The following is a 68,372-nucleotide window of genomic DNA, read 5'->3' as shown; positions in this document are numbered from 1 at the left end:
CGCCCGGCTAGTTTTTTGTATTTCTTAACAGAGACGGGGTTTCACCGTGTTAGCCAGGATGGTCTCGATCTCCTGACCTCGTGATCCGCCCGTCTCGGCCTCCCAAAGTGCTGGGATTACAGGCTTGAGCCACCGCGCCTGGCCGCATTATTTCTTAAATATTTTACTATCCTTTACTATTCTAAGATCTTGGGAGGGTTTACATCTACTGCACATACATAGAGGAAACACTGTATAATGGTGCACGTCTTTTCCTAACTCAGTGACTTGATGGAAATACTACCGCAGAAATGGACAAGTGCTACAAATCCGAGTTTTAGGGTGCTTTGTATTGTTTGGTTGTCGTTATTGGAGAGGTGATTGTTAAACGTTTACCAGCACAACACTCCCCTACTCCTCCAGGAAAAAACTGAAACACACCTGTCATTCCAGTATACAGACCAATTTAAACTCTTTTTACTCATAGTATCTCCCTTTTCAGAACATGCTATGGGGCCTAGGTCTGAACAAAGTGGCCTGTTGAGGAGTTTGTCTAAACCCAATAGGCTTCTACTTCTCAGATGAATTTTACCAGCATCCCTAAAATTTGAAACGGCTGCCATGGTTTTTTTCAAATAATCCATTTACAAATCTTTACATTTTCCTCTGTTTTCTTCAAAAGTGTATGTTGAACACAATATTCAGTGTTAAGATGCCTCATGAGAAGTTGGGGTGAAAGAAGAGGGCAGAGAAGTGTGTTGTAACTTTGGAAAAACTGAGTCTCCCTCAAAGAAGGGGGTTAGGAGGGTTAGAGTTAGAGTTGTTGTTGAAGAAAAACTCCCAAAAACAAAGCTAGTGGAAACTCTTTCTCTCTGAGGGGGATAATAAAAGTGAGGGGAGCACCCCTTCCATTGTTCATGAGTCATTTCCTGTTTTAATTCTTCCTCTTTGTCCTTGGTTTTTCCACAAGTAATTGTCAACTCCACCTTTCACTCTTACCTCCCCTCCTGGGTCATGCCCAGTATTGGGTGAACATGTTGGTGGCCCGAAAGCACTTTGAGGACGAAAACTGTTAGGGAGCCAGAAATGACTTCTAAACCTGCAAACTGGTCTGAACTGTTTCTTCCTTCTTTGATTTTATTTATTTCTCTTTCCTTCTTTTTACCTTCCTTCTTCATGATCTTCCTCCCGCCCCCGCCCCCCGCCCTCCCTTTTTATCCTTTCTTTCCTTCTTTTGAGTGTTGCTTTCAGTGCTTTAAATGTTTCTCAATTGGGAAGTGCTACCACAAGGACAGGAAGTAAGGTTTTGAGCACAAGGTTTTGACATTGGTCTACTGGCAGCATGAGAAAGAGACAGATAAGAGAAAGGAGCAAAACGGTGTTCCTTTGAAAGCAGAACCCTAAAAATGAAACTTCTTAGCCTTGTTTACCCTTATCCAAATAACTTCAGAGTAACTACCTCTGAGAATAATAATAGCTAGCCTTGGTGTGGCTGCTTTCCTCTGAAGTGTTTAAATAACTAGAAAGAGCAGGAACTTTGCTGTGGGGCGCTCTGAGAGTCACCCTGGCCGCTCCTTGCTGGCTGGCTGGCCCTGTGTGCCTTGCTCCCCTCCTCCAGCCGCCTCCCTGGCACAGTCTGACAGTCAGTAGCCAGCATCATTGTGACTGGCTAACAACTGCGCTGGACCAGTTGCTAAATATTTTTTAGTCAACTTTGATTAAATTAAATAGTGTCTATAAAAAGCCTATCACAGAGCCTGCCTGGCATATAGTAGTGGGTGTTTAAACGTTTTTAGTTCTAACAAATTTTTCCTACCCACCCACCTCCAAACCTCATTATCAACACAGTTCTGTTGGGAAGCAGTTAGGGAAAAAAGTATTATTAATTATTCTTATGTGACACAACTTACATAAAGGAAAATTTAGGTGCAGAGGTGAATGGACTAAGAACACAGTCGTGAGTCAGAGGTACCAGCACTTGAACAGGACTCCCCATGCCAACTCAAAGCATGAACCACAAGACTCAGGACTCTGGTAATCAACTAACAGTTTCAAAGTGGAATGAGCAGAATCAGAAAAAATCTGGGTTTAGATTTTTCTGCCACTTATCACGAGACCTTGAACAAATCACTTGACCTCTCAAAGCCTCAGTTTTCCCATGTGTAAAATGGGACCAATATACCTAAATGATTAAGTGATATAATGCATGTGTAAAAGGATTTAAAATGAGATTCTTGTTTAGTTTGAGCCCAGGCTCCAAAAATCACAGTTAGCCTTGGTGTGGTTGCTTTTAAAACAAAACAATAGATGCTAAGCTCTCGCCACATTACAAAGCTTGCCCACTTTTTCAGGGATTGACAAAAGAGATGATCAAAAGCTGATTGTGTGGTTCTTGGCACATCACCCATATCAGGAGTCAAAGTTGAAGAGAAGGAGGGGAGGGGATTTCTCCATAAAGAGTCATTGGAATGCTGTGCTACTATGGGGAAGGGGGGCGCCCTTCCATGGGAAAGGGAGACTTTCCCTTCATCTCAAGCCAGCTGAGTGAGCTTCAATAGTACCATAAGCGGAAGATCACTCAGAGTGACATGTGTCCTCTGGAGTTTGGCATATATAAGGAATGTGAAGAGAGGCTGTGGATAGATGTGCCTGAGGCCACAGAGCAGAGAAAGAATGAGGACTGACCATCTACAGATGGTGGGACAACAATGCAGAAGTGTTTCCCAAGACCACACATAGACTTTCCAAGTCAGAGTTGGCCAGGAGTCTGTTTGAAAGCTCACTGTAGACTGATAATCATAACCAACTCAGGGAAGCTCAGTCCCAAAAGTTGAAGTGAAAACCAGCCAGTCACATAGGAAGCACCATCTACCTCACAGGAATTACAGTTAAAAATTCCCAGCAGAGGAGTCTTTGAAGAACCTAAAATACACCCCATGGGAAAACTAGCCAGCAATTGTACATCTGCTCCATTCCCAGTCACAGAGGCATATAAGGTGCACTTAAGCCTCTATTCTACATCCTTTCCTGACATGGCTCCCATGGTCACCTCTGGCTCCAAATTCCTGATTCTGTTTAATTAGTTCAGATTATGGGTCATTTGACCTCTTGTGTATGTTTCCTTATTGTTACCACCTTAAACCTAGGCAAGGCCCAGCATCCTTGCCATAATCGTCACCTAAACAGCCTGATTTACACAAGTCTGCTACATGGATGGAACATTCTGGTTTTACTGAATGTTTTCGAAAGAAGCATTGGTTTACACTGAAGCAACACAAAGTGACAACTATTATTTTATCTTCCCATCAAGAATTTCCACCTCCTTTCTTCTCATGAAAGACCCTTACCCCCAGGCAAAAACAGAGGCACATTACCTGTGTGGGATAATCATGGTGCTCTATTTCCCTGGCATTGACAAGGGATGGACATGTAATCCAAGCAGGGACAATTGTAACACATCCTTGGAATTGTTATATGGATACTTAGAGGAAAAAAGCTCTCTATGGTTGCTGAGCTGAGTCTGGCTGCAACCATGTCTCCTTTCACATGGCAAAGTCCTTTCTGTCATAGAAAAATATGAAGTCAACATGGAAAGGGAAACAGAGTTAAGCAGAGATGAGAAAGATAGGAAAGGAAAGGATGGAGTGAGGGAGAGAAAGAGATTTGGCAGTGTTAATTCAGGTTTCTGTACAGTGTCTGCACTTTAGTTTCTATAATTCTTCCTTGGATGCAGCAAACGATCCTGGAATCTTTCCAAACGTTGTGAGTCACTAAGATCCCTTTTTTGTATAAGCTTCTTGGAACTGGGTTTATGTTACTTTCAAACACCAGAAACCTCAATAATACAGCAAAAAGTTTCCAATTAAATGTTGGGTATCTCTAACCTTAAAAGCCCCTTTTCCATTCTGTCCTCAGGGATCTTCACTCCATTTACCTCTCTAGCTTTATACCTTCTAAAGGCTTTGCTCCTTCCTCCTTCCCTTTCCTGTTCCCTCCTAGGATCAAAACCAAATTCCTTGCTTCTTTTGCTTATGCAGAACAATTCAGCCATTTTTTTAAAACTCTATTGGTTCCTGAAATCCATGGCCACACCTTTTGCCATGAGTGGTTTATCAGGATATTTTCCCAAAGACAGTTCAATACAAGAAAAAGTCTTGAGCATTTTGTTGGCTATTAGAGAAAAAAATCCAATCCATACAGTCTTTCTCTAACAAGTTTTTGGATAGTTGGTCAGGTAAATTCTTTAAGTTTTCTCACCTATAACGTTACATTTTAGAGTTAAAAAGTCTGTATAGATAAGCTAACCCAAGCCCTTTAATAAGATTAGAGAAGGTAAGTAGCTTGTCATGTACTAAAAAGAAGTTAGTAGTAATGTCATGATTAGGACATTGGTGCCGAATTTTGGTCCAGGGCCTCGAGACCCCAGAAAAAAGAACAAGCCTTTATGACTTGACTATTGTCGTAATTTAGGTTGATTTCAGTTTGTAAACTCAGTATTCAAAAGAGACCTCAAAGCTTCAGTCCTTCAACCATAACATGGTTAAAAATTAGATTACCAGTTCTCACTTTTGGATATGGAATCTTTTCTTTTATTATTATTATTATTATTATTATTATTTTAAGACAGAGTCTTGCTGTTGTTGGCCCAAGCTGGAGTCCAATGGTGTGATCTCAGCTCATTGCAACCTCTGCCTCCTGGGTTCCAGCAATTCTCCTGCCTCAGTCTCCCGAGTAGCTGAGATTACAGGCACCCACCACCACACTCGGCTAATTTTTGTATTTTTTAGTAGAGACAGAGTTTCAACATGTTGGCCAGGCTGGTCTCGAACTCCTGACCTCTGGTGATCCACCTGCCTTGGCCTTCCAAAGAGCTGGGATTACAGGCGTGAGCCACCTTTTATTTAAGTGAAATCTTATACTAATGGGAAATAAAAATAAAATAATGGCAATAATAAACGTGTTAGCTCAGATCCTCCAGGAAGCAGATGCCAAAGATTTACTGGGGGAGATGGCTATGAAGGAAAAAGAAGATAGAGATGGAGATGATAGGGAAACTCCTTAGACCATGTAGATGTGACTCCTGGGAAAAAGGGAGGAAAGGAAGGAGGATTAAGTAAGAATAATCTCAGACTTCTGCCCTGTTCTAAGATAGTTTTAGGCCAGGTGCAGTGGCTCACGCCTGTAAGTAATCACAGCACTTTGGGAGGCCAAGACAGAAGGATCACTTGAGCTCAGGAGTTCCAGACCAGCCTGGGTTACCTAGTGAGACCTCGTCTCTACTAAAATTTAAAAAAAAAAAAAATTAGCAGGGCATGGTGGCACATGCCTATAGTGCCAGGTATTCAAGGGGTGGTGGGGCCGGGTGAGTGGGGACTGGTAGTGCTGAAGTGGGAGGATCGCTTCAGCCTGGAATATCAAGGTTGCAGTGAGTCCCAATCGTTCCACTGCCCTCCAGCATGGGTGACAGAGTCAGACCCTGACTCAAAAAAAGAAAAGAAAAGTGTCAGCCCGGCTGATGGGCAGTCCTCAAGTCAAAGTCACCCATCAGAAGAGTCTGCATCTTGCAGAAAAAGGTCTGCAATCACATTTGTACCACATTCAATCATTGGTTAGGAGCAGCCCATTAAAGTCTGGCTTCAGTGGAAATACAATGGCAGAGTCAGAGAACAGCTGCTGGAGTCACCAATCAATCAAGCTTCCCAAAACAAAAGGCCTGACATGTACTTTCGTGGCTGCTTCAATTTAAAATTTCTTTTAATTTTTAAGTAGAAGGAGGGGAGGAAAAAATTGAAATAATAACCAAATATTCCAAATTTGATAAAACTATAAATTCTTATGTCCAAGAAGCTCATTAAATCCCAACCATAAGAAATTTAAGAAAAGTATGCCAAGGTACATCATAATCAAATTACTTAAAACCATTAATAAAAACAAAAACTTAAAAGCAGACAGAGAAAAAAGACACAATATGTACAAAGGAAGAGAGGTAAAAATGAAAGTAGACTTCTCGGCCAGGCGCAGTGGCTCACGACTGTAATCCCAGCACTTTGGAAGGCCAAGGTGGGTGGATCACCTGAGGTCAGGAGTTTGAGGCCAGCCTGGCCAACATGGCGAAACTCCATCTCTACTAAAAATACAAAAATTAGCTGGGCATGGTGAAGGGCACTTGTAATCCCAGCTGCTAGGGAGGCTTAGGCCAGAGAATCACTTGAACCCAGGAGGGAGAGGTTGCAGTGAGCCGAGATCATGCCGTTGCACTCCAGCCTGGGTGACAAAATCGAAACTCAGTCTTGCGGGGAAAAAAAAAAAAAAAAAAAAGACTTCTCAATGCAAGCCAGAAGACACTGGAGCAGCATCTTGAAAGCAAGGAGGGAAACACACACACACAAACACACACACACACACACACCTGTCAACATAAAATCCTATCCTTAGTGAAAATAGCCTTAAAAAATAAAGGTAAAATAAAGACTTTTGCAGACATACAGAAGCTGAAAGAATTCACCACAAGAATATCAGCACTGTAAGAAATGTTAGAGGAAGCCTTTCAGGAAGAATGAAAGTGATCACAAATGGTTTTATCAGAGGAGGTAGCACAGCTACCACTGAGCCTTTTCCTTACCCCTCTCCTGAGGTGCTCCCAATGGAAACTTTGGAGATGCCGAAGAATGCCTAAAAACCACCTCAAGTTATTTCTAATGGTCTTTCCAGTTCTTGCCTTTTAAAATGACTTAATTCTGGATTGTGTATTTTCTCTTGGGCATTTTGCCTATAATAGAATGAACAACCATCCAATAAATAGTAGCAAATGAGTTATGGTTTCATGATGCAAAGAGTCGGGAATAATAACTTAATGAGATGATAGTTCAGAATTTGTCCTTTTTGCCGGTGCTAGTGATGTATATCAAGTATTGTTTTCATCATCAGCAATCAGGGATGTGGCAGAGGAATTACAAAGGGGAAGAATTTGTGCTAGAACTCAGAGTCAGGCAGAACTGATAGTACGAATCAGGGCATATAGTAGTTGAAAGCATACTGAAGTTGACTATTGGGAAATTTAGTGCTAGGCCAGCTCCACACTAGTTGTGCAAGTTTGAGACTCACTCTTCCCTCTGGACCTCAGTTTCTTCATATTGGGATGTTAGCTAAGTGACTCCAAAAACCCTTCCAAGTCTAACCACCTGTGATTCTACAAGTGTGACTGAATTCAAGCTAGTCTTATACTGCCTCCGACTACTTCACTCTTCTTCATCTGACTAGTTACCAACAGGGAAATCCCTCCAACCCCAAAATAACCATTATTTTCATAATTCAACTATTAAAATGAATGTTTTAAGTTTGAAAATCTCTTCGAACTGTATATATTGTATAATGTCATTGAAAAGGTAAAACTATAATGACAGAGAACTCATCAGTGGTTGCCAGAGTTGCAGGTGGGGAGAGAGGTTAACTACAAATTGGTAGCACAAGGGAATTTTTGAGGGTGATGAAACTGTTCTGCATCTTGATTGTGAGGGTGGTTACGGGACTATATGCATTCGCAAAAATCCATGAAACTATATATCACGAAGAATAAGTTTTACTGCATGTAAATTTAAAACTAAATAAATAAATAATTTTTAAAAATAGGGCAACAGTTTTGGTAGTGATTTACATCCATGTTTCTTTAAGTGTGCATCATTTTAATATATTCTAGATGATTTTCCAGGGATTAAATTTATTCTTATTTGAATATCTAGCCTCTCAAAAGTGTATAATTTATTAGCATACACTTTAAAAATACATAATGTATGTTTTAAAATAAATAATGGTTTTCAAAATATGGCAGTTATAGTCTTAAAAGACTTTCTAAAAACAGATGTATTGAGACATAATTTACATACCATGAAATCACTGGTGTGAAGTATTGAGTTCAACGATATTTAGTAAATTTACTGAGTTAGGCAACCATCACCACAATCTAATATTAGAACATTCCACCATCCCAAAAAGATTCCTCATGCCCATTTTCAGTTTAAGAGACTCATAAAAGTAGAAGAGCAGTCAGTGTGCTAGTAAATTTGTTAACACAGAATCACAACATTTTTAGTGTTGGAAAGCTCTTAAGATCACCTTATACTCCCATCCCCTGTTTAAATGCCTCTGTAACACGTCTGATGGGTAGTAACCCAGCCTAGCTAGACAACATTCAGATAAGCGATTGTCTTGTCTAACAGTCATTTCATCCTTGGCCAGATCTATTTACTACACAATTATTCCTCACTTTGAAGCACTGAGGCTTTATATGGGTAATCCCCCATACATTCTAACTGAGAACTACATTAGTATCCAAGAAAGGTGGCAGGAAATGTTTTAAAGGAATTATTCCTGAGCATTTGAGGTTCAAACACAAAGCTGATGTAAGTAAAAGAAGCCTGCCAGCTTTAAAGCAGAAGCAAAGGTCAAGAGAATTGAGTATAGCATTCAAAGATGGGCTGGCACTGGTGGATGGCTGTGGAGCATGTCCTGAGTAAAGGACAAAGAGCAACAGAGTAAAAAATTAGGAGACACCAATGGGAAAGTGCAAGGGACCACATAAAACCATTCAAGGCAGCACTTTGATATCAACCATGTCAAGAGGCCCTATCATGAAAGTAGACCAAAATCACTAAAACTAAGATTATTTACATTTTGGTATATAATATCTTATTCTGGCTGGGCATGGTGGCTCATGCCTGTAATCCCAGCACTTTGGGAGGCTGAGGTGGGTGGATCACTTGAGATCAGGAGTTCAAGACCAGTCTGGCCAACATGGTGAAATCCCATTTCTACTAAAAATACAAAAATTAGCCAAGCGTGGTGGCGCACACCTGTAGTCCCAGCTACTTGGGAGCTGAGGTATGAGAATCACTTGAACCTGGGAGACAGAGGTTGCAGTGAGCCAAGATCACACCACTGCACTCCAGCCTGGGCGACAGAGTGAGATGCTGACTCAAAAAAACATATCTTATTCAGTGAATTTCCTCACTTTTTACTAAATTGGCAATTACTTGCATGATTGATCCTTGTGAATTGCACTGGGTGAGTGAAAAGACAGAAGCAGAAGTCATAATCCTGTAAACCACCAAGAAATGCAAGGACAGGCCAAACATGGTGGCTCATGCCTGCCATCCCAGCACTTTGGGAGGCCAAGGCAGGTGGATCACCTGAGGTCAGGAGTTCAAGACCAGCCTGGCCAACATGGTGAAAACCCGTCTCTACTAAAAATACAAAAATTAGCCAGGTGTGGTGTCATGCACCTGTAATCCCAACTACTCAGGAGGCCAAAGCAGGAGAATCGCTTGAACGTGGGAGGCAGAGGTTGCAGTGAACTGAGATTGGGCCCCTGCACTCCAGCCTGGGTGACACAGCAAGACTCTGTCTCAAGAAAGAAAGAAAGAGAGAAAGAGAGAAAGGGAGAAAGAGAGAAAGAGAGAAAGAAAGACAGAAGGACAGAAAGAAAGAAAGAAAGAAAGAAAGAAAGAAAGAAAGAAAGAAAGAAAGAGAGAAAGAAAGAAAGAAAGAAAAGAAAAGAAAAGAAAAGAAAAGAAAAGAAAAGAAAAGAAAAGAAAAGAAAAGAAAAGAAAAGAGAAAGAGAAAGAGAAAGAAAGAAAAATGTAAGGATAGCAAACATGCTAGGTGCCTGGAAAATTACAATCTGGAAACAAAATTATCAAGGCTGGATTTATGGACTTGTGACCACATAGTCAAGTCACCAAGACCATAGTCACTCAAGGTCTCACATTTGATTTAATGCTCTGCTATTGTTATTTTTAAATTCTAAATAATTTTTTAACAGGGGACTTGTTTTCATTTGCAATAGGCAAGAGGTCTTGTTTTCATCTTGCAGTAGGCCCCACAAATTAGGTAGCCAGTTTTGCAATCCATTCAAACCTGGCGAAAGAGTGCGGTGGTGATAGTAATAATCACATCTCATTTGCATAGCTTCTTAAGGTTTCAAAGTCCTTTCACACACATCTTACTTGGCTCTTACAACCTATCTACTAAGGAGGCAAAAATGACAAGGAATAGCTGTGTTTGTCCAGGGGCACAGAATCAGAATTTTAGAACAGATATTACCAGCTGTCCAGTTTATCTTTCCTATTCCTCATTGTACAAATTATAAAGCTCAGATTCAGGGAAGTTAGAAGACTTGGCCAAGATCACACACAAGTACACTATCAGGAAACAAGCCTTCTTGCATCTACTCCAGTATTCCTCCCATGATACCATGTTGTCTCTAAAGAAGTTCTGGACTGTGAAATCCTTGAGGACTGGGATCATATTTTATTTGTTTTGACAGGACCAGAGTGGATGCCTAGTGAATGCCTATACAGTTGTTTCCATTTTAAAAATACTTTACTATTTACAGCTATACTATCTGATGTGATCTTCCCAATAAGTTTATAAAGTGAGGTAGCTATTGATATTCTCATTTGTTAGTGGAGGAAACAGGTACAAAGAAGATGTATTATTTTAAGCTTCAAAGTGACCCCAGGGGCAGCCTGGGTGGCTCTTTGCCCTTTCTCATAAACTTCTCATCTCCTCTCATCAACTAACAGTCCTCTTTTCCATTTCCTCCTTAGATACATCAGCACAGTTCTACCCAAAGCAGGAAGAAATCAAATATTTACTTATTACTCACTCTAAACAGTATCTGTAAGAGAAACTGGAGCTATGGAAAGGAAAACCAAAAAGATATTTAGATACATATAGTCACACAGAAAGATGGTGACAGAGTCTCATTTGAATTTTAGAAGTGAAAGAGATAGTGTAGCTCATGTAGCCCAACAAATAAGAAAACTGAGAACAGGGTCACACACAAAATAGTTAAAAAAAGGACGGAGATCCTCTTGCTTCCAGGTTAGTACACAACTTCCGCAGGCACTACTCCTTTAGTTCACTGCCCATATTATTTGCTTAGTGACTTGAATTTTCTCCTTCTTCTCCCCAGGTATCAAAGCCTGAGAGTCAACTATTCACAACAGTTACCAATCACTCAGCTCTGATTTGCATGGCTTGGGACGAGGCCACCGATGGGGACACAGCATCCAAGGGGACTTACAAGTCATGAATGGTAGTTAAATCAAGGAAGTTAAGAGACAATACTGATTACACTATAGTGTTTTCATGATACTACATCTGTAAAATAACCACATAGAAACAATAAACGGAGAAGAAGAGAGAGCAAGTACACGAAGTTAATCATTCAACTATTCTCAAATGTGGACAGGGGACAGTGATTACCCCACTGGAAAAAGTCATGGAAAACTGATATATAACAAAGATAGTAATGTGTATCAGTAGGAAAACAATGGATTTTTAAAAATAAATCACACTGGAATACTAGACGTCCTCCCACTATCTGACACCATACACAAAACTCAACTCTAGGAGTATGAAAGACCTCAATGTAAGAGACAAAAATACAAAGACTTTAAAAGGTATTATAGGAGAATATCTTCATGATCTTAGCATAAAAGAGGATTTCTTAAACAGGAAATAAAAAGCACTAATCATACCCATACATTAAATTTTTTAAAATCCTTTTACTTAAAGAAACCATAAAGAAAGTAAAAACCAAGCCACAACTGGGAGCGGATATTTACAATACATGTAACTGACAAAGGACTAATATCCAGAAACATTTAATGAATTCCTGTGAACATACACACACACACACACACACACACACACACACACACACACACATACAGGCAGCATTTCCCAAAGGGTAAAGAAGAAATCCAAATGATAACTGAAGATATGTAAAACTGTTCACCCTCTTTAATAATCCAGGAAATGTACATTAAAATCACAGCAAAGGATCACTACATACCCCTAGATGACAAACGCATTAAAATCTAATAACACCAAGTATAAGAGAGGACGTGGAGCAATGGAAACTTGGTACCCACTGGGTGCAGAGTCATTTAGTGTAAACGGTTAGGCTTTTTCTTCCACTCAGTAAATCTACCCATAAATATGTACACTAGACTTGGAGGGATTTCTGCCATCTGCGCCAGGAGACACATGTAGGAATGTTCACAGGAGTGTTGTGCTAATTAGCTAAAACCCAGAAACAACCAAAGTGCTCAACAGTAGAATGAATAAGTACACTGTGATTTATTCACAGAACGGAATATCATACAACAACAATAAAAACTATAGGCCGGGCATAGTGGCTCACACCTGTAATCCCAGCCCTTTGGGAGGCCAAGGTGGGCGGATCACAAGGTCAAGAGATCAAGACCATCCTGGTCAACATGGTGAATCCTCGTGTCTACTAAAAATACAAAAATTAGCCAGGCATGATGGCACATGCCTGTAGTCCCAGCTACTCAGGAGGCTAAGGCAGGAGAATCACTTGAACCTGGGAGGTGGAGGTTGCAGTGAGCCAAGATCGTGCCACTGCCCTCCAGCCTGGCCATAGAGCGAGACTCTGTCTCAAAAGAAAAACAAAAAAACAAAAAAAACCTATAAATACATACCTATGGCTTAGCTCCTACTTAAAAGTGAGAACATGCAGTATTTGATTTTCTGTTCCTGAGTTACCTCACTTAGGATAGTGGCCTCCAATTCCGTCCAAGTTTTTGCAAAAGACATTACTTCATTCTTTTTTATAGCTGAGTAGTATTGTGTGGCATGTATATACACCATTTTCTTTATCCACTCATTGGTTGATGGGCACTTGGGTTGATTCCTATCTTTGCAATCATGAATTGCGTTGCAATAAACATACGTGTGTAGGTGTCTTTTTTAGTATGACTTCTTTTCCTTCCTACTGGGTAGACATCCAGTAGTGGGATTGCTGGATCCAAGTGTAGATCTACTTTTACTTATTTAAAATATCTCTAGATTTGATAAATGAATTCATCAAAGTCTTCAGGTTACAAAAATTAATGTACACAAATCAATAACACTGCTATACACCAACACAACCAAGCTGAGGATCGTATCATGAACTCAATCCCATTTACAATAGCTACCAAAAAAATAAAATAACTAGGAATACACTTAACCAAAGAGGTGAAAGATCTCTACAAGGAGAACCACAAAACACTCCTGAAAGAAATCATAGATGACACAAACAAACATCCCATGCTCATGGATTGGAAATCTAAGAAAGTGGTATAATGGACATTGGAGACTCAGAAAGGGGGAAGTCGGGATGAGAAAAAGGGATGAAAAATTATCTATTGGGTGCAATGTACACTAATTTGGGTGATGGATACACTAAAAGCCCAGACTTTACCACTCTACAATTCATCCATGTAACTAAAAAACACTTGTACCCCCAAAACTATTGAAATAAAAATTAATTAATTAATTTAAACTATAAATGCATGCATCAGTCTGGAAAATCTCATAAACCTAATATTGAAGGAAAAAAGCAACTTGGAAAAGAACACTTGCAGTATAATCCATTTATATAAAGACATAAAAAATAAAAACTAACTATATTCTGTAGTGATGCCAACACAGTTGTTAAACTACAAAGAAAAGAAATGATTATCACAAAAGTCAGCATAGAATTATCTACAGAGGGGAAGGAGGAGGAGGGGCACATACAGGGCAATGCTCTACTCTTTAAACTGTGTGCTGGTTATATTAAGGTTTGCTTAACTTTAGTTCATTAAACTAAGATATAGTAGTTCATTAAATAGGTTCATTAAATATGAATGAATTGGCTGGGTGTGGTGGCTCAAGTCTGTAATCCCAGCACTTTGGGAGGCCAGGGTGAGTGGATCACTTAAGGTCAGGAGTTTGAGACCCACCTGGCCAACATAGTGAAACCCTGTCTCTACTAAAGATACCAAAATTAGCCAGACATGGTGGCACATGCCAGTAATCCCAGTTACTCAGGAGACAGAAGCACAAGAATCTCTTTAACCCAGGAGGTGGAGGTTGTAGAGAACCGAGATCATGCACTGCACTCCAGCCTGGGTGACAGAGCGAGACTCCATCTCAAAAAATAAATAAATATATATATATATATATACACACACACACACACACACACACACATGAATGAATTAATATAGTTCATTAAAATATAATATAATATATTAAATCATGAAGTTACTATTGTTATGTGCCAAATCTGAGCAAATATTGACAATTTCACATGGTTCAACAAATATAGTCTGTGTGTTCATCCAATATAGTCTGTGTATGACATATTTCACAATAAAAAAATGAAAAAAGCAAGAAAGAAGCATTGGATAAAAGTCAGGACACCCAGGTTCTAAGGTAACGAATTGGATTCTAACCTGAGTTATAATACCACACGGGTGCCCTTTACCCTAGATTCCACTCGCTAGTGGTTAAACACTGGACTCTGCAGATGGCAGACCAGGTTTGAATCCAGCCCAACACTTATAAGCTATGTCTCCTTGGCCCAATTAATCGACTTTTTGTCATTGATTTCCTTTTGTGTAAAGCAGAGGTAGGTAACAGTACCTATCTTACACAGTTATTATGAAATGTATGTAAATATATATGTACATAAATAAAGTGTTGTCAATAGTGTATATAAATAGCTTAGCTTAATACCTGACACTTCATAAATAATTTATCAATGTTAGTTTTGTTACTGGGTCCCATTCTCTTCTGTCACATTTCTTCAGATGGTTTCAGAAAGGGGCAAATGAAGAATTGTGTGAATATGCTTTGAAAACAACAGAAGATCCCATGCAAGCACTCTGACTGTTACTATTCTTATTCTCTTACACGTCCATGTCAGTCCATTATCATTCATCAAAAGAGCAACATTATCAGTGTGGAGACACTGGAGGCAAAGCAGCCAAAAAGAGTTAAGACAGAACCACCACTGCTTTCATGAAGTCTGGTGAACAGAACAGAGATTTAAACTGCATACTCTTCCTAACCCCAATCTCCTAGCGCAAAACTGAGAGTCTCAAACTCACAAATCCCAAGCCACTTTTCCAGGGGAGCCAGTTGTGCCAGGGAGTCAAGGTCAGCCAAGGCTTTGAGGATACCAGGAACAGAAGCTCTGAGTGTGTAAGGTCCCTTTTCAGACAAAGCCACAGGCTGCCCAGACTAGGGTGGATTTCTGCCTCACTAGGGCTTGCAGATGGCTTGTTTTTTTCCACACTGAAACTCTTTTTTTTTTAATTCGAAGTTGTACAAACTATTTCTATATAGAAAGTTAAAAAAATAAACAGGAAATGGGAGGTATCTGCCGTGGAAACAGGATGGATTGTGCCAACGGTCCCTGCCCCACCCTCGTAAACACCCCACCGCCGTCCAATTAGCACTAGGCACTAAAGACTGGAAACTCAGTTTAAACCTGGGACCAGAAGAAAGCTTAAAATCCCTGGCTGATTCAGTTTCAACCAGTTTAGTTTAAAAACAAAACAAAACAAAAAACAGGCATGTGGAAAGAAGGCAAGTTATGTAGAAATGTAAGCACAGCATAGCTCTCTCATTCATATTTCAGGTAAGAACCTCAAGTTTTGTATTATCGTTTGGCTGGTACTGTTGGGTGAATTAAGAGAATGCAACAGACTTCCCAAAATTCAATGCAAAGTACTCAGTTACATCCTTCCAAAAATTTCCTAAGACCCCCTCAGCCCATAATGTCACAGATAACTGGATCTCATCTCTGGGCCATTACCTTGTTGGGCTCATCATTTATTGGTGTAAAAACTAACTTTGACAACCCCCAGTGAGTCCCAATACTATTCTAGAAACTCAAAAGAAACCAAACACTAACAAAAAGTCAAAATGAAAATAAATACTGAGACTGACAGCTGGGCAACATAATGAGACCCCATCTCTACAAAAGAAAAAACAAAAAAAAATGTTTTTTGAGATGGAGTCTCGCTCTGTCACCCAGGCTGGAGCTCAGTGGCACAATCTCGGCTCACTGCAACCTCTGCCTCCTGGGTTCCAGCTATTCTCCTCCCTCAGCCTCCCGAGTAACTCAGATTACAGGTGCGCACCACCACGCCCAGCTAATTTTTGTATTTTTAGTAGAGATGGAGTTTCACCAGGTTGGCCAGGCTGGTCTTGAACTCCTAACCTCAAGTAATCCACCTGCCTTGGGCTCCCAAAGTGCTGGAATTACAGGCATTAGCCACCGTGCCTAGCCCCCCAAAAACTTTTTAAATTAGCTGGATAAAGTGGTGCATGCCTATAGTCCCAGCTACTCAGGAGGCTGAGATGGGAGGGTCGATTGAGCCTAGGAGTTCAAGGTTGCAGTATCACGCCACTGCACCCCAGTCTGAGTGACAGAGCAAGACCCTATCTCTAAAAGAACAAAAAATACTAAGACTGACCATACACCACATTATTCTTCCTTCACTTCATTTACATTGTCTTTTACCCAGAGGATGCCCTTTTAAAGATGATGTTTATATAGGTATATTTTATATATGTATATATACAAATGAATTAATATGGTTCATTAAAATACAATATAGTATATTAAATCATGAAGTGACATGAAGTGACTCTATTTACAGTGACTAGTTTAGTCATAGATAATTATTCAGATAATTTAGAAATTATTAATTTATATCATGTAGTGATGCCTATGAACTCCAGAAAGTGTAGCCCAGAGGTAAGAAATTGTCAATGGTTTTGCTACTGTTGAATTACCTTATATGGACCATCTGCAAAAGTGGTCAGTATGGACATACTGTCTGGATTATTCTCTATCCTAGACCTTGTATGAAAAAGGCCCTTGCTGCTTAGTTCACTGGCCAAAACTCACCTTAGCCCAGTTCCATTGTTACCCACAAACACCAAGTCCAGTGTTTAAAAGCGAGTGAAGAGTATGGTTCAGGTACAGACATGGCAACATATGAAGAAGGTTCTTATTTGTCTACCAAATCCTTATTCCAGACTGGGATAGTGATAGTGAAGTTAAAATTGAGATATCATCCCATTAGCCATTTGACACACATCCAATTGCTGAGCTTGGAGTGACATGTTGCAAATGATGGGAAACCTGGCAAATCTTAATGACCACTTTTCTTTATCAGTTTATTTCAGCAACCCTACAGCCATCTACACTATTATTTTGGCCTACTTATTACCTTGCAGTGGTTGAGGGGCCAAATGATAAAACAATAACCCCTCCTGCCCTCCTGCCTGTGATGTGTTGCTCCTATGTGGAGCTTGTAAAGCTGAATTCTTATGTGGTAGGCCTATTGAGGTTCCAAGGAAAAACTTCATCCCTTTAGGTAAGAGTGAAGTTTTTCCTGAAGGGAAGGTCTTAACCATGCTATGGAAAAGTAAGTGGAAAGTAATGATGAGTCTACTGTTGGGTCAGAAGGAAGATGCCCATGGATAAGGCAAAAGGGGAAACCAAGATACAAGTTGGATAATTGGTACCTGGAGCCACGCTACATAGCTTATGTGAAGTCTCACTATACAGACAGTGCCAGACTTAACAATTTAATATTTTTTAACTTTATGAGGGTGCAAAGGCACTACACATTCAGTAGAAACCACACTTCAAATACCCATATAACCTTTCTGGTTTTTACTTTCAGTACGGTAGTCAACAAATTACATGAGATATCAACACTTTTTTATAAAATAGGCTTTGTGTTAGATGGGTTTGCCCATTTGTAGGCTAATGTAAGTGTTCTGAGCACTTTTAGCTAGGCTAAACTATAATGTTCAGTGCATTTTTGACTTGAGATATTTTCAATTTGTGATGGATTTATTGGGACATAATCCCATTATAAGTTGAGGAATATCTGTATTAGCAAACTTGTTATTTTATCAAGCAAGTCAGCAGATTTCTTTACAACCAATAATCAAAAATTATGTGCATTGTTGATTGAATTAAATAACAAAAAATGATTTGCAAATTTAAGTGCTATTCAAATGTTCAATTAGCTTGAACATTTGAATAGTATAACTTTCAAATCTCCTAGTAAAGTTTGCAGCACTACACAGAATCACATTTTTTAAAAAAATTTCAGATCAGTTAAAAAAAGGATAATAATAAACACCTATGTAGTCAGCACCCAGTTTAATAAATAAAAATTATCATATAATATAAAAATAGATACATAGACCAGTGGAAAAGAATAGAGAACCCAGAAATAAAGCCAAATGCTTACAACCAAGTAACCTTTGACAAAGCAGACAAAAACATAAATTAGGGAAAGGATACCATATTCAATAAATGGTGTTGGGAAAATCGGATTGCCACATGTAGAAGAATGAAACTGCATCCCTATCTCTCACTATATACAAAAATTAGCTCAAGATGGATCAAAGACTTAAATCTGGAAGATAACCTAGGCAAAACTTTTCTTGACATTGACCTAGGTAAAGAATTTATGACAAAGACCCCAAAAGCAAATGCAACAAAAACAAAAATAAATAAATGAGACCTAATTAAATCAAAAAGCTCCTGCACAGCAAAAGAAATAATCATCACAGTAAACCTACATAATGGGAGAAAACATTTGCAAACTATACATCCAACAAAGGCCTAATATCTACAAGGAATTTACAAGGAACTCAATCAAAAGAAGGCATACAAATGGCTAACAAACATGAAAAAAAAAGCTCAACACTGTCAATCATCAGGGAAATGCAAATTAAAACCACAGTGAGATACCACCTTACTCCTGCAAAAGTAGCTTTTTTTTTTTTTTTTTTTTTTTTTTGAGGCAGATTCTTGTTCTGTTGCCCAGGCTGGAATGCAGTGGCATAATCTCGGCTCACTGTAACCTCCGCCTCCCAGATTCAAGCGATTCTCCTGCCTCAGCATCCCGAGTAGCTGAGATAACAGGCACCCACCACCACACCCAGCTAATTTCTGTTTTTTTAGTAGAGACGGGGTTTCACCATGCAGGCCAGGATGGTCTCAAACTCCTGACCTCAAGTGATTTATCCACCTCGGCCTCCCAAAGTGCTGGGATTACAGGCATGAGCCACCAAGCCCAGCCAAGAATAGCCATTACTAAAAAGTCGAAAAAGAATAGATGTTGGCATGGATGTGATGAAAAGAGAATGCTTAGTCACTTCTGGTGGGAATGTAAATGAGTACAACCATTACGGAAAACTATGGAGATTTATCAAAGAACTGAAAGTAGATCTGCCATTCACTTTGGCAATCACACTACTGGTTTTCTACCCAAAGGAAAAGAAGACAATATGTCAAAAAGACATTGGACATGTATGTTTATTGCAGCACAATTCACAACTACAAAGATATGGAAACAACCCAGGTGCCCATCAAACAATGAGAGGATTTTTAAAATGTGATGTATACGTACACCAGGGAATACTACTCAGTCATAAAAAAGAATGAAATAACACCTTTTGCAGCAGCTTGGAGCCAGAGGCCATTATTCTAAGTGAAGTAACTTAGGAATGGAAAACCAAATACCACACGTTCTCACTTATAAGTGAGAGCTAAGCTATGGGTATGCAAAGGCATACAGAGTAAGTCTAATGGACATTGGAGACTCAGAAGCAGGAAGGGTGGAAAGGGGTGAGGAATAAAAAGCTACATATTAGGTATAATGTACACTACTCAGGTGACAGGTGCACTAAATTCTCAGACTTCAGCACCGTACAATTCTTCCGTGTAACTAAAAACCACTTGTACCCCAAAAGCTTTTGAAATTAACAATACATATTAATTTAAAAAGAAAGAAACAAAGAAAAGGTGAATTTGTTGTTAGTCCCAATGTCTAAGGAAAAACAGAGATTAATAGCAAAGAGATGTTTAAATGGGTGGGGGCAATATTTCCTTATTGTATGAGACATGTATCTTAAACAGAGGCCTTACTAATAGCTTAGTAGGATTAGACCCCTCTCAGTAAAGTTCAAACTATGTCTTTTTGGAATTAAATTTGATTCTCATCCATTAAGTCAGGGCTTCTTGAACCTCTGAATGAATCATCCTTAATGCTTTATAATAATTTAACACAACATTATCCATCATGTGGATGTCTCACCAGTGCATGGCCATTAGTAACCAGACATCTCATGAACCTACTCATTCATATTTCATTTGAAAATAGTACTAGCCTTATATTTGTTATAACAGTCCTGTTCATTATACTTATGGACAGAACATCTGGTCACTGTACTTCGAATGAATAAACTGCCATAACTCTTGGCCAGCTTTTAAGTTCCATTAGTGTTTTATTACCCTCCTTTAATTTTGTAAGAAATTAAAGGCAGTGAAAACATTGATAAATCTCGAGGTTTTCAAATTTTATAATCTGTTCCATAAGGTGTGTGCCCCTATTACTATTAACAGACAAGGATATTGCAAACTGAGAGATAGCATCTTCTGGAAATCACTTACAGACCATCAAGCCCTTACTTATAAACATGCTAGATGAACATCCTATAAAGTTATACATAGTCACTAAAGAATATGTAGGTGAACAACACTTTGCTTGTATAAATCAATCCAACTATTTACTAATGCCCCCCACAATGGGACCTGAGCTGACCCCTTTCCCCTAAGGCCTGATAGAGGAAAACCTGTACAATACCATTGAATAACTCTGTTCTCATACAGCAAGCCAGCCATGCCTGATAATTCCTTTTGCCCTTTCTTTGTTCACGTGTGCCATATGATAGACTACACAAGCTTGGTGCTACCAAGCATCTACTTAAGGAGCCCCAAAAACTATGGATGCAAAAAAAATTTTAAAAAGCAAAAACAAAATCATTCTAATGGTCTCCAAAAATTCTGAATATGAGATCTGATTTTGGAGAAGAGAAGCATTTGATAGAATCACCAGGGGGAATATTCTAATAAATCTACCATTTTTACCTTTATACAAAACAAATTTAGGCATGGAGTTTCTTGCATTTCTTTGTAATCAAATTTAGATGGATTTTCTTCCTCCTTGGAAGTCTTTGAGATCCCCCCAGAGATTTGCAGTAAGCTGATGTCCACTTGTGCTGACAACATTTCGCCATTTGTAAAGCAATTGCTGGCTTGCTTCTGAGAGCTGGTAGAAATTGAATGTCTGCCTCGGGACACCAAATTATCATGCAACACGAACTGTCCATCATGAACTGGGTGTCACCTGAACCACCAAATATAAAACTGAATTGCCTAGCAGGAATTCATTATAAAACAGAAGTGGAATATACAAAACTGGATCTGAACACGTCCAGAATACACAAGTATGCTGCATAAGCAGGGGACTTTGTAATTCCAACTACTCTTCCACCTCTCCCTCGCCCTACACTGACAGCCTCATGAGGAATTCCCTATGAACAGTTAATGGAGGAAGAAAGAGCATGGGCCTGGATTTGCATGCTATGTCAGCCCCAGATGAATGAGAATGGCCTCTCCACTACAGTGAACCTCACTCAGTGGAGGCTTCAAAGTCACTAATGAAAGAAAATCTCTCCAGCAGGCAGAACTTGAAGCAGCATATCTAGTTGTACACTTTGTTTGGAAGGAGATATTGCCTGAGGTACACATCTACATTGACTCATGGGCAGCATCTTAACAGGTTGACCACCTTTCAGGCACTTAAACAAAAAACAATATTGGAAAAGCAGTAAAAAGGAAGTCTGGGAAAGAACTACATAAAATGGTCAGAGTATTAAGATACTTGTGTCTCAAGTAAACGCTCTTTAAAATACTAGGGTTTCCTAATCCCAGGGTTCTCAACCATGACACAAACTTACTGTATGCAGAGCATCCAGATTGGCTGCTCCGTATCACCCAGTGGAACTTAGAAGCAAGGAGAACTAATGCAAATATGAAGCTCGTGCTACCTACTGAGCCAAGGGTAATAAAGACCTTTGTCTCTGACCCAGGAGTCTCATGTTTGTCAGTACCCATGAAACAGTAGCAGGCAAACTTATTAGTTTAGAAGTGACATAACATCTCAGGCTTTTCACAGTTGTTGGAAGTTCTGGCAATGGGGACAAGATGCTGACAGAGATATGGCTTTCGGGAAGAGGAAAGTACAATGGCCTCTTTGCAGGCCTGGTTGGAAGATCTGAGAGACTCCTGGGGATCCAGTAGTGACTGTTCTCATCCAAGTAGTGAGTGAGAGGTGTAGAATGAGGATACCCACTGTTCTACCTGTTAATGGGGCTGAGAGGTAAGAGTTAGGATTGAAGCAAGCTGTCCAAATGGTGCTTGGTGATTGTTCTTTCTCTTCTGGGCAGAAGGAGGGAGGGGCATTATTATGATGAAACAGTAAGCCCCATGGCACTAACCAACAAGCAATAAGGCAGTGGCCACTAGTTAAGGGGTCCCCACAGCTAAAATAAATAGTGTTGGTAGTGAGGATATAGATGTTTGGGTAGACCGCAAACAGAATTTGTTTACTTGAACCTGGATCACCACCAGTCACTTGAAACTGAAAGTAAGAGTAGATTGCTTACTGACACAGAGCCGTACTCAAGAGCCTGGTAAAATCATTGCTCTCAAGGCCGGGCGCGGTGGCTCAAGCCTGTAATCCCAGCACTTTGGGAGGCCGAGACAGGCGGATCATGAGGTCAGGAGATCAAGACCATCCTGGCTAATACAGTGAAACCCCGTCTCTACTAAAAAATACAAAAAACTAGCCGGGCGAGGTGGCGGGCGCCTGTAGTCCCAGCTACTCGGGAGGCTGAGGCAGGAGAATGGCGTAAACCCGGGAGGCGGAGCTTGCAGTGAGCTGAGATCCGGCCACTGCACTCCAGCCTGGGCGGCATAGCAAGACTTCGTCTCAAAAAAAAAAAATAAAAATAAAAATAAAAATCATTGCTCTCTGCCCCAGAGACAAACATTATCTTTATCTCGCTAGGCTATTACTTTCTATATAGTAAGTTTGAAATATCTCTTAGATGTCTTTGTGAAGATGTCAAATAAGCACTTAGATTTATAAGTCTAGAATTCTGGGGAGAAGTCAGGGCAAGAAATAGAGATTTGGGAGTACTTGGTGTATAACTAACATTTATTGGGTACTTACTACATGCCAGGCATATCAAAGCAGTTTATGAATATTTTCTCAGTTGCACTCCCAACATCCCTATGAGGTTGGCACTGTGTTATTGTCTTTATTTTAAAGATGAAGAAGCAGAAAATTTCCCCAAGGCCACATAGCTACTGGGAGCAAAACCAGAAGAAAAACCCAGGCAGGTTGACCCCAGAGCCCATGTTCATTACTACTATGCTGTGCTACCTGATACACAGATGGTATTTGAAGACTTGGGATGAGATGAGGATACCCATGGGTAGTATGTAGAAAAGAGAAAACGGGAATGAAGTACTGCAACATTTAATGATGTCCTTCAGAATCTCCAATTCCTCTTGTCTGGTTCTATACTTAATAGACAAATGCTAATTTATCAATTTGAACTGTCCCATCAGGAATATACCTGTACAAATTACCAACTCCAGCTCCCAAACTAGATCTATCAGTTGTTGTAAATTGATAAATTAACATTCTTATTTATAATTGCTCTTTTATATGCATGGCTGGTTTTATTCCATTTCCAGAATGTTATTTCCCTTTAATTACTTAATGAAGACAGAATATCTGGACCAGTAATGACCTCCTAAGATACTGACACTCTGTGAGTTACTATCTGAAGCAAACAGGCCTTCTTGGGCATCTCTTTGGCCACAATATGGCACCATACCAGGAATCTGAGGAGGCAGAGGTTCCACATGGTTTGTTGAAGATTCGAGGGGAAAACAACATCTGAACTGAAAATGCTTAACTCAGAGCTCTCCTCAAATAGTAAATACTATTTCAGAAACTGTTGATAAGCTTTGGCAAGACGCTGCCCTCAGAAAGAACCATGGCAGCTGAGAAATAGCGAGTACCAGGTATGGGTTCTGTGGTATAAGCATGAGGGGTTCCGCAAAGGTGCTCTTCTCTTTAGTGTCAAGCAATTATGTGTACATATACACAGGGTACATTAGATGTTCCAATTCTTCTCCCTGTCTTTGATTTTATTCTTAAAACAAAAGATTCATTTGTAACTTTCATTTCAGTTGCCGTCACTGAGTCTTAGTAAAATAACAGTCCCTTAGTTGTTCAGAAATTCATTTTTATTTTTAATTATATGGCTACATAATAGTTGTACATATTTATAGAGCACATATGATGCTTTTATACAGGCATATAGTATGTAATGATCAAATCAGGGTAATTGGGGTGTTCATCATTTCAAGCATTTATTTATCATTATTTCTTTGTGTTAGGAACATTCCAATTCAACTATTTTAGTTATTTTTAAATATACAATAAATTGTTTTTAACTGCAGTCACCCTATTGTGCTACCAACTACTACAAATTATTCATTCTATTTAACTGTATTGTTGTATCCATTAACCATTCCCTGTTAATCTCCCTGTACCTCCTATTCTCCCCAGCTTCTGGTAAACATCATTCTAGTCTCTATCTCCATGACTTCAGTTTTTTTTTAGCTCCCATATGTGAATGAGTACATGTGATATTTGTCTTTTTGTGACTGGCTTGTTTTATTTAATATAATGTCCTCCAGTTCCATCCACGTTGTTATAAATAACAGAATTCCATTGTATATTTGTATCACATTTCCTTTATACATTCCTCCAATGATGGACATTTAGGTTGCTTCCGTATCTTGGCTATCGTAAATAGTACTGCCATAAACATGAGAGTGCAGTTATCTCTTCAATATACTGATTTCCTTTCTTGTGGGCATACACCCAGCAGTGGGATTGTTGGATCATATAGTAGTTCTGTTTTTAGTTATTTGAGGAACCTCCATACTGTTCTCCATAGTGACTGTACTAATTGACATTCCCACCAACAGTGCACAAGCATTCTCCTTGCTACACATCCTTGCCAGCCTTCTCAAGAAATCTTTTGACAACTTCCAAGGTCCAATTATTTTGACACTCATTTTTTAGACAGCAATTACTTGTATAGAGTTTGGTTATTGAAGAGAATGAGGAAGCTCTTCCTAGTCAAAAAGATTTTGTGCCCCATCCTTTATTTCAAGGAAACCTTTCCTGACAACCTTGATCAGGTTCCTACTGTAAGATCCCATAGTCCCCTATACTTCATCACTACATTCATCACCTTTGAAATTAAGTGATTACTATCTGAGAACAAAGACTATATCTGTGTTATTCATTGCCATGCCACCAATACCTAGCATAGTTCCTGGCACATAGAAGGTGCTCAACAAATATTGGTTAAATGACAGAATGAGTGAAAAACACTAAACACAGATAAGACAGCTTCCAGCAACATTTAACTACAAGATTGTCAAGATCTTGAAGTTTGTGCAGTGACCACGATTTGGGAAAAGAAACTTGAGAAGATATTTCTAAATTATTGATATATGATGCTACCTACAATTATTGAAATATGATGTTACTTTTGTGAAAGGAAAATGAATCTTGGGGCCCCAAAATCACTAAGCTAAGTGGAAAAGTCAACCAAGGAACTGCTTAGGGCAAACCTGCCTCCCATTCTATTCAAAGTCACCCCTCTGCTCACTGACATAAATGCATGTATGCTTGCCTCCTTTGGAGAGGCTAATCAGAAACTCAAAAGAATGCAACCATTTGTCTCTTATCTACCTATGTCCTGGAAGCCCCCTCCTCACTTCGAGTTGTCCCACCTCTGCTTCAAGTTGTCCTGCCTTTTCCAGACCAAACCAATGTTCATCTTACGTATGTTAATTAATGTCTCATCTCTCCCTAAAATGTATAAAACCAAACTGTGCTCTGACCACCTTGGGCACATGTCATCAGGACCTCCTGAGGCTGTGTCATGGGTGTGTGTCTTCAACCTTGGAAAAATAAAGTTTCTAAATTAACTGAGACCTGTCTCAGATATTCAAGGTTCACACTTTCATTCTATACCCATAGAAATTAATGCAAATATTGAAGTACATTGAGTCACCTTATCATGCTATCTCAACATGGTAAAACTCATGAATTTCCTCTGTTCTATTGGTATTTGATATGGTTTGACTGTGTCCCCACCCAAATCTCATCTTAAATTGTAGTTCCCATAATCCTCATGTGTCATGGGAGGGACCAGATGGAGATAATTGAATCATGGGGGTGATTACCATCATGCTGTTCTCATGATAGTGAGTTCTCACAAGATCTGATGGTTTGATAAGGGGCCACCCCCTTCAGCTGACACTCACTTCTCTCACCTGCCGCCATGTAAGACATGCCTGTTTTGCCTTCTGCCATGATTGTAAGTTTCCTGAGGCTTCCCTAGTCATGAGGAACTGTGAGTCAATTAAACTTCTTTTCTTCATAAATTATCCAGTCTTGGGTATATCTTCATAGCAGCATGAAAACAGACTAATATAGAAAATTGGTACCACAGAGAGTGGGGTACTGCTATAAGGATATCCAGTTATGTGGAAGTGACTTTGGAACTGGGTAGCAGGCAGAAATTAAAACAGTTTGGCGGGCTCAGAAGAATACAGGAAAGTTTGGAACTTCCTAGAGACTTGGAGGGCTCAGAAGACAGGAAAATGTGGGAAAGGTTGGAAGTTCCTAGAGACTTGTTGAATGGCTTTGACCAAAATGTTGATAGTGATATGGACAATGAAGTCCAGGCTGAGGTGGTCTCAAATGGAGATGAGGAACTTGTTAAGAACTGAAGTAAATGTCACTCTTGCAATGCAAAGAGACTGGCAGTTTTTGGTTCTCATTCTCTCTCCTGTTGCCAAGTGAAGAAGGATGTGTTTGCTTCCCCTTCCACCAGAATTGTAAGTTTCCTGAGGCCTCCCCAGCCATGAGAAACTGAGTCAATTAAATCAGTTTTGGGTATTTCTTCACAGCAGCATGAGAATGGACTAATACCGTCACGTTGGCAAAAAAATTTCTAGCCAAAGATAATTTATATTGTAAACTGCTCCTTTAATTTCTGTGGCCTTTAGTGATAAGATCTCATCTTGGCTCTTTTTTGTGTCATTTTAAATGTCTCATTGGATCAATAAAGTTGCCTACTGAACTGCTTTTGTATAAACTCCACACATAAGGCCTATCTCGCAACATATCATTTAAGATTCTCATAAAATCACAATTTGATACAGGTGGTGCAATTTTATAGCATGAGCAACAATGACTTTACCAAACTATTTATTACATTCATAAAATTTAGACTTCTTAACAATTTTGATCTCTTGCATCAATTATCTTAGAGTTAAGTAAGGCATGTTTAGGACCCTCAAATTGTCAGGGGTATATTAAGCTTCTTTTAGGGCCTTGCTACTCAAAATAAGGTCTGTAGAACAGCAGCAGCAGCACCTGGTGCTTAACACTGTGTTGCCCCAGAACGCATATGTTGAAGCCTAACCCCCAGTTTGATGTTATTTGGAGATGCGGCCTTTGGGAGGTAATTAGATTTAGATGAGGTTATGAGACTAGGGCCCTTGTGATGGAATTAGTGCCCTTATAAGAAGAGACATAAGAAACCTGGCTCTCTCACTGTCTTTCCCTCTCTCTCTGCCATGTGAGGGCACAGCAAGAAGGTAGCATCTTATAAGCCAAGAAGAGATCCCTCATCAGATCCAAACCATGCTTGCCAGCCTGATCTCGAACTTCCAGCCTCAAGAACTATGAGGAGTAAATTTCTGGATTTTAAGCCACCCAGTCAGTCTATGGTATTTTGTTACGGCAGCCTAAGCTGACTAAGACACCTGGGCACCTGTTCAAAATGAAGAAACTCAGACCCTACCCCAGACCTGTTGAATCAGGATCTGTATTTCACATAATCCTCAAGTGATTTGTACACTTGCTATATGTACCACTGAAGTTTGAAAAACTCTATTTTGGGGACCTATTTCAAGACAGAGTAAAAACCCGATGAACCTTTCAATTCCAGGAAAAAGGTTGCCCAGCATCGAATTCTTCAATATGCTCCAAATCAGAAGTACACAATCTCGTATCAGTCACTGAAAATGAAATCTACAAGGTCAGTTTTCCCTGCATACGGTTTGGCTCTGCTTTCACTTTAACTGGATTCCATCTTTGAGGCCGGAGGTACTGTGTTAAGATATAAGTAAACTGGCGGAAGACAAGAAGTCCTTCAACAAGTGTTCTTTATTACAGTAAAAACCATCCCAGACAACCCCACCCTAAAATCACACATTCGTATGTCAAAGAGAACTAACATTAACAGGAACTTGAAAGGAGCGAAAATCTTCACTAAGTTAAATCACATGTTTCCTGACTCATTTAAGTCCCCTCATGCAAATTTTTGGTTGTCACAGTATTATTGATGGACGAACAGAGCTTCAGCTTCCTCTTCAGTGGTCTTTAACTGATTTCCAAGCTCCAGAGTGACACTGTTAAGGGATTCAAGAGAAACAGCACACACCTGCACTTTTTGCCCCCTGCATCACAAGTACCTTTAATACTATCACTTTTATTACTAGAGCAGTATCTAGAACTAGGTAAAGTTGTGCTTGATGTCTTCTTAGTCAGCTTTTTTTAAAATAGTGTTTGTTTGTATTTATTTATTTATTTATTTATTTATTTATTTATTTTTGAGATGGAGTCTTGCTCTGTTGCCCGGGCTGGAGTGCAGTGGCACAATCTCAACTCACTGCAGCCTCCACCTCCCGGGTTCAAACAATTCTCATGCCTTGACCTCCCGAGTTCCTGGAATTACAGGCGCATTCTCCCAAAATAATTTTTGTATTTATAGTAGAGACGGGGGTTTCATCATGTTGGCCAGGCTGGTCTCGAACTCCTGACCTCAAATGTAAAAGACTTTTTAGAGTAGTTTTAGTTTCATGCGAAAATTGAGTGGAAGGTACAGGGATTTTTTATACATGCCCTGCCCCCACACTTACATGGACTCTCCCATTATCAACATCCCCCACTAAAGTGGTACATTTGTTAAAATTAATCACTCAAAGCTCATAATTTACATTAGGCTTCACTACTGGTACTGTATATCCTATGGGTCTGGAAAAATTTATAATGCCAAGTATCCACCTTTATAGCACATATACAGTAGTTCCACTGCCCTAAAAATCCTAAAATCCTTCACTTTTAACCACATACTTACCCTAAGTGAAGCAACAACATGACCTAATTGTGCCCAAAAGCAAGAAGGGACAAGACACAACCGAACCTCATCCTCCTAATTTTTTTTTTTTTTTGAGACAGAGTTTCGCTCTTGTCACCCAGGCTGGAGTACAATGGCCCAGTCCTGGCTCACTGCAACCTCTGCCTCCCGGGTTCAAGTGATTCTCCTGCCTCAGCCTCCCGAGTAGCTGAGATTACAGGTGTACGCCACCACGCCCAGCTAATTTTTGTATTATTAGTAGAGATGGGGTTTTACCATCTTGGCCAGGCTAGTCTGGAACTCCTGACCTCAGGTGATCCACCCACCTCGGCCTCCCAAAGTGCTGGGATTATAAACGTGAACCACTGCACCCAGCCATACTCCTAATTTTTATAACCTTATTACCAAAGTCATTCCTGTTACAGGATATCAGAGTACAGATGGCTATTTTTGAGAAGCGACATCAAAATAGTTTACATATCAGGCTCAGTACCCTCATACACTGTTGGCTTCAGTCTGCCTTTTACAGATGGCATTTACCACCTCCAGGAAAACAGTGTACTTCCTTGGCTTGCCTACAACATATGACAAAATAAAATTTCCCAACTTATCTAGTAAAAGTCCCATGAGCTCCAAGGGGAGGGGGCCAATGTTTTATTTATCTTTGTATCACAATGCCTACCACACAGTAAGTGTGCCCCCAAAACTTGCTGAGATGAAATGAGGGAAGCCAATGCCTTGGCCAGGTTTCCCAACTCTAAACCAGTACCTTCTCCCACTATTTTACATACTTAAATGTGGCATTCACTGTTATGAGCAGGTAGGATATCATGTCTGCCCTGTCCTTTGTACCAAGCGAAATGGACCCCATTCTCAGCCTAAAAAGAAACTAGGGAACTGGACAGGGATGACTATTCTCCAAGATTTACTATGTAGGTGGTCCCTTATTATCTCTCTAGCATCTTCTATGACCTTGTGTATACTAATGCTGCAGTGGTTTTCCAAAGGCTCACTTTCCCCTACCCCAGCCTTCCTGGCAATTGGAAGAGCATTACTATCATATGCTTAAAGTATGAAAAAGCCAAGGGTTACATTAAGCAAGCTGACTTTCAATCTGTAGAAGCCATTAAGCTATCCCAAACAAACAAACAAAAAGTAACAAAAAAATTAAAATTAAAAAATAAAAAACTAATAACAAATCAGTGAGACCTTGGTCTAAAGATCTTTATATCTCCTCGTCCAGAGCCCCAGCCCCCAGATCCCCCTCTCAGCTGTATTTCAAAGGCAAAGGCTAAAAAACAAAAATCACACATGGGCAGCATATGTAATCACATATAATCACATATAATGTCATGAAGTGCCAGGCATGACCCTGACAATCCACCAAGCTGGGTCCCTAACTTCAGTGCTATGTGAAGTACTCCCATGGAAAACACATCCTTTCAGACAAAAGTTACAAATACTCTTTGCTGCATGACAAATGGTCAGGATTATCACTTTTGCTTGCAGCAAACCTCTAGAGAAAATATGATCTTATCAATCAAATATTGAGGTCTGGCTTTAAATCTATGAATTCCTGGGGCCAGCATTACAGGAGGAGGTCCCTGAGGTTAACTAGGCTCCTCAAGGGTCCACCAAGGTTAGCTCAGAGAGGGCAGGACCATATCCAATATCTTTACCAGAGAAAGTACTTTAGCATCAGGCTGGGAACATCATAGGCACTAAATAAAGAATAAACTTAAAAGGTGTTTACTATACTTCACTTCACTGTTGAGAACAAGAATAATTTCAGAGGCATGCTAAGGTAGAAATTTGGTCACAATGTAAGTCACAAGTTGACTCTGAAATGAACTGAAAACAGCAAGTGAAACTATTCTACAAGCCTAGTTACAAAAAGAACAGAGCTGTGAGAATGGGGATGCAGTTTCAAGGGGGAAGTATTTTTGTTTGTTTTCACATGAGAAAGACTGGAGTGTAATTTTAAAGGGAGAAGCAAGTACATGATCCCCTTCATGAGCCCCTATTGTATTGTTAGTTGTTAAGTTCATTATTCATTCAATAATTTTTTATTGAGCACCAACTATATGCGAGGAACTGGTTTCGATTCTAGGAATACTTAGATGAACAAAATGTAATCTCAAGGTAAGGGTGTTCCCCCATCTTGAGCCTTAAACAAACTCCCTAGATTTCTTGAAGAAGGAAACTCGAGCTCCTTGGAATTCAGCCAGGGTTCGTCTACACTCTGCCTGAGAACACACCATGAAGCCTTGCACTAGGGTCACCCGGCCTGTCACCCCTGTAAACTGGGTCATCCTCCAGGGTGGAGCCTCTCTTGCCTTTGCATCCCCAGAGCCTGGCAGAATATGAGGCAGGGGGGAAGAGGAGGAAATCTAGTGAATAGGCCATCTCCATACAGAAATGCTTGTTTTTAACCTTGGTAGGCTGTTTACACGTGAAGCATCTTGCCCAAAGTCACAGAGGTCAGGTCCAGGTAAGACTAGGAGAAGGGCCCCAATCTCTTGAGGATGATTTTAGTGCCTGATTACATGCATTACAGTGACAACGGAGCAATGAGCTCTCTACATATTTAGAACTAAGACACATACTTCAGAAACTTGTCTCAATGAATTGTGATGAGCTGTCACCATTGACTGAAATCTCAACTATCCCCTGAAATTCCTATGGCACTTTCTGTTTTAGAAAGACGTTTTAGAAACCCACTCCTGTCCTAGAGGCCATACAGATACAAGCTTGCTCAGGACAGTGGACCCAGGAAATAATCTTTCTTTCTCTATCCTGACAACTACACCAGGAAGTGGTTGAGTCCTCATATTCTTGTTTCTCTCTCTTTAGAATCAGGATTCGGAATAAGCAATTTCCTTTTTCATTTTCCCATTTCTCTCCAACACACCCTGAAGGCCTGTAGAGCAATGACGGGCTCACACTGCCCCCTCCTGCCCATTCCCTCCCTAACAAGGAGTATATATTCATTCTCCCCTGGCCCTCTTTTGCTCCCATTCCTGTAAAGAAAGAAAAGCAACAGAATGCCCCCACAAAAGTCAAATGTCTTTATTTTATATAAAAAAAAATTTGTACAGTTTTAGTTCCTATGTTTAAGAAAAAACCCTAAAATTGCCATAATGTTTAGATCCACTGCAAACTGTAGAAACAAGCTTTTTATATATTAAAAAAAAATTTACATTTTACAATTTTCTACATGCATGCACAAAGTCTCAGCTCTGTAACCCCCCCCAAAAAAAGAAAAAAAATCTAGATCCAACAGTGGAAAATTCTACATTTACAATCTCACTTGGAAGGGACTCAAAAAGCCCCCTTCCTTTTGCGCACAGAAGAACAAATCACAACAATCACACACCAGGACTGAATCCATCAGCAGATACTGCCCCGTGGGAAGGGCAGAGGAAGGAGAAGACAGACAGACTGAGAGACACCACAGAGGAACAGGGGAGTTCGCCTGGGAAAGAAGAGAAGTACAAACCCTGGGGAAAAGATGTGTCCAATGAGAAAGTTCCGGAGAGCCCGATGTCTCATCAAAGGTGTTACATCAGGGTTTGCCATTGGAATATTGAGTGGAGATGGGAAAGAGAAAAGCAAAGGACTGAAATGGGAGGGGAAGAGGAAGAAAAGATGAGAGACAAGAGGGAAATAAACAAGAAAAAAAGAGAGCACAAAGACTAGTTTAGGAGAAAGGACCAATGAGGACAGTGGCAGAGTGGCGAGGTAGGTGAAGGACTGAGGCACAGAGTCCTGGTGTGGAGGGAGGAAGGGCAAGCGTTCCGAGGTGGTGAAAAGGAAGGCCTGCTAGGCACGGTGGGGATGAGCGAGGATGCCATGAGTCACACAAAAGAGAGTACTGGAGAGGCCCAGCCACAGCAGCCCTATGGTGTCTAGGGGGTAAGAGGTGGGCACACCCCCACAGCAGGAGAATGAGCAGATCCAGCGCATGATGGGACAGACACAGTGGGGAAACTGCTCAGAGGGACTGAGTCAGCCGCACACCCCACAGCAGTTTACAGCATGGAGACAACTTCCCACAGAGGAGAAGCAGAGGACAAACACATGGCCATACGTCTGACAATTCATCCTGACATTTTAAAAAACAAAAGTAATAATAATAATAATAACAACAACAATGAAAGAAGACAGATACCACAGTTCTGACGCAAAAGACCAAAATGTTACCATTCTCAGGCACAGCCCTTAGTGCTTAGAGAGAGAGTTGGAGGAGAAAATTCTTTTTTTTAGGAAAGGGGAATGAAAAAAAATCACAGTGATTAAAAACATGGCAGGATCTTAAAATAAACACTCCCCTGCCCCTAACCTAGGACAGCAACTAAGATCCCAAATCCTTTCCCTCTCTCCAACCCCAATCTGCTCCTCAGACCACACCACACTCCATCCTGCCCCCAAAGGCAATGACCCCAGTCACCATCCAGGCCCTGTTTTCCAGGATAGTGAGGTATTTATGTGACTAAGAAGGGACTCCTCTGACACAAGGATTTTGAAGAGAAGAAAAGAGACAGACCCCCAGAACAGGACGTATTTCATACAGGCCTATCTCGTAACCCTGGCCCCAGCCAGAGGCCATGCCTAAGTGAGCTCCACAACCCACCCCTTTGGGGGCAAGGTAGGCATTGGCCAATGAGCCCCTCTCTGGCATGTGGTGGGTGAACAGGTGAACTTTTGCAGAAAGGACAGCAGGAGAAACCCCGATCACTAGGCTCCATCATTCCTAGGGCTGGCACTACACAGAGAGGGGGCCTCCCAGGTGAGACCCTGAGGATCTTATCCCAGGATGTGCTCTGCAAGGTAAGTACCAACGAGTCTTCCAGGGAAAAGAAGGGCCTACAAAGGGACACTGTGAGTTACTCAGAGGAATGGCCTAGTCATTGCAGCCATTGGAAAGGTCCTCCATGTGGATCCTGGCTAGATGTATATGGGTACTTCCTAATTCTATTTTCCTTGGCAAAAATGTCTGAGTCAAAGGCTCAGAGTTATATTGAAAAGATTTATTAGAGGACCAGCAAATTTTGCTCAAAATGAGATCTAAATTATCAAGAATTTGGATTTGGTGCAAAGACTATGGAAGCTAAAATGGGGTGAGGGGTGAAGTACCTACAAAAGGCAGTGATCCTTGTCCCTCAACCCAGTACAGAGGGAGCCCAGAGCTCAGAGAATCAGGCAGGGAGAAAAGGGGTAGGGACCATGGAAGGCCAAGGAAACCAGACCCCTGAGGCAAAGAACTGGACTTAAGGCAGGGGATGAGGAGGAGCTGCCAGCTCTTCCCCAAAAGAGATGAGGCAACAGGTCTCTGGAGTCGAGAGAAGACAGCAGGACAGGGGTGGCTGATGACAAAAATAAAAACATTTGTCTAAGACCACAGGGGCTGGGTCAGGGTCTGCAAGCCACTAAGTCTGTACAGGACTTACCATCCTTCACTGGGAAGAGCAGGGAGGAAAGTGAGGGTAGGGTCAGGGAGCAGGAGTCAATGATGGGGGTCTCTCCAAACCCTCAGGGATCTATTCAGCCCTCCTCCTCAGGGACTGCCTAGGAAAGACACATTGGAAGAAAGGTACCTTCCCCCAAGTCCCTGGAAAAGTGGTCACAGTCAGTTTCCACTTGTTTGCCTATGGTCACGTGACCATACAAACCAAAAACATGAGGTGGAGATTTCTGGGAAAAGGATGGGATCCTTCTTTGCTCTAAATATATGTGGAAGCAAATGCTCCTGGCAAGGAGATTCCTAACTCAGACTGTGTGGCAGGAGTATCCCTGCCCCAGAACCCAGGGTTTGTTGTGGCTGGTGTGAGGGACAGGAGGGCTAGTTGCTGCCCTGGAGGAATTTGGCACTGTGGCTCTCTGGAGTCATGACCATGTGCCCCAGAGAAACCCTGCTGGGGCCACTGAAGAGAAATGCTACAAGAACTTGGGTTTGTGAGTCGAGGCTCAGGAGGGGAAGGTACAATTAGCAGGGTCCTGTGCCCTTTCAGGAGAGACTGCAATCTGGGAAAAGACTAGGTAGGGAAAGAAGAGGGAGAGAGGCACTGATTCCTGCAGCGCCTAGAGTAATACAAAAGTTGTTGGGGGCAGGGGAGAGGGGTCCTTCCCAGGTACTGTTGACAGCAGGATGGTCCAGGTTCACATGGGGTAAAATAAGGAAGAGGCGAGAGAAGGTGGGGGTAAGTTAATTCAAGTAAAAAAAAAACAAAAAAAAAAAAACAAGAGCAAGAAGAAGAAGGGTGGCAGGAATGTGGCTGGGCCTGAGAACCAAGCCCCTTCCTACTCCCTCAGGAGCCCCCCAGAGTCTCCCACTCCCCCCTGCTGTTGCACAGTCACACTGAGGTCTCAGACTGCAGCCTCATGACAAACTTGTGCGACTTGGGATCCACAAATTCCTCGGAGAGTTTGAAGAATGGGACCTTCTTAGTGCTGACCACCAGGCTGAAGTCCTGGCGTTTTAAGAGGAAAACGATGCCATCCTTAAGCCCGTTGGTCACCGGCTCCTCGCTCACCAGTGTCCACTGTTTGGCCAGCCAGCGTTCCTTGTGGTACTGGATGGTAGGTCCAGCCGCCAAGTATCGCTCCAAGAAGGCCTGAAGAGAAAAGAAGGGGCTGAATAAAAATCTCTGTCGCCTACGCACTATCCTTCATCCCCTGGGGCACAGTTTCCAAAGACAACAAGGACGTCCCTGAGCTCACTCTATGCATATGAACTAGAACTTCAGAATGTTACAGCAGGAAGGGGCCTGAGATCATCTGCTTCAGACCCTCATTGTATAAATGAGGAAGCTGGAGTGCACAAGGGGATGTGGCTCATCAGGTAGGACTGAACTCGGCTCCCCTGACCCCCATCTGCTGCTCTTCTCCCTGCACCAGGCTGTGACCTGGGTAAGCCCTCCCTCATTCTTCCTTCCTTCCCACACAGCTTATATGATTAATGCCAAGCAGGTTTTGTTTTTTTGCACCAGGAGGGAGCTAGAGGTGTCAAGGTTAAAGTGCAACATCTTTAGTTACCTGCTCACCAAGGGTGGCTCAGGGAAAGCAATTCTTGGAAGCTGGCAATAGAGTTAAGGGTGGGCAATGGCTCAAAATGACACAAAGCCAAGACCAGCTAGTGGAGGCGAAGAGGGTAATGGGGGTAAAGGTGGGCCTTTGGATGTGGTAATTCCAGAGCCCTCATAGAGATAAGAACTAAGTCTCAGCCATCCCCAAAAATGGTCCTGAGGACTCCCTTCTCCTCATCCACCTAAAGACTTCACCCCACACAGATGGGGCAGGTGGAATAGGAATGAGAGAGAAGATTATAAAGAGGAGGTGATGAGGAGAGAGAAATGAGGTGGACAGTGAGGAAAGTAGTGAGAGAATGAGGGAAAATGAATGTGGGAAGGAAGAGGAGCTGGGGAAGGAGGAAGGATGCTGGCAGCAGGGCAGGCCTACCTTGGGCGTCATGTCATGCGTGATGCAGAATTCAAGGTGCTGCAGGATGCTCTCCATGGTGTGGTAGGGTTGCTGCTTGGTGGTCCGAAGGTACTTCTGCATGGCACGGGCCATGGATGCGAAGATGGCTTGGGCTGCCTCCCGGGGGTCCATCACTTCCCTGGGGTTCTTCTGCTCCTCTTCCTGCAGCCGCTTAATGTGAGTGAAGGCCTCTTCCACTGCCACTACAAGCCTAGGGGACAGGAGGGGACTGGGCCAGATGCCCACCTCTCTTTCCACCACCCCACCCCTCTCCCCTAGCTCCAACACTCCAGCTGCCTGAATGAGGTCAGGCCTTTGTGCTCACCCAAAGCAATACAAAGCCAGGGGCAATCGTGCCTTTCTCCCACTGGGAACAGTAAACAGTCAGAGTTCATTGGGCCCAACCCAGGGATTCAGAGGGCAAACCTAGTGTCAAACCCCAGAGAGACAACTGGGAACTGTGCTATAGGAAAGACAAAGCATTCCATCCAACTTTAAGGAAAACCTTCTGAAATAAGACCCCCAAATCATATTTCACTGGGTCAACAATTAATAGATATGACTACATCAAAAAGACAGATTTCTATTCAACCATGATCGCATGGGCAACATTAACTGACATCTGATGGAGCTGGGGAAAATATACACATCTAAAACCAACAAGGGATTCATATCTAGAACATGCAAAGAATTTGCTACAATTTCTATCAAGAAGAAAAAGGCAGGAAGCCTAGAGAAAAAAGGGCAAAGGAGGTGAACAGAAAATTCACAAGAGGACTGAAAGGCTAAAGAATATACGAAGTAGTTACTGGCCAGCAATTAGAGAGATGCAAATGAAAATGTTAGTAAAATACTACTTTTCCATCAAAATGGAAAAAAGAAAGAAGTAACTATAAACCAAATATTGGATAGGATGTTGGGAGTATTCCACGAACTACTGTGCAGCAAAAAGATGCAACAAACTAGATGTACAGGCAACTTGGATGAATCTCAAAAACTCAGTGTTAAGGAGGAAGCAGGAAAAAGAAGTCCATTTACATTAAAAGCATACAGATGGCCGGGCGTGGTGGCTCATGACTGTGATCCCAGCACTTTGGGGTCAGGAGTTCGAGACCAGCCTGGCCAGCATGGCGAAACCCCATCTCTACTAAAAATACAAAAATTAGATGGGCATGGTGGCGCACATCTGTAATCCCAGCTACTGGTGAGGCTAAGGCAGGAGAATTACTTGAACCCAGGAGGCGGAGGTTGCAGTGAGTCGAGATCACGCCACTGCACTCCAGCCTGGGCGACAGAGCAAGACTTCGTCTCAAAAAAAAAAAAAAAGCATACAGACACACACACCAACACCAACAAAGATCACTACACTAACACTAACTTTGCACAAGGATACATATGGGTTTTAAGGAAATCAAACACACTCAACTGGATGCCTCAAATGTGGGGCTGGAGTGAAAGTGGGAACTGGAGGAAAAGAGAAAACAGAACAAAGAACCATGAAAAACCCTATAATGACAATATGTTAGAAGCTGAAAAGAGCCATTAATCCGATTATCTGCACTTCAAGGTCCAAAAACCAAAGTAAAAGCCCCCTGGCCTAAGAGCAGGACCAGCCTGAAGTGACAGGACAAAGAAAGAAAGTGAGGCCTGTTATGCAGAAACCCAGGAACCCAGGAACTTGAGTCATTTCAGATGGGACTCTGGGTATGTAGGTGTGGATCTGTGTATGTCTATCATTTCTTTCTTTATTCTCTTGCTTCCCCTACATTTCTCAGTAAATTCCCTTTGAAAAGATCCTTTTATCTCAGGTAAACAAAGGAAAAAGTTTGCTCCTGGTTACAAGCAAGGTAATGGGGAAAGGAAAGAGTCCTCTATGTGCCAAAAATGGTGGTGGCAGCACAGGAGACTGGATGACCCTGGTCAGGGCAGAAGGTAATGGGGTAGGGACATCACTGGTTTCCTTCCCATGAGGGCCATTTCCAAGACAATTAGAGATAGGTTGGAATGCCACAGAAATGGCGTTGGTGATCTTTGTTCTACTACAGGGGATGCCAGCCTCATATAAGAACAGAGTAAGGGCTACGTCTTGCCCTTGAAACCTGGAGATGGTGTGGGAGATGGGGCGGAGGGCAGGTGTGTAGTCAAGTCCCAAGGCACTCTGCTCCTCCCTCAGGGAACTCCCGACAGACCAAGATGGAACCCGGCAGAGTAGGCACCAAGTAAGATTCTTCAGAGTTGACTAAATTCACGTAATAATATGAATAGGGAAAGGGAGAAGCGAGGATGGCATTTAAGAATTTACCAAAATATAGGCACTAAAACCTCATTTTTTGAAGGCAACAAAAGCACCATCTGGTGAGTCCCCTCAAGATCTACTGGTAGGCGGGCTAGTCTAGCCTGAGTCCGTGCTGTTGCAGGTAAAGCTCACATCCCTTTATTGGGTCCCTACCCCACTGTGGCAGGCAGAATTCAAAGATACCCTCCACTTCTACCAGACTCCCATCCCCTCATTAGACAACAATCTTGGTACATTTCGCAGATGTAATTAATGTGCCAAGTCAGTGGCCTTAAAAGAAGACTGTCCTGTTGGGCCTGATCTAATCACATGAGCTCTTTAAAAATCAGAGTTGGGCTGGGCGTGGTGGCTCACACCTGTAATCACAGCACTTTGGGAGGCTGAGGCGGGTGGATCATGAGGTCAGGAGTTCAAGACCAGCCTGGCCAGCATAGTGAAAGCCCATCTCTACTAAAAATACCAAAAAAAAAAAAAAAAAAAATCAGAGTTATCTCCAGCTGGTGGCAGAAGTTAGAGACCTGTTTCTGCTGGGAAAAAAAGTGCACTGCCATCTTGTAAACTGCCTATGGGGCTATGTGACAAGGAACTGAATTCTCCCCGTAATAATGAGCTTGAAAGAGAAAGCATAGGCTCAGATGAGAGTCCTCTTGATTTCAGCCTGTGAGGCCTGAGCACAGCCTCCAGCCAGCCTACACCTGACCCACGGAACTGGGAGATAATAAATGTGTGCTGTTTCACAGCTGCTAAGTTTATGGTAATCTGTTAGGGCAGCAATGGAAAACAAACACACCCCCCACTCATGTCATCATTGCTCTATATTTCCAGCAGTTATAGAAGTTCCTTGGTCTTCCTCTCCCCATTCACCCAACAAGCACCTCCCCTCCCCTTCTCCCCCAGGGACCCACCTGGCCCTCCTCTTGCGCACCCTTCGCTCATGCTCAGCCTCCTCATAGTAGTACTCATTGTGACTGTTGTCCCGCCTCCGAGCTGCCGCTGCGATCACAGCCCGAGACTGGCCAGTGGAGTTGTTGGTGCTGTTTTCTGCACAAGAACAGGAGAGAGGAGATGGTCACATCAGAGTGTGGCCTCTCTTCCCACTCCAGGAGCTCTGGAGACAGCAGCCTGACATGTCCAGAAGAAGCTGTTCCCACCACCCAGCAATACCTCCTAATCCCAACCCTCCTGGCCACCTCTGGGAGGGGCCACAGGAAAGCAAAAAGGAAGGCACTGGAGGCGCAGGAGTCCTGCAGGTGTTCCTCCCCAGTGCAGGGGGTTCTGCAGCTCCAAGAGCTGAAGGGCTTAGACCAGGGCTGATGAGAGACACTGAGGAGCCAGATCAGGGGACACGCCATAGCATAAAGGGACAGCAAGTAGGATGAGCAGCTCAGCCACCTGGAGTCAAGGGAAGTGACTGAACAGAAGCGGCTGGAACATAGGCTAAGGAAAGGAAAAAGCAAGGGACGAAGGGTAAGAGAGAGGCGGGAACCTGGAGTCCTGCTTGGGAAGAGACAGGGAAGGGCAGAGGAGCAGGGCTGCTCACCCTCTCCGAGGGAATACACCTTGAAGCCAGACACTTTCTTGGCCAGGACGGACTTGGGCAGGTTGAGGAGGGCAGGGTTGTAGACAGGGAAGTCATGGTAATACTTCTCCAGGATCCACACTGCCACGCGCTGGATGCTGTGGGGGAGACGGCAGGAGGGAGCGGAGAAGGGACAGACAAGGGGCACAGGGGAAGGGACACATTAGGGCAGGTTGGCAGGGCAGGAGAGGACACAGGACAGGGACAAGCTGCTTCCAAGAAGCCCGACTCTGGGCCTGAGGTCTACTTACCAGGCTCCCAAGCCTTCCCCAGGGCTGGGCCTTCCAGTCCCTCCCCGCCATGCCAAAGCCCAGCAGAGAAAGGGCATTGGGCCTCGGTCCCCAGTCAAAGATCACCTCATCCCCATCCGGCATTCCCCCAAGATTCTCTACAGGACCAAGGATGTGCCACTGATACTCTGTGTGGCCTCAAGGGGTAGCTTGTTTACTGGCAGCTGAAGAACTCTCCTCCTTATCTCTTTCTCTGGGGATCCCTCCTCTGGCCAGGTCACTTCACAGGCCACTGAGTGCTCACAAGAAGCTGTGCCTCCCAGAAAGAGTGGGGATTCCACTAGAGAGGGGATTCCAAAAAGCCCCTGTTTGTGCACCCCCCCCCCAATATTTCTTCCCTTTGGTTCATCCCCCTCTAATATTCCCTACCTCTAAATGCCTGTTCATTCCCAACTGGTAACTCCCAACTGATCTTGCCCCACAGCGTGTACAGGAACTTGCCCATCAAGCAGCAAACATTGGTGAAAACCTACTTGGTGCAAAGTACTCAACTCCCTCCCACATAGCCCTCCAAGCCCATCACCTCCAGCCCACCATCACACCCTCCCACCCTAGCAGTCACTCCACATCCTCCCATGCCCTTTCCCTCCCAACCCTTCTCCAGCCGTGGGCTAGTACCTGAGATGGCCAACGTTGTAGAAGCGGCTGGCGCCGTCGGTGGAGCGCACGACCTTGAGCGTGAACTGAGGCTGGAGCTGGCGCAGCTCCAGCAGGACCACGGCCAGGTAGTGTACGAAAAGAAGGGCGTCCACCAGCGACACGGCGAACTGCACCACGCCCTGGTAGCTGCGCTCCCGAGCATCCAGGATGCGCACACCATAGAAGAGCCAGTAGGAGACCACGAGCAGGAAAACCAGCACCATGAGTAGGGCGCGCAGCACAAAGACGCGGGGCAGCGAGGCCTTGGGCCGGCGGAAGAACAGAGCCCAGCTGCCCAGCAGCAGGATAAGCAGCTTGAAGGCCACAGAGATGAAGAGGCCCTCGCAGGCCGTCCCGCAAGGCTCCAGCTCCTCCCGCCACAGCAGTGGGGGCAGCAGCAGGAAGGCCAGCGGCGTGAGGAAAGACAGCAGCGCCAGGGTGGCCCCTGCCGCCACACCCAGGTGACGGGAGCAGTCCAGAGGGACACTGTCCTCCATGTCCTTGGCGATGCGCGTGAGGTCATCGTGGGAGATGCTGTGCTCTGAGGTGCCCGTTACTACTGTCGTCGTTTCCCCCCAGTTGTCATCCTACAGGCAGAAGGGGGCCAGCCACACAATAAGGAGGAAAGGGTAAGAAGAGGAAGAGGAGATGAACAGGAGAAAGGGCGAGGGGAGAGGAGGCAGAGAGGAACACATGGGAAAGGAGAAGGCAGAAAGAAGAGAGGGTAATCAACAAATACGCAACCATCAAAGTATTTACTGAGCTCCACTGTGTGTCCAAGTCTGGCCTCTGCAGATGGCCAAGTCCAAGACCCGAGCCCTCGGGGAGCTGGACACTGGTCAGTGAGAGAGGAAAAAACCACACATGCGTAATGACCCTCAGAGCAGACAGCACAGGACAAATACTGAAGGAGCTGCTCAGGCAGTGACTGGGATCCGAGGGCAAACTCGCCAAGCAAAGCAGGCAGGTGGGACCTGAGCTGATCCTTGGGGGAGGGGAGCTCCCAGGAAGATGTTCCTAATCCCAGATGCACACATTAGAACACTTAATGGAGGTTGGAAAATAATACTAATTACTGGGGAATACGATCTGCTTGTGAACCTTTTCAAAAAAAAAAAAAAAAAAAACCTCCCCAGATGATTGTAGTGGTCATCCAAGATTGAGAATCGCTGAACTAAATGATCTCTAAGGGCTGGTTGGCTACTCAAAATGTGATCTGTGGACCAGCAGTGTGGACATCACCTGGGAGCTGGTTAGAAAGGCGGAACCTCAGGCCCATCGCACGTTTACTGAACCAGAATCTGCATTTTAACAAGATCCACATGAATCACTCAAACATTAACATTAATTCTGGAAGTCCTGCTGAACGCAGTGGCTCATGCCTGTAATCCCAGCACTTTGGGAGGCCAAGGTGGGCGGATGACCTGAGGTCAGGAGTTTGAGACCAGGCTGACCAACATGGAGAAACCCTGTCTCTACTAAAAATTAAAAAAAAAAAAAAAATTAGCCGGCGTGGTGGCACGTGCCTGTGGCTACTCGGGAGGCTGATGTGGGAAAATCGCTTGAACCCAGGAAGCGGAGGTTGCAGTGAGCCAAGATCACACCATTGCACTCCAGCCTGGGCAACAAGAGCGAAACTCCATCTCAAAAAAAAAAAAAAAAAATTATGGAAGTCCTATCTAAGTTCTTTCCAGCATGCCATGATTTCAGCAGAAGCTAGAGGAGGAGCTCCAGGGCAGGAATGGCATGAACTGAGGCACCCAAGGGCTATGAGAGCAGAGGATCCATGTGCAGAAGCACAGCAAGGTGCAACCAGGAAGGTGACACAGAGAACAGCCAGGCGGGGCTTGTGCAGGCCATGCTGCAGTGCTGGGCTAGGCAATAAGCACCTATTCTCCAGGCATGGAGAGCCACTGAAGGTTTCCAACTAAGGGAGTAACCTGAGCAAAGCAGCACAGAGAAGAAGAGAAGACCCCAGGGGTAAAGGGGTGAAGGTGTGAAGGACGCTGTGCAGACTCAAGGCCACCCTGGGTCTCTGGGTCTCTGGTCTGCAAGGCCACCTCTGCTGGGCCATCTAAATGCCTATCCCTAGAGGCAAGAAGGTGGCCAGGATGAGGTCCCCAGGTGCCCCTCTAAGTGTGGTCTGCTCAAGCTGTTTCTCTGCAGTGGCTGGAGGTCATCCCACAGAGGAGTCCCAAGACCACCAGCCGCATTCAGCACCCACAGCCTCCACTCCTGGGACAGCCTGGGGATATGGAATCACATCCTGACACTTAGAAGGTTCAGATTACAGGATGAAGGCAGCCCGACAGCACCAGTGATTAGGGAGGCTGAGGAACCTCCTCTCCACAGGATGGGGAAGGAGTTTGATGTGAAGATAGAAAGCGGATGCACTGACTGCTTTCAGCTCAAGGCCCTGGGTCTGTTCCCTGCCCTCTGACCCCCAGACATACTGCCCACCCCCTCCAAGGACCAATGGCTTGGGATCTCCTCCCCAACAGCAGGAGAGCTGGTCATGCCTCAGGGTCACTTCAAGAACTCAGGAGACCAGGCCCCAGGGAGAAGGGATTGGCAGAGAGGGAAAAAGAACATTTCCTTCAGGTATTGACCTGCTCCCAAGGCCCAGGAATTCCCAATGTCAGTCACAAGGATTTCTTCTGAGGAAAAAGGAGCTGGGAATCTCCAGCCCCCAGAGATGCTCCCAAGAGGAATGAGTCTTGGGCAACCTCAGTGTCACCTCGAATCCTGCCTCTGCCCTATTCCAGGACTGTGTTCTGTCCACTGTCCTCCCTACCAGGTGAGCACAGCGGGCAACAGAGGTTAGAATAGAAAACCTGCTCCCCTCTGTCCTGGAGAACTCTCTCCGGGGGTCTCTGCTCCATCCCTCAGCCTCACTTCTTCTCCCTCAGGCTTTCTTCATCTACTCTTCCCATACTCCTTTCCCAAGACCTAGGTGACGCCATTCTACAGGCTGACACCAGAGGGCACAGAGCGCCCACACCTTGAGGCTCCAGGAAAACTCAGCTTTGCTCACACACACCCCAGGCCCAGCCACCACCACCGCCCTCCTGCTCCAGACTCCCAGCGGGCCTGACCGGCTGGCAGCAGCTGCAGAGGAGCTGGGCAATTCCCATCACACAGCCCAGGTCACCCCCCACGCCTCTGGAGATAAGGAAGGAGAGGCTGCTGCTTCCAGAGGGATCTCTATACTGAAATTCCTGAAGGTCCTACCTTAAGATACTGAGCCAACCTAAGTATAACACAAGACACACTCCCCAATCTGGCAGCTGAGACCAGGTTTCCAAGCCCTCCCCCAGTCTGTGGAGCCTCCAGCCCCTCAGGAGCAGTCTGAAAATGCCCAGTCTGGGCCACCACATCCCCGGTGCTCACCCGCTCATCCCCTCGTGTGGACTCATTGTCCAGCAGGGGCTCCCCGGGAGCCTGGATTGTCACCGACTTGTCCCCTCGGCTCCCATCTCGACTCTTAGAGCGGTGTCGGTCCCGGCGGTCCCTGCGGCAGGAAGCCAGAAGAGGCACAGAAAGTCCAGCAGTGGACCAGGGTCTTCTCGGCAGCACTCTACCCCACCACCCCTGCACGAGCCCACCTCTTAACAGCCCCCAACCCTCCCTCCGCCACACGTCACCCCACATGCCTGCCCACCTGTGCTTGCGGGAGCTGCGGGAGTGGCCCGACTTGTAGGAATAGCCCGAGTACTGGGACTCGGTGTCCATGGCGTCTGAACGCCGCGCCTTATAGCGCTCCAGGGCCGCAGGCTGGGGCCTCTTGGGGGGCCCCACAGCCACCTCCTTCAGCACCGGCTTCTTCAGGCCAAGAGGCACCTTCAGGAAGTCAACTGTCACCCTGAGGGACTCTATTTTGCTGGACGGGTGGGCTTGTCTCAGAGAAAATCCAGCGACGCTCCTGGTGAGAGGAAGAAGCTGGTTAGAGGCGGCTTGAGCTCTCTATGGGGTCAGAGCAGAGGAAGACCATCCACACACAATAGCCACAGAAGGCTCAAATGAGCCCTGCCATGGCCTGAGAATATCTCCACCCAGGTTCCTGCTGTCCACTGGGCCCAGTTCCTCCTACCCTCCTCTAGAAAGAGCCCTGCCAGCCTGTGCCAAGGACTCAGGCCTGGGGGAAGATGGCTAGCAAAGGCTCCCAGGGCAGGAAGGCTCACCCGGAATGACCTAACCACAAGCCCTCTGAAAGGGAGGAGCAGGGCATTGCTTCCCTATTCTCAGCCAGGAAAACTGAGGCATGAAGAGGGCAGGTTCTGGCCAAGCCAACAGGCTGAACCAATGGACACCTCAGAGAGCAGAAAGGAGCTGGCTTCTGTCCAGGGGCTACCCCAGGCATCTCCTCCACATGCTACACCTCCTCCCCTCACTCATACTGAGTGTGCCCACAGCGGGCTGCTTCCCTTGGTACCATCTCCCCAGCATCTACTTCAAACACACCCAGGGTTACTGGTAAGATCAGGTGTGGCAGGTTCGTATGCACACCCCCAGGTGAGGGTGAGGGGTGGAAACTATGGATAATATGGTGGGGGTGGGAGGAGAAGACAAGTTTCTACTTGCCTAAAGTTCTGAAATAGGCAAGGCACAAGTTTATCTGCCTACTTATAGGCTTATCTTTCAACCATACTTCACCTTCTGATTCTGCAGAGGAGGATGACCTCTCCTCTCTCTAATCCCTACCCAAATCCTGCTCATTCTTCAGAGCCCAGCCCCACCCCCTCATAGGAGCCCCCACATACTCTAGCACCCAATGTTATCTTCCCTGCTGACCCTGACTCCCCTAACAGTCATCATCATCCACTGAGCACTTACTTCCTATCTTCAGTCATTGACGCATCAAATCTTGTTTGAGCACCTTCTATGAACATGTATTCTGCTAGGTGTAAAGTAGTATAACAAACCCTGAGTTTACAGTCTAGCAGGGAAGAGGGCACACCAAACAAGTAAGCAGATAAGTATAAATGACCGATTGCAGGTCGTTTATACTTACGGATGGAAGGGCGGAACAGGAAACTATGAGAGACACCACATGGGGCAAGGGCTACTTTAAACTTAGCGGTTCTAGAAAGTCTGAAAAAAATGACATCTCAGCACAGGCCTGAAGAAGAAACAGGAATTAACCAAGCAAAGGAGCAGAGGAATCACATGTGTGAAGGCCAAAGGCAGGAAAGAGTTTGTTGTATTTAAAGAACCAACAAAGGCCAGTGGGGCCAGAGTTGAGGAAGAGAGTGGGCGGTAGAAGGTGGCACTGCAGAGACAGCCAGGCACCAGGTGAAGAGCATGAACTTTATTTTATTCTAAGGCCACAGGAAAACTTCGAAGGATTTTAGCTATGCAGATATGGATTGAAAAGAGGGAAAAGTAGAAACAGGGAGATCAGTAAGGAGGTGACTGCAGTAGTACAGGCTTGCTAAGGGTAGAACCACAGAAGAGTGAGCAACAGTCAAATCAACAGGACCTAATGAGCGGGACAGGAGTGTCAAGAATCCCCAGCCTGAGCAAGGGAGCAGATGGTAGCACCATCAGTAGGATAGGGAAGACTGGGGAGGAAGCAGCCTTGTGAGGGAAGACAATTAGTTCAGCTTCTAGCCTGCTAAGTTAGTGGCCATGAGACAGTAGGCAGCCAGGTATCAGAGGAGCCAGACTTGGAGGACAGTCCGAGCTGGAGGTACTGAGGGTGTGAAAAGCTATGGGGATAGATGGAATCACCTAGGGAGAGGACTACATAAGGACATAAAGGACCCCGACATGTACACATGTCTAGAGGAAAAGGAGCAAATGGGATGAGAAGGCCAGAGAAGGAGGGGAGCCAGAAGAGTGGGGTCTCAAGGCAGCCAGAAATTTAAGAGTGTTTTGAGGTGGCAATTAAGTCAACCAGGTCAAATGCTGCTGAGAGGCTGATTATGTTAAAAACTAAAATGGGGCCGGGCGGGGTGGCTCACACCTTAATCCTAGTGCTTTAGGAGGCCGAGGTGGGTGGATCACGAGGTCAGGAGTTCAAGACCAGCCTGGCCAAGATGGTGAAACCCCATCTGTACTAAAACTATAAAAATTAGCTAGGCGTGGTGGCAGGCGCCTGTAATCCCAGCTACTCGGGAGGCTGAGGCAGAGAATTGCTTGAACCTGGGAGGCGGGAGTTGCAGTGAGCCAAGATCATGCCACTACACGCCAGCCTGGGCGACAGAACGAGACTCTGTCTCAAAAAAAAAAAAAAAAACTAAAATGGATTTGCTGTGTATAGTTACCTTTACTCCGACTACTCTAAGCCATCAGTAATTTGAGAATAAACAATATGATTGATACATATTTATATCAATCTCCCCTCCCACGGGCGCAGAGCAAGGAACTGATACCAACCTAGTAAATGAACATAGTCATGCCTCGCTTAACCACAGGGATACTTTCTGAGAAATGTGTCATTAGGCAGCTGCATCCTGGGAACATCAAAGAACGTACCTACACAAACCTTGTGTTTTTGTAGTATAGCCTACTACACACATAGGCCTTATGGTACAGTCTAGTGCTCCCAGGCTACAAACCTGTGCAGCATGTTACTGTACTGAACACTGTAGCCAACTGTAACACAATGGTATACACTTGTGTATCTAAACATAGAAATAGTACAGTAAAAATACAATAGTATAATTTTATGGGACCACCGTCATATATGTAGTCCATCGTTGACCAAAACATCCATGACTGTACACCTCTCTGGCTCTCAGGGAAACTATAATGACTGTAGGGAGATGAATGTGAAATCTATTCATTCATCCTCTTAACAGAGCTCTATAGACGCAATCCTCCATAGGATTAGTTATATTTGTCAGTATCCCCATGTCAAAGCATGTGTGTGATAAGGACACACGTACAGGACAGAGACATAATACCTTAACCCAACCATAAGACTTTCCAAAAACCTTTGCAGCAAAAATGACCCTTATTTATCCACTTACCTGAAATATATATGTTGGGCTCATCTACCCACTCTCCTGAGGACCCATTCTACTGGCCTATCCCTCCATATAGTTTAGACATCTCACCTGCATTTCTCTTGTGGTTCCAGCCTATTCTTTCTAGTCTTCCTCATAAAAACTGACTTTTGCCAGGAGGCTCAAAGATAATAAGTGGGTCACAGAGTGGCATGGGGGTAGAAAAGGGGGTGGAGAAGTAAACAACTGCCATGGACTAGAGTCTAGACACACACACTAGATCCCAGGCTGTCCATCTCCTCATCCTCTGTATACCCACCATCTGCCAAAGCCAACAGCCAGAAGAGCCAGGGATGTGCACTCAAAGATCTGAGTTTAAAACCTAACTTTTCCACTGACTAGCTGTGTGACCATGTGCAAGTTACTTAACATCTCTGTGCCCGTAGCCTGGTAAGCTCATTAGTAAAATAGGGAAGATAATGATGCCTTTTTCATGGGGTAGCCGTAAGGATCACGAGGGTGAAAGAAGTGCTTTTATAAATGGCTCAGCTAGTAATTAGTTAAGCAATTAACAAGTTTTAGCTCCAGGATCACTCATACTCCAATCCCCAGACACTTCCTCTGAGACTAGAGAAAGAGGTGGTATAAATAAATCCTGCTGTTAGTATAACTAAATAAAGAAGTCACACACACACACACACACACACGCACACCAACCAGAACCACCACTTCAAACACACCCAGGAGGTAAACTGATGCCATTGCATTTCCCCTCCAGATAAATTTCAAACCAGATAAGGGTGCCAGTCCCCTCCCATCCTTTTGTTCTGAGCTGCCCAGCCTAGTGCCCCCTATCTTCCTCCCCTGCTACTTACTAAAGACTCAACATGAGTCCTGCTCCCGTGGCCTGCCAACCCAAGTCAGGGAGCCCAAAAAGCACCAAAACAGGCTTCTCTCCTCCCTACCAAACACAGGCACCAAAAATGAACCCGACTTCTGAGACCCTTGCCTGCTGTGTCTTCAAGTACCCCAGGGAACTAATCCAAGCACTGCTGCTGGGGGGCCTGGGAGGAGGGAGGGGAGAGGAGTAAAGAGAAGGGCAGAAGTTCCCCTTATTTAATCAGTCTCAGGAATCAGGGGTTTGGAGGGTCTCCCGGGTGGGCAGCGTTCCCAGGGAAGAGATGGGGGGAGGGGATCACTGGATGAGATCAACAAGTGGAAATGTCAAAAGGGATGACGAGACGGGGAGGGAAGTCCGGACTCCGTGCAGGGCAGGGAGCTGCCCTAGTCTGGGGAAGAGGGAGACTGTAGAAAAGGAATGTGCCCCACTGCCTTTCACCTTGCCCCCCACTTCCCAAGACACAAACACACACACTCAGTCCCCTGCTCAAACCAACCATGGATTATCTGGGGTTAAAAAGAGGCCAGGGAGGAGAGAGGGAGAGAAGAGAGAGCCTGTTACAAAAAGGAGACCCTTCTCCCCTCCAAAGGCCTTTCAGAAATAAAATTAATGGAATGTGTCTCAGTATCATCCCAAGGGGATTGGGGGGAGCTCGGCGGGGGGGAATGTGGGGGCTTTTGTCCCGGCTGCCCAGCTTCTCCCACATTGATCACCATGGCAACAAAAGCCCCCTGTTGCCTAGGTGATGGCAGCCGGGTCCTGGAACCCATACCCAGCATCCAAAGGGAGGGAGGTTATAGAGGTGGGGGCGATAGGGACAGAGGAGGAGAGAATGGGGTTTCTCCTCTGGCGGCCCCAGCTTTTGTCTGAGCTCTGGGATCAGGTTTCTTCAGGAAACAATTGGAGGCCTCTGGAAAAAATACACTCAGAACCTGGCAACAGGCAGAGGGAGCAGGGCCCTAGAGTAGTGTGTATGTGGGTGTGTGTGGGTGTGGGGGTCTGTGTGTGTATAAGGGAGGTGGGTGTTGGCCAAAACACAGACCAGGGCGGACCAACCCTTTCCCATTTCACACTCAAAGGAGGCAGCTTAAGTGGGCAAGGCGTTGAACACAAACGCCAGCACCCCCATGCGTGGCGCGTGCTGAGGACCGATGACCAGACGCAGGCAGCTGCAGGCGCCACCTCCTGCCACTGCTCTAGCCCGGGCCCACCCCGCAGCCCAGTCCCAGCTACTTTAGGCCTGGGGTGGGGTAATGAGACAGAGCATAGATGAAGATGGGGCTGGGAGAAAGAGCTGTGGAAACCAGGGTGATTCTCGCGAAGAAAAGGGGGGCGGGGACAGAGCACAAACATGCACCTAAAAAGGGCACCTATTTTTCCTCATCACCAAGGACAGGGCTGGAAGCACCTAGCCAGCCGAGCTGCAGAGGGTGCTTGGGTTTGATTTTTAAAAGACTTCCAGCCAGGTGGGAAGACGATGGGAAAGAGGACAAGAAGCCTCAAGTTCTCCTCAGACAGGAGCAGAGATCTCTGATAGGACCATTTTCCTCTCCACAGTCAGGGACTAAAGAAGGGTGGTTCTGCCTGAACACAGGGAAATGGGCGTGATTACTGCTTCAGACCCTGCCTGAAGAGTCGTCTGTGGGCCCCTGCCCACTAAAGGTCTCCGATTCCTATACAGGGGCCTGGGTCTTCCTGCATATGCCCTGCACCCCTTTCCCACTGCAGCCCATGGGCAGGGGTATACATGTGGGCACCCCCTAGCTGCCTGGCTCCCTAATCACCACCAACCGTAGTGCCAAGGTCCAAGGATATCAATATAAGTTCCACTCAAAGTGCTGGATGCCCACCTTCAGCCGTGGAGATGGCAGGAACTAAGCTGAGAGTCCAACCTCCCAACTCACGATCCCAGGAGCTAGCTCTCTGTGCAGTCAGGCACCTCACCAACGCCTAAGGCCAGTGCAAGGCACAGCAGAGACTCGAGATACAGCTGTCCCACTTCACAGCCTTGCTTGGTTTTCCTCCTCGTCACACTCCTCCCCTGAGTTTCACAGATGTGCTTAACCCAGGCAGAGCTGTCAGGCCCTGGTAGGGGGCTGAAGTTGATGGGTGTGGGTTGAAAATGCAGATACCCAACATGGCTTCCACAGAGGAGAGGAAGGTACCCGAACCTCTGACTATGCCCACATCACTCCCTGACACCCCTTTCCTTTTCCCTTTCCCCTGCAGGAGGACACAGCTGGCTGAATCACCCTCTTCTCAACAGTTTCCAGCACCAAGCTGAAAGGGGCCTCTCTCTGGGACCCAGAGAGAGAAGGTGACTACTTCTCTCTCTAGGTGCCACTACTCTCTCATGGCCACTACTTCTACAGCAGCCCATTTCCGGCCTCCTCTGATTGTTGGAAAATCGTACTAACACTGACTTTGAGGGGTGCTCTCTTGGAGTGAGACCAGGTTTCTCCATGAGACTGCTCTGGACACTGCTTCCTTGAGTAGACACAACTGCAAGAGGGCCACGACAGGAGAGGATTTGCTGACTCCATTCTGCCCCCTCTTCTCACCAGGGACAAAGAAACAGAGACTAGACAGGCCTCAGCTAAGACAGCCAGAACCAAAGAGCCTCTATCCCCAAAAGGGGTGGTTCCTGCACCCATCCTTCTACCACTTCTAAGAACCGTGATGTTCCTTCATCCCCACCCAGCCTTGGGCCGTGGGCAAGCCACCCATCTGGAGATGCTAGGCTTTGCTATCACCAAAACGACTAAGGTACAGCGTAGGCAAGGAACAGCTCCAGCCCTGGACCACAAATAGGGTGGAGATTTTGTCCCGACCCGCATTCCTAAACCCTGAAAAAGGCCGTCCGCGGATGACAGTGCTGCCCAGGAGGCCAGAGAGAACAGCTGGATCTTGGTGGGCTGAGGGGTGGGAAGGGCAGAGCAGGGAGCCCAGGAACTGGCACCAGGTGCCCCACCCCCGCCCTGTTAACCAGGCATTCTCCCAGGACAGCCCCAGACATGAGCTCACCATCCTCATAGCCCCAGGGTGGGGGCAGGATCCTTCTCCTCACTGGGCTGAGTGGCAGAGGAGGGGTGGGATCCTGGCCGTGCTTGGGTCATCCAGGCATCTAGGCTTCCAGAGCAGCTTCTCACCAGCAGACCGCAGTGCAGGGTGCACCACAGGAGAAGGGCCCACAGACTAGGCTCTTGGCCAGGATACCTGAGCTTGCATTCTAATTCAAAAGCAGTTGGGGAAGCCAGAGCCAAGCCCCTCTCCACCTGCTTCCTTAATTTCCCTCAGTCTAAGGCCGGGGGTGAGGCTGGGGACCTCTAAATCCACAGAACACACCGAAACACCTGCCCCCCACACACATACACCCACACTCTGTTGCCCCTCTGAAACCTGGACTCACTCCTGCCTGCTCCACCCAGCTCCACCCACCCTCGCTAGGCAGGTTCTGTAAAGACCTGCTCTGCTGTCTCTCCAGCACCCCCACCCCCATCCCAGCTCCCAGACGTACCTGCCCCCCAACACAGCACACAAAAGCACACACATGTGTACATACATGTCCCATAGCACCCCATGCCCTAGCCTTCCCCAGACCCATTCCCAGTCAGTCTTGCAGAGAACACTGGGGGTGGAAAGGCTGCAGGAGAAAAGGTGAGTAATCCCCCTGGCATCTGTCCCAGGTGGGGGCCGGTGAGAAGACGGGACACTAAGCTGGTGGGAAGGTAACCAGGGCTTCTGGATTCTCCATTTAATTTTTACCAATGGGCAGGCGCCACAATTTCCACCACCAGGATTTGAGCTGCTTCCTCCCTTGACCTAGGCAGAGAACTGGCCCCTACCTGCCCACCAGGTGAGCTGTGGAAGAACCAAGAAGGAAAACAGGCAGCTTGAGGTGTCTTCAGGGAGAGGGTGGACAATGGGAGGTGGGTGAGCTGTGCTGACCCATAAGCCAGCTTCCTGTGCACTCCAAAAACAAATGCCCCCTCTTCCTAGCCTGCTGCTCGAGGTAGGCCGCAACTGTCCCTGGCCCCAAAAGACCTTCAAAACCTACTCACCCAGCCCCTGCCCTGGGGTGCAAAGACGTAAAAAGCAGCTAGTTGGGAAGGGGAAGTTAGCCAACCTTGGGCTTGCTGTGGATGGGGGGAGTTGAGCTGTGAGGATGGAGTGCGGGGGAAGAACACATGGGGACGCCGTCAGGAAAGGCTGAATTGTAGGAAGGCAATAGAGTGTGAGATACAGTGTGACTGGGGGTGAGGGTGGCAGAGCTGGGTATCCCCATCCTGAGAACCTCCTGTTGCCTCGGCCCAGAGCCTTGGATCTGGCAACTTGGCTAGTTCTTATCTAGAAAACCAGAGACAGCTGAAAGGCCCAAGTACCAGCCAGCCTCCACCATCTTGACTACCCCCCTACCTAAGATTCTCACTCTTTGCTGAAAATTCTCATCTCCCCCATCCCTTATATCTACCATCTCCATTCCTGAAGTAAAGCAGGTGACAAAATGCATGTTTTGTTCACAGTCTGTTGTTTTTTAAGTGACTGCATTCACACCTCGGGCTCAGCACCTGTTCCTATCTAAACCCTACTTACCCTAAAAATCCAGACCCCCTAGGCCAGGCGCAGTGGCTCACCCCAGCACTTTGGGAGGCGGAGGCAGGTAGATCACCTGAGCTCAGGAGTTCGAGACCAGCCTGACCAACATGGTGAAATCCCACCTCTACTAAAAATACAAAATTAGCTGGGCATGGTGGCACATGCCTGTAATCCCAGCTACTTGGGAGGCTGAGGCAGGAGAATCACTTGAACCAGGGAGGCAGAGGTTGTAGTGAGCCGAGATCATACCATTGCACTACAGCCTAGGCAACGAGCTCTGTCTCAAAAAAATAAATAAATAAATAACAGAACCCCCTCCCCAGACCCACAAACAAACACACCCTCTGTCTCTGACCAGGCTGAGGGAGCCAAGAACACTCTGGTGAAAACAGGGGTCTGAAGGACATTGTTAGGGGCTGTGAAAAAACCCTATAGACAATAAGGACCAGGCTCCTCCCAATCACAAACAAGATCCCATGGGCCATGGTGGCCAGAACCTACAGTCACTCCCTTCCCTCAACCACTCTGCAAAATCATGGCCCAGCAAGGAGAGGTTTCTGCAGAAATGCCAGCCCCACCCCAGGTTTATGACACCAAGGTGCTCCTCCTGGAGACGAGATCGTTCTCTGACTCCCACCCTCAAGGGTAGGCTTCTCTGCTCCTCAGGCTGACAGTGGACTCATGTTTGCTTTTCAGAAAACGGGGGAATTACTCAAGTGCAAGATTAAAGGCAATAATGAGCAATCAGACCTAACTGGAATGACAGTCGGGGAAGGTGAAGAAACTTTGGGAAAAAGGAAGAGCACTGATGTCAGACCTGGCACAGTCTTTTACGAGCTATGTAATCTCAGGTGAGTCGCTCCTCTTTTCCAAACCTCAGTTTCCTTATCTATAAAATGGGAATAATAGTGCCTACTTCAGAAGGTTAAGAGTTTTTAGCAAAATAATGCATACAGAATATTACAGATTCTGGCACACAATAGATGCTTTAAAAAATGTTAGTTCCCACCTTTTCTCCTTTAGTGGGTCCACAGCCAATCCCCTCCACTTCCTGCTCCCATAACCTCACTGTAAGGAGAAACACCCCAGAATAAGATGGAACCACCTTTAGGTGCAGGGTTGGCCCTCTTCTAAATTAGACCATATCCAGGTACTGCCTGAGAGAGCAACCAAAATGCCTCTTCCTCCTCTCTGCTTCTTTCTTCAGCGGCCCTTGCATCCCTCAACTTTCTTCCTCTCCTTCCTCCTTCCTCACTTACAGTAAGGCAGACCTGGGTTCCAATCACCTCCCACTCTCCTCTAGGCTCTATGCCCAGCTGTGTGTGGAGTGGCAGGGGAAGGGGGTCCCAAGCCTCCCACCCTAGCCAGCCCCCAGCTTCTTCCCACTCTCCCCTCTCCCTGCCCCACCCTGATTACTAGGATATCCTCAGCTCTGCTGATTCCAAGCCTGCTTCTCCCAAACCAGTTCCCAGCTGTTATGTCTGTAATTACCAACCTTGCCAGGGGCATCTGACAAAGCACAGCAAAACTTCATTTCCAAAGGGCCCCACCATAAAGGGCCTCTGCCTCCTATTCTGTACCAAGCAAGGTAGAGACAAGGAAAGCAAAAATTCTCCCTGGCCTACCACAGTTCTAGCCAGATCACAACAGAGAAGGTGAGAGAGGGCTGCCCAAGCCACATCACCAAGAGACAGGATAAAGAAGGGGAGGGCCGCCGTAGGCTAGAGTGTGAGTAGGACTTACTCCCAGGCTTTCCTTCACCTCTGCTGACAAAATCTCATCATGCACAGGGTTACCCATCTTTGGAAGGTAAAAGGGGAAATTTCAGGTCAATTCAGAGAGAGAGGAAGCTGATGCCAAGTGAACAGGGAGATGGCTCCCCACAAGGATGAGGGTTGATGCATACAGGAGTGAGCTGCCCAGGAAAGAGGAGGAAAGAGCAAGTTTTAAAAGTCCCATCCCTAGCCCAGAGCCTAAGAAGAGGCAATAATACCCTAGCCTCTCTTCTCCCTTAATACCTCCAACTCTACCAACCCCATAGGACAAGCAGGAAAGGGATGATAACTTTGTTTTCTAGACAGAGAAACTGAGGCCAAATCCCTACTTCATACTTCAAGGTGCAGGACTACCAAACACCCTGTGTGCCTTCTTGCTCACACTGAGCCTCCACCAGCAGTGCCCTCCTCAGACCCTTCCTGTTGGCCTAACTCATTCTTTAACCAGCTAAAGTCTATCCACACAAGGGAATAATATTCAGCTATAAAAGGGAATGAAGTACTAATACATGCTGCATGCTACCATGTGAATTAACCTGGAAAACATTATGCTAAGCGAAGGAAGCCAGATTCAAAAGGTCACGCATTCTATCATTCCATGTGTATGAAATATCCAGAATAGGTACATCCATAGAGACAGGATGCAAATTGGTGGCTGCCAGGGGCTGGGGTAAGGGGAAATGGGGACAACTGCATAATGGGTATGGGTTTTCTTTCAGGATGGTGCAAATGTTTGGGGACTAGACAGAGGTGGTTGTTGCACAGCACTGTGAATGTACTAAATGCCACTATTCACTTTAAAGTGGTTTATTTCCTATTATGTGAATTTCACCTTAATTTTTTTTTAATCCAGCTAAGGGGGCATCTCCTCCAGGAACCTTTCCTGGCACCTCACCCCAGGGCCAAGCACTCTTCCTCTATGCTCCAGTGGCCTCCTGAACACACATCCACACAGCACTCACTGGGCTGCAGTGAATCAACATGTTTTCGCATGTCTCCCCTGGGAAACATCTTATTAGCCCCTCCATCACCTGTGCTTCACACAGCGCCTGGCAGATAGGAGAGAGTGCCTAATGTGGCCGGACAGAGGAAGATCAGAACCAAAGCCTATTTCTCCTGTCCCGACCCCGACCTCTCTCCCTTAACGATGATTATCCCTCAGAATCCAAACCATCCAGCTAACATTTACTATGTGCCAGGAACTGTGCAACGTGCTTTCTCTATTATTTCAGTTAATCCTCATAACCCTAAGAAGTAGGGCCTATTATTAATTCCAATTTACAGGTGAGGCTTCAAAAAGTTACCAGTTTTGTCTGATGTCACAGAATTAGAAAGTGGCAAAGCCAGAATTTAAAAGCAAACCAGGGAAGAAAGCCACTTGGCAGGGGACCAGGGATTCCTTGTGGAAGGGCTCAGTCTAGGCTTGGAGGATGTGCCTTAAGACACCTAAGAGGCTGGGGAAGGGGGTTTATTACTTGCCGAGATCACACCACTGTTAAGTACTAATTCCAACCAACTCTGACTCCTTTCTCTGGCCTCACAATGTGAGGAACACTTGAGGGAAGGAGAAGACTGGAATCTCTAAAACTCAGAGGGGATCAGATCTCTTCCTTTTCCCTGCCAAAGCTTCTGTTAGCCAAGTTCCCTCCCCATTAACTGGAAGGACCTGGGAACCAGATGAGCAGATAAAAGACTGTCCTGCTCTAGGGCCAGGGAAGGGGGGATATTTCCTCAGACCTAAAAGGATCAGGAGAAGAGGCAAACACACCAGAGAGGCCTGCCCCGGAAGAATTAGAGGAAGTAGAAGTCAGGAGCAAGACAATGGGTGAGGAGGGGCCAACGTGGCCACCGACTCCCAATCTGGAAGTACTTTCAGAAATGGCATTTCCTATTATCTGACCACAATTCCTCCTCTTTGGAAGAGCCCCCACCAGTATAATATATCATGCATGTGATGAGTGTATACAGAGCAAACAAGGTACCCCAGAGGGCCAGGGCACACCATCTTAGATGCAAGTGCCTTGCTAGCCCTGGGAGCCCTAACTGTCAGACAGGTGTTGGGTTTGGGGGAATGATCCATTAAAAAAAAAAAAAAGGCTTTTCCTACTCTGCCCCGTTCCTCATTCAAACATTTTGTAACTCCCACTACTCTTATCTCCAGGCCTTAGGGAGGGTAGAGAGCCCTGAGGACTAAAGAGGGAACATTCCAATTGCACATGCCCATTAGAGATTCTAACATTCCAATTGCAATTGCCCAGAGACCCTAATGGGCATGTGCAATCTCACCTCAGCTCTTAAAACTGGGTGCCGCAACCCAGCCACTGACAGCAAAAAGAAAACTGCTAGAGTGTACAATGGAGGAAGGCTATCCTTAAGAAGGAGGTGAGCAACCCCTTCCCTATACCCCAAAAGAAAAAGGATGAGAGAGGACAGGGAGAGAAGGGAGCTGTGGCTTCTTGGTGGAAAGAGACATTCACTTCCTGGATAGTCACCGACTTCCCACCACACTATCATGACGATGAGTATGGCAGTATAGCCTGCAATGGGTACCTGGCCCTTTCCCGACACACAGTCAGTCCCTGGCCCCACACCCACAGCTCCATCTCAATCATGCTTCACACCAGGGAAAAGGGAAACTATGTGATAAACCACACAGACTCACTTGCAAAAACTCCTGAAGAAACACCCTATGCCACCTTCTCAACCCCATGGGCAGGGAACCCAAGTTGTTCCCTACCACGTCTCACCCTCCAGACATGCTTCCTCCTCTTGTTTCCATCCCGCACCAAAATCCCAAGACTCCTCAGGAACTTTAAGATCTTAAGAGTTAGGGCAGAGTTAGAAGGCTCTGAAGCAACAAACTCTGAGACGGCTTTCCAAGAGAACTGTGGCCTGAGGTTTTTAACTAAGGCTGGGAATATAAGAATGTAGCCTCTCCAAGCACTGGAACCCAGCCTATGATGATGGGGGAGGAAGTTCCTCTTATTCTTCTCCCTGACCCCGCCAATCTTCCAAATTCCTCTAGGACTACAACCAGACCCCTTGTTCCCTATTCCCCACAACACACGCCCTCTTCCAGAAAAACCCATCCCCCAAAAACAGGCACTTCATAAGACAACCCATTCCCTCCCACCCATAGGTCTCAGATACTTAAGGTACTACCCCTAAATCCAGGCGAGGCCATCCACGAAGTCTCAAAATCCTGCAGACAGCCTTCCTTTCCGGACTTTTGCCAGGAAAATCTGCCTGCAGAGACAAGAGGTACCCCTTACACACACTCAGAAACATACATACCAGCTAAGGCAGGCAAACACACTGATACCCATCAACACAGGTTACACACAAGAGAACACAGATTCACTCACACCCCTTCCCAGTACACAGGTGCACACGCACCTATCCACATACACTCCATTCTGCTCTTATACACCCACCTTCCTTGGTACCTACACACCTCTTTCCCGTGAAGCCCTCTCCCAATACACACACATAGACATACACGCCTTCCCCTAAGTATACATATAAACACATATCCAAACACACAGCAGATGCGTGGTCAGCCGCTCCTTGGGTGCACACACAGTCAAGCACAGAAAAACACCTACACATCCAAACCAGGGGCCCACCTGCAGGAACATGCAGCACGTCAAGGCATGCACACACACCAAAACAAAGAATCATGCACACGGATCCTCCACCAACCCTTCAAAACTCACTAACGCAGAGCCCACAGTCCCCTAAATGGGTAAATATGAGGGGGGAGAAGGATGCCAGCGTCTGTTCCCTCGGCCCGTATACACAGTCTACCGCTTCCAGCCCCATCCTCTGGCTGTACACACACCCTATCTACTCTGCCCAGCCCGCCCCACAGACTCCACTCTAAACCCTTAATGCATACCTGCCTCCGTCCCTCCCCACGCTCCTGAGGGGTGTGTGCACCCCAAAACACCCTTGGCTTCCAATACCTCCAGACTCCGATCCTTCCACGCCTCTCCCCCCACCTCCAACACAAGCTCCCAGTCTCCGGCTTCAACCGGCTCCCCTGGGATCATTAAGGCCCCCGCCCGGGCCCAGGAAAGTCCCCGGCTCTCCAGGCCTGGGCTCCGCCCCCTCCCCCACGAGCCCCTTCTCCTCCCCAAAGTTGCGGGGGGGTACTCCGCTGTGCCGTGGGGAAGCGCACCGGAAGGGGGTTGCCCGGAGCCCAGCCCCCCTTCCCCCATAAGCCACCCCGCTCGCTCTGGGGTCGGGCACCCCCTGGCCCCTTGCATGATTTTCCTCCTTTTCCGTTTCTTTTTTTCTCTTTCTTTCTTTTTCTTTTTCTTTTTTTTTTTTTTTTCAAACTTTGCCCGCGCCCCCGCGGCCCGGCACTCACCCGCCGCTGCGAACTGCCGGGTGGGCTCAGCGGGCGCCCAGCTCGGCCCGTCGCCTTTGTATCCGCAGCGCTTCGGGTCGCTCCGAACTCGGCACTACCGGACAGGCAGCGCGGGCGATGGGGGTGTTGAGACGGGGGGTTCTTGAGTCTGGTCACCCCCTGCTCCGTCCCAGACCGCTGCCTCTTCCCCCTCAAGGCCCCGGGGGCTGGGGGCCAGGGGGGAATAGGGGGCGCTCAGGCTCCCATGGCGGGACCAAGGATCAAGGAATCAAGGATCAGGAATCAGATCGGGAGCCGGCGGCGGAGGGGGGAGGGGGCGGAGGGGGAGGGGATGAGGGTGGGGGGGTGCAGGGGGCGGGGGAGCGCGAGCTCCCGGGTGCCGCCTCCCGGCTGTTCCCGCAGCCGCCGCCCCTCCTACCGCCACATCCATTGTCTGCGGCCCCGCTCTTCCCGGAGTCGCCGCTCCCCCAGCCCTGCGCCTTCAGATGCCCGGCGGCCCTCAGCGATCCTGGGAATCCGCGGTGGGGCTGACACACGGGTCCCGAACGGTGGGCAGGAGAATGCCTCGATTCTTGGCCTTGGCCCAGCCCGCAGTCCCTCCTGGGACTGTCTTCCTCGACCCCTCCTGTCGGAGACGGAACCCCCAGATCCCCGGGGCTGGCCATATTCTCTTTAGGGCCACGGACCCGGCTGCACAAAATCCAATGGAATCTGGGACGTGGGAAGACTGAATTTTTTTCCCCCTAGGGGTGCGAGAAGGGAGGGTCATCCCTAATTTTAATTAGTGGCGAGAGACGCACGCCTCTTCCCATGCATACGGGGATTTCCCTGACACCATCACCACTATATCCCCTCCTTCCAAAAATAATTTAATTACTTGGAGTTCTAGCTGCGAGCAGCGACCGCCCCAGTCAGTCTGGGACGCTCCCTCATTAACACGTTTTTCCTCCCCTCTGGTTTGAGTGTTGGGATTAATTACAAAGGGAACCCTGCCCTGGGGAAGAAGGGGAGGAGGAGACGACGCGGGCGCCTGGGAGTTTGGATGGCAGAGGAGAGGGGGCTTTCTCCCAGGAAACCTCCAAGAGGAAAAATGCCTTGGCCTGTTGGGTCCCCAACCCCAAGCAGGCAGACTGTGCATCCCAGGAGTTTCAGATACTTTAGAGTTGAAGGTGCCACACAGGGATGGTAGGGTCTCACAAAATATCCTACACGTCTGAGGCATTTCTGCCTCCCAGTATGCCAAGAAATCAGTTAGGGTTCTTTTATATCTGACCCTGCAAGAGTGACCCTACACCGTAAAAGCCTGGGCTGTGGGAAGTCCATGTTCCCCTTGGAGTAAGCGAAAGCAGTATTCAATTATCATTAGTGTTATTGGCGTGCAACCTGCTACTTAGAGTAGTATCATTTCGAAAGCATCTTCACATACTTCTCCCTAAGCAGGCCAAGGCCTTTTCAACATCTCAGCCTCCTTCAGTTTCCAGTCCTGGCACCTGCTCTAACAACCCTGTGATTAAGGAATCCCAGAGAAGAAGACTCCCAGTCTCTGTTCCTCACTTGTTTCGGAATTTTTGCTCCTCCCTAATGAAAATTATTTCCTGAGACCTAATCTCACCCCTTTTGATGGTTCATTCTAACCTGTCCAAAGATGAGGACAGAGCCAACTTTGCTGCATTGTTCAAAGATGCAGAACAGTAAAACACACTTCCTTTCTCCTTTGCCCAAACTCTGCCTTTCTTCATCCCCTCCTCCAGTAGTATGGGTAAGCAGGTGACTCAGCACCAAGACTACATGAAATATGCAGAATCATCATTTCATGTACCCAAGTCCCTGCATGCGTCCAGGCACTCATTCACCTTGTGCCTATCATGTGCAGGCACCGGGCTGCACTAGGGCTCGTATGAGGAGGTGGCAGGAGAGCTGGGGAAGAAGGGTTAAGGGAAGTAGGGAGGACATGGGTGTCCCCAGCCTTGCCCCAAAGCACACCCCAGTGCTGGGCCGCTAGTGTGTAATTTGACACAGAGTCAGGGCTGCCGTGGCACCGTCTGTCAGGCAGATTCAGTGTGAATTATGTTCACACGCTGCTAGCCTGTTTCTCAGACCTCAGAAGGGCCCGAAGAACTGGAAAAAGTGCTCCTGATGCCAGAATTACAGATAATTCCATAGTCTGGCCCCACTGAAAGCTTGAAACCTAAGTCAGGATGTTAACAGACGAGGCTTCCCAATTAACAGGTATCAGGCATCAGGCTAGAATAAGTTTGGTCCCTCCTTTCTCTTCTCTGAGGGTGAGGTTGGGGGCTTTCAGTTACATCTCTGCAATGAAAACACCGGATTACAGAGTCCAACAATAAATTTTACTGGTGTGGTCTGTCCCATTCAGCAATTCTCTGTACTACCTTCTACCTTCACCCCAGGATAGAATCCCATCTGGATTTCACACGTCCCCAAGTCACTGAGTAAGGAAACAGAGATCCAACTAGAAGGCCCATGTGCCCTACGGTCTAAGGGACCTAGCTTAATTCTTTAGAAGGAAGGAGAGCACTGAAAGGACATTTGACTGAGATTTTCCCAAAGGGGTCAACCTACAATAACAGAGGGAGGCCAGGAGCCTGAGGGACAACAGAATGGAACAGATTGGATTTTGTACAGCTCCTGTCCTTGAGGACATAGTCGAGTTTCTTGATTTCTTCAAGCCTCAATTTCTGCTTGTATAAAAAGGATCTAATGAAGTAACCGAAGGAACACCCTCCACATACCCATAGTGCCACAGTCAATTCCCAATCGAGCTTCCCCTCTCTGTTCTGTGCCTAGGACACTCCTCTTAAGAGAGAACACTTCTCTAGGACACTTCTTTCAGTACTCTTCCTCGGGGAAGGAGGGCCCTAGCTAAAAGCCAGGGCTCTCCATTAAAGCCCTTTCAACGCCTCACCAGCTCACTAGGTGGAGGTGGGGCTGGCGGAGTCAGATCAGAGGCTTCCCAGGAGCCCTGGGAGTTGGACTCTCCTGGGGAAGATTCAGGGAGCTCAAGAAGTGACAGTAGACGCTCTCTGAGGGAAGGTCCAGACTATAGAGAAGCAACTACCTTACTTCCTGTGTGGTTGAAGCTGTCCCTGGAGGTCAGGCCCAGACCACAGTAGCAAAAGTTAGGTTTTCTGCTCTGATGAAAAGTAGGGCCTTTTTACAATGCTGCTCAGAGAAAGGGAATCCTTGGTATCTTACTCGTAGAAGCTTCACACACTAGCAGAATGGCCATCAAAGTGTTTCCATGTGAGCAATTAGCAATTTTAACCACCTCCCAGGTACAGGTGACTGCAGTAATGTACCCACATGCAGGGCCACAATCACCGTCTACTTCCAGCCCTGCTGATGAGCCTGGGGATGAGTTGATCTCCCGGAATAGTTAGAGATCTTTCCCCAGCACCCACCTTCCCAGAAAGGCTACTCTCAATGCTCACAAAAGGATTTCCAGAACCAGTCTATATTGTGAAATACCTGGGTTCTGAGGGTGAGGGGTTTCCCCCCTCAGTTTTAGTAAAAAAAAAAAAACTGCTCACACACAAAAAAACTTAACTGGTCAAGAACTGTACTACATCATAGGCTTGTGGTGAGGTGTCTCTCATGTGAGATCCTGATCTCTAAGAAGAAGGACCACGCCTCATTCATTTCTATATCTCTGGCACATAAAATACACTAAGTTAGCATTAGCTGCCTTCCCTTCTTGCTTCCTTCTCTTTCTCCCTTCCTCATCTATGAAACCTTGATCACTCCCTATTCATCAAACCTTTATTAAGTGTGAGTTTCCTCAAATCCAATCCTATTATCATGAATCTAAAATGTTACCTACAATTAAACCAGTGGTTGTGAACTTTGACTGCAGATTTTAATCTCCTGGGAAGCTTTGAAAACACATCAATGCCCAGGACCATCCCGGACTCATTAAACCAGAAACTTCCGAGGTGTGACCCAGCTATTGGCACTTTTTAAAGATACCTCAGTGATTCTAATGTGAGAACCACTGAATTAAACTCTTTCTGATTTCCTTCCTCCTTCTAGGGAAGAATAAACACTCTCCACCTCCCTTGCCTGGGTCTAGGCCCTGCAGGTGTGTGTTATATCCCGTCCTTTCCCACCTCCATCCATTATTCCCAGTCTCTCCTGTAACCAACTTCGGCCTCTTCACTGATCTTTGCCCAGCAGACATAATAAAATGAAATACCTTCCTCCACTCAGTAGTCTCCTATTGCTTTAGCCTTCGCTTTCATTTCTTTCTCATCTAACCCTCTTTAAAAAGTAGATTATTAGGCCAGGCCTGGTGGTTCACGCCTGTAATCCTAGCACTTTGGGAGGCTGAGGCGGGTGGATCACCTGAGGTCGAGAATTCGAGACCAGCCTGACCCACATGGAGAAACCCTGTCTCTACTAAAAATACAAAATTAGCCGGGCGTGGTGGCAGGTGCCTGTAATCCCAGCTACTCGGGAGGCTGAGGCAGAATACTCGCTCGAACCCGGGAGGCGGAGATTTCGGTGAACTGAGTTCCCGCCATTGCATTCCAGCCTGGGCAAAAAGAGTGAAACTCCGTCTCAAAAAAAAAAAAGTAGAGTCTTCACTACTATCTCTCTTCCTCCCTTCACTCCTCAGCTCCTTGAACCCAAGCCACCCTTCCAATGTGTTTTCTACTCCTGACTCCAAATACTGTTACTTCCCAGAATTTAGCCTTTGGCCCCCTTACTCCCCACTCCACATGCTTTTCCAAAGCAATGTCATTCACTCCTGTGGCTTCAGTCAGTGCTCACTTATGAATGCTGCTAAATCCAGGTATAACTTGTGAGCATAAGACTCAAATTTCCGACTTCCTACCATACATTTTCACTTGGACATTTCTTGGGTATCTTAAATGTAATAGGTTTAAAAGGAAGAACATTATCTTCCTTCCACCTTTATCCCCTTGACTTGTTCAGACCTTTATCTTTTCCAAACATGTCTCATTCTCTTTCAATCCATCTTCCTCCCTGTTGCCAATGTGATTTTTATGAAAGGGAAATCAGCCTGTCACTCTCTTACCTAAAACAACCCATGGCTTCCCACTGTCTACAAGATAAAGTCAAAACTTTTTGGCACCATATATAAGAAACTTCAGGCCCCAACTCATTCCCCTTCTGCAGGCTTATCTCCTAGTACTCCCTGTGCATTTAAAGCCCAAACTTTCAGTACACATATATCCAAACTATAACCATCTACTCGTTGTTCTGCCAACTTGAGGCTCTGCTACTTCTCTGCCTTCTCACAAAGTTTCCTTTGCCTAAAATGCCCTCCTCCTTCTTTCTGCCTGGAAAGTTCTGTTCATCCTTCAAGACTCAACTGTAGCCTCCTCTGCAACTCTTTACCAACTTTCCCAAGCAAAGCTAGATGGCCCCACACCCAGAGAACCTCCTTTGTGCTCTCAAAGCTCTGCATACCTTTCTTTTAGCATTTATGATATTGTATGGTAATTTCTTCATAATAATTGAATGGTAATTTCTCAATAATAGCATTTTAAGGTTGGAGGAGACTCTGAATTTTACAGATGAGGAAACAGGTGCAAAGTAAGTGCCTCATTGCCCAAAATCATACGGCTAATTAGTGGCAGCACCAGAACTAAACCCCAGGTCTCCTGACTTACTGTTCAGTAGTCTGTCAACTGCACCACATTAACTGAGGATGGTTTCATCTGAAATAAAGATACAGGGTAGTGACTCCTAGCCTTTTGTGGACTTTTGAGACTTTGATGAAAGCTACAAGTACTCCCCAGAAAAATGTACACATGTACACACACAGAACTTCACATCCATCTCAGGGCATACAGGGAGGGTATGTGTGGCATTGGTTGAAAGAGAGAAGAATCTAGAAGCAGCAAAACCAGTAAGAAGGCTAATTAAACAGTTTGGGGGGCAGGGTGGGGGAGGGGAGTTGAGCCTGGCTCCAAGGCTGTGGGGATAGATAAGGATAGAAAAGAAAGCTCGTTGCCAGGCACCGTGGCTCACACCTGTAATCCCAATACTTTGGGAGGCGAAGGCGGATGATCACGAGGTCAGGTGTTTGAGACCACCCGGCCATCATGGTGAAACTCCGCCTCTACTAATAATATGAAATTGGATGGGCATGGTGGTGCATGCCTGTAATCCTAGCTGCTTGGGAGGCTGAGGCAGGAGAACTGCTTGAACCTGGGAGGCAGAGGTTGCAGTGAGCCAAGATCACTTCATTGCACTCCAGCCTGGGCAACAGGAGCGAAACTCCATCTCAAAAAAAAAAAAAAAGCTGAAATTTGGAAGAGATGACCTGCAGGTGGGATGAATAGGGTTGAGGAACAAAGAGGCATTTAAAATGACTCAAAATGACTATCTGGTATGTATATTAAGGAAGCTGGTGATACCATACATAAAATTAGGGGCTATTGAGAAAGCAGGTTTAAAGAGTAGATAATATGTGGGATATGACAGGTATCTCAGGTATCCGTGGGTTATCAGGGTAGGGACATCCGTAGGAAGCTGTTAATAACATAAGTACTTTCCACATCTCTCCTGCCACTCTTTTTCAGGCCACCTGAACAATCTATTATTCCCTAGCCCAAACACATGCTTTACTGCCTCCAATCCCATTGTTCATCCTATTGCCTCTATATAGAGCACCTTCCTTACACCATCACCCACATCCAAAATATTTCAAGGTTCAATTTGAATATTTTCTTGAGTCATTCCTGACATCATCAGTTTGACTTAATATCTCTCTTCTGTAAAGTCCCAAATCTTTCTTTGAATCTCTCCCACCATATTCACTATTTTGTCTTTTTTTTTTTTTTTTTTTTTCTTGAGACAAGGTCTTGCTCTGTTGCCCAGGCTGGAGGGCAGTGGCATGATCTCAGCTCACTGCAGCCTCAACTTCCCCAGGTTCAGGTGATCCTCCCACTTCAGTCTCCCAAGTAGTTGGGACCTGCCACAATACCCAGCTAACTTTTGTATTTTTTGGAGAGACAGGGTTTCACCACATTGCCCAGGCTGGCCTCCAACTTCTGATCTCAACAGATCAACCTGCTTTGGCCTCCCCAAGTATTAGTATTACAGGTATGAACCACCATGCTCAGCCATATTCACTATTTTGAATTTCAGTTATTTATGTTCCTGAGAAAAAGGGGCAAGAAGAAACAAAGGACAGATGGTACAAATAGATAACAAATAACAAGACAAAAATTTAAGCCAGGCTATATCAGTAATCCCATTAAATATAAATGGTCTAAATACTCCAATTAAAGGCCAGGTGCAGTGGGGTCGTGCGTATAATTCCAGCACTTCGGGAGGTCAAGGAGGGTAGATCAGTTGAGGTCAGGAGTTCGAGACCAGCCTGGCCAACATGGTGAAACCCTGTCTCTACTAAAAATACAAAAATTAGGCGTGGTGGGGTACACCTGTAATCCCAGCTACTTGGGATGCTGAGACAGGAGACTCACTTGAACCCAGGAGGTGGTGGTTGCAGTAAGCCAAGACTGCACCACTGCACTCCAGCCTGGGTGACAGAGTGAGACTCCGTTTAAAAAAAAAAAAAAAAAAGCATAATTTGTCAGATTAGATTATAAAAGCATGATTTGTCAGATTAGATTATAAAAGCATGATTTGTCAGATTAGATTATAAAAGCAATATCTAACTGCCTAAAAAAATCCTTTTAAATATAGACACAAATAAGTTAAAGCTAAAGGGATAGAAAAAATGTACCATGCTAATGCTAATCAAAATAAAGTTGGAATGGCTATACTAATACTAATAATGTAGATTTCAGAGCAAAGAATATTGCCAGGGATAAAAAAGATCATTTCATAATGATAAAGAGGTTAATTCATCAAGAAGACATAATAACTCTAAACATTTATGTACCCAATAACAGATATTCAAAGTACATGAAGCAGCTTTGCACAATGGCAAGTATCATAGCCAATGAGGTTTATCTGAGGCACTACTATTGCTAATTGAAAACTTTTCCCAATACCCCACTGTGATGACTTGTAACATAGTCAGCATTGACAATTTTTGACAGTCTTTACGAAGACTGAATTTGAAAAAAACAAAAAAAAAACCTGGGCTAGTCATAGTGGCTCACGTCTATAGTCCCAGCACTTTTGGGAGGCCAAGGTGGGTTGATCACTCGAGCCCAGCAGCGCAAGACCAGCCTGGGCAACATGGTGAAATCCCATCTCTACTAAAAATACAAAAATTAAACAGGCTTGGTGGTGTGTACCTGTAGTCCCAGCTACTCAGGAGGTGGGGTCTGAGACATGAGAATTGCTTGAATCCAGTAGGCAGAGGTTGTGGTGAGCTGAGATCATGCCACTGCACTCCAGCCTGGGCGACAGAGTGAGACTCTATTTCAGAAAAAAAAATACAAATACAAATACAAAAATTAGCTGGGCATGGTGGCTCACACCTGTAGTCCCAGCTACCTGGGAGGCTGAGATGGGA

General features: G+C 45.4%; 1 protein-coding gene and 1 non-coding gene across 2 annotated transcripts; one reads left to right on the top strand and one right to left on the bottom strand.

Moving 5' to 3' along the window:
• Positions 1 to 32,060: 32,060 nt before the first annotated feature.
• Positions 32,061 to 60,186, bottom strand: VANGL2 (VANGL planar cell polarity protein 2). Its single transcript, XM_025395422.1, has 8 exons — positions 59,891 to 60,186; positions 44,958 to 45,218; positions 44,687 to 44,807; positions 41,276 to 41,883; positions 40,329 to 40,465; positions 39,694 to 39,829; positions 36,472 to 36,703; positions 32,061 to 35,627 (listed from the first exon to the last, which is right to left on the bottom strand). The coding sequence occupies exons 2-8, from the start codon at positions 45,026 to 45,028 to the stop codon at positions 35,367 to 35,369; spliced, it is 1,566 nt and encodes a 521-aa protein (XP_025251207.1). The 5' UTR covers positions 45,029 to 45,218; positions 59,891 to 60,186; the 3' UTR covers positions 32,061 to 35,366.
• Positions 60,187 to 67,820: 7,634 nt separating this feature from the next.
• Positions 67,821 to 67,962, top strand: LOC112615048. The gene has a single exon (XR_003117265.1). It is a non-coding gene; the product is annotated as a U4 spliceosomal RNA (small nuclear RNA).
• The last annotated feature ends 410 nt before the right edge of the window (positions 67,963 to 68,372 follow it).

The sequence above is a fragment of the Theropithecus gelada genome, chromosome 1, assembly GCF_003255815.1.
Source record: "Theropithecus gelada isolate Dixy chromosome 1, Tgel_1.0, whole genome shotgun sequence".
Lineage (NCBI taxonomy): Eukaryota > Metazoa > Chordata > Mammalia > Primates > Cercopithecidae > Theropithecus > Theropithecus gelada.
This window is presented reverse-complemented; position numbering and strand designations above follow the sequence as displayed.

What these genes read in the sequence shown, in the direction of transcription:
- VANGL2 (XM_025395422.1), bottom strand. Translation starts at nt 45,028, where the DNA reads ATGGACACCGAGTCCCAGTACTCGGGCTATTCCTACAAGTCGGGCCAC. An exon ending in GGTGTATTCCCTCGGAGAGG is followed by an intron (nt 39,830 to 40,328) that starts GTGAGCAGCCCT and finishes GTTCTTGTGCAG; the next exon opens with AAAACAGCACCAACAACTCC. An exon ending in CGCATGACATGACGCCCAAG is followed by an intron (nt 35,628 to 36,471) that starts GTAGGCCTGCCC and finishes TTTTCTCTTCAG; the next exon opens with GCCTTCTTGGAGCGATACTT.